Source organism: Eleginops maclovinus, chromosome 13 (genome assembly GCF_036324505.1).
Source record: "Eleginops maclovinus isolate JMC-PN-2008 ecotype Puerto Natales chromosome 13, JC_Emac_rtc_rv5, whole genome shotgun sequence".
Taxonomy (NCBI): domain Eukaryota; kingdom Metazoa; phylum Chordata; class Actinopteri; order Perciformes; family Eleginopidae; genus Eleginops; species Eleginops maclovinus.
Window position 1 is genome coordinate 17,388,838 of NC_086361.1, and position 55,066 is coordinate 17,443,903.

General features: G+C 40.8%; 4 protein-coding genes across 8 annotated transcripts; all 4 read left to right on the forward strand.

Annotated features, from left to right (window-relative positions):
- Positions 1-19,041: 19,041 nt before the first annotated feature.
- On the forward strand, positions 19,042-25,944 carry nfe2l3 (nfe2 like bZIP transcription factor 3). Its single transcript, XM_063899619.1, has 5 exons — positions 19,042-19,912; positions 21,693-21,767; positions 22,312-22,419; positions 23,084-23,546; positions 23,649-25,944. Exons 1-5 carry the CDS (start codon positions 19,397-19,399, stop codon positions 24,422-24,424), a joined length of 1,938 nt encoding a protein of 645 aa, XP_063755689.1. The 5' UTR covers positions 19,042-19,396; the 3' UTR covers positions 24,425-25,944.
- A 242-nt stretch (positions 25,945-26,186) lies between these two features.
- cbx3a (chromobox homolog 3a (HP1 gamma homolog, Drosophila)) lies at positions 26,187-28,902 on the forward strand. Of its 4 annotated transcripts, none has more exons than XM_063899896.1 (6): positions 26,198-26,321; positions 26,441-26,477; positions 27,109-27,262; positions 27,460-27,616; positions 27,792-27,886; positions 28,224-28,902. In XM_063899896.1, coding segments are annotated over exons 2-6 (534 nt in total). In that variant the 5' UTR covers positions 26,198-26,321; positions 26,441-26,476; the 3' UTR covers positions 28,351-28,902. The 4 variants fall into 4 exon arrangements, with proteins under 4 accessions (XP_063755967.1, XP_063755964.1, XP_063755966.1 ...); XM_063899895.1 differs by having other exon boundaries at positions 26,205-26,321; positions 26,411-26,477; XM_063899897.1 differs by lacking the exon at positions 26,441-26,477 and having other exon boundaries at positions 26,187-26,321.
- A 2,825-nt stretch (positions 28,903-31,727) lies between these two features.
- snx10a (sorting nexin 10a) lies at positions 31,728-34,456 on the forward strand. Its single transcript, XM_063898617.1, has 7 exons — positions 31,728-32,030; positions 32,731-32,782; positions 32,970-33,056; positions 33,135-33,235; positions 33,367-33,465; positions 33,685-33,882; positions 33,977-34,456. The coding sequence occupies exons 2-7, from the start codon at positions 32,750-32,752 to the stop codon at positions 34,050-34,052; spliced, it is 594 nt and encodes a 197-aa protein (XP_063754687.1). The 5' UTR covers positions 31,728-32,030; positions 32,731-32,749; the 3' UTR covers positions 34,053-34,456.
- Positions 34,457-36,373: 1,917 nt separating this feature from the next.
- On the forward strand, positions 36,374-39,099 carry LOC134874573 (sorting nexin-10A-like). Of its 2 annotated transcripts, none has more exons than XM_063898622.1 (7): positions 36,374-36,677; positions 37,352-37,431; positions 37,619-37,705; positions 37,782-37,882; positions 38,015-38,113; positions 38,333-38,530; positions 38,625-39,099. In XM_063898622.1, the coding sequence occupies exons 2-7, from the start codon at positions 37,399-37,401 to the stop codon at positions 38,698-38,700; spliced, it is 594 nt and encodes a 197-aa protein (XP_063754692.1). In that variant the 5' UTR covers positions 36,374-36,677; positions 37,352-37,398; the 3' UTR covers positions 38,701-39,099. The 2 variants fall into 2 exon arrangements, with proteins under 2 accessions (XP_063754692.1, XP_063754693.1); XM_063898623.1 differs by having other exon boundaries at positions 37,381-37,431.
- The last annotated feature ends 15,967 nt before the right edge of the window (positions 39,100-55,066 follow it).

The following is a 55,066-nucleotide window of genomic DNA, read 5'->3' on the forward strand; positions in this document are numbered from 1 at the left end:
ATTGAAATAATTACTACAACATACTCACGTAATACACAAGCTTTCTTCTGTTTCACCTTGTCAGATTTCAGATAGTGCCTGCAGGCTTTTCTCTTTGCATGGGAGTTGAGCATGACTGAAAAAACTCAATGCTACATAGTGACCAAACTTTGGATGAACCCCATCTGTGAAAAGTATTTTTTTTGTATTAATCAGTCTTTCTTTGCATTTCTTTCTCCCTTCGTCACACTTACACTTAGTTCCACTTCTGTGTTTCCTTTTTTCTATTGGGTTATATAAGTTCATATATATCAGTGTGTGTTTTGGGTGGGGGGGTTCAAAGGAAACATGGAGGATAAACAAACAGACTTTGCAAAACCATAGAAGGCTCTGCACTGACTGCCTGGCTTAGATTGACTCTGCCCTGGTTTATTTGTCTATGTCACTGAGATAAACATCACAGTAACCCTTCGACAAGAAAAATGAACCCACGAGAGGATAGGCACTCACACTGGTGAGCAGAAAACACTCACACATGTATCCTTGTACATGCTCAGATGTTAAAAAATTGCACCAACAAACACACACTCTCTCTATTTTACATACACTCACACATTCCTTCATGCCTTCCCTGGCCTCTGCCATGAAGAGACCTCTGTAAGAGCTGTCAGTCAATGCCGGTCACCATGGAAGTGACTCGAGCTCGTAACAAAGACCCTTAAGAGTTTCTCACAAGGCAAAGAAAAGGCACACAGAGAAACATACAAAGAAGAAGACAGAAACAGACAGTGAGAGACTCACCGGGAGACACATAAACGCTTGCGAGGCATAGAGATTGACTGACTGAGCGAGTGATACGCCACACAGATGAAGATGGATTGAAAGGACGTGATGGACAAATGAGACAGAAACATATTGAGATAAAGAGGTTGGAAGGCAGAGTTGAAGTTGGCTAAGAGTAGAGAGAAGCTGGGGAGACAGGGGAAGCAGATTTTCTTCAATTGTTTGACATCCTACCAAGCCTCATTAAACACTGCTGGAAACCCCTACCCCAATAACACCCATGAATGTATGCAGCGCACATGTACAAAAACCAATGTTTCCAAAAATGTCTCTGTACAATTTAGGGGTTGAAGGCCAGTGCGGGTGGTTGGCTGAGGTGGCTAAAACAGCCAGAGGGAGCGTGGGACAGTGGGTCAGGAGGTGAGGGGTCAACCGGTTCAAAGGGGGCCAGGGCAATGGGCCTGTGGCTACGGGGTCAGATGGGTGTGTGGGCCGCGGGCAGAATGCCAGGGTGAAAGGCACTTGGGTGGGCTTACTTTGGGTCCGATGGGTGGCAGGGGCATGGAGTGGAGTGCAGAGGCCCAGAGGGTAAGGGTGGAGATGCACACTGGGAGAATTCCTAAAGCAAACTGAGCATCAAAGTAACTCACCCGTGTAATGTTCAAAAATTCAGAAACTCCAATAAAATCTCACCTGGCAGCTTTTGCAAGAATTTGGGTGGAACAGCTTTACAATGAGCAAAACTCATATAAGGAATGTGTCAACTGACGGAGGAAGAGAAGAGGTCACGGAAGAATTGCCCAGTACAAAAAACCCTCAAACTGTCTGTTTCTCTTCCTCTCAAACACACAAACTGAAGTCCTTCTCACACAACCCTGTGCCTATTTTGACTCAGTTTAAACAACTTTTCCTTGACTCTGAGAGACAGAACTGAGAAGCAGTCAAGCTGCTGCTTCAGACTCTGTAACACCGTGATAGAAAACAGCGCAGAGCAGTGACAGACAGAGTGAAAGGGAGAAAGAGAGGGGAGGAGAGTGAAAAAAGGCAGAGGCCTTCAGTGGAAGAACAAAATACCCACATAGAAAGAAAGAAATAAAGAGACTTTTTTGAAAAGGGACTGATGACGGAGAGCCAAAGCGACGAAGAGGAAGGGGAGGCAAAGAAGAAGGAGAAAAAGAGAAAGAGCATTGCTGAAAAAGAGAAAGAGCGAGAGTTAAAGAGATTACTTTCAGGTTCAAAGACGCTCTTTCTGGCTCCTTACTGGCTGTCACTCAGTGCCTGGCTCCTAGGGGGAGGGACGGCTGGCTCTCATTGGTGTCATTCACCTGTCAATCGGCCTGACAGGCGGACCATAGGGCCCCATGTTGTGGTGCGGAAACTGTCTGTCAGCTACGCAGCAGCTGCGTATGACTTCATCCAAGATCAGGTTTTTCAACACGCATACACAAACTGTGTGTCTGACAAAGAACATACATCTTACGTTTGGAAATTCTCACTATGGGAATAATATCCTGTAAACACCTTTAGCTTCCCAACAACACACACATGTGCGTTGAGATTCACAGTTTGACACCCTGTGGATTACACCTCAAGGCCTTGCCAATCCCCTGCCTGTCCTCCCCTCCACTTTGCTCCCCAAAAGCCCTTGTTACTGGCAGGACGACAACCCTACGACATCTGCACACCAGAACACACACAAACACACAAATACATCCGCACATACGACAGCTGGACAGTTAGACAGCCAAAGAGGAAAGACAGATTTGTGCATACATCTTAGCTGTAATTAGCCACACACACAAACGCAGAGGGAGATTGGTAGATGACTAAACTGCGTATCGCTTACCTTCACACACACACACACACACACACACACACACACACACACACACACACACACACACACACACACACACACACACACACACACACACACACACACACACACACACACACACACTTGCACAGGACACACACATAGCTCTCATAGAGAAGGCTTTGGCAACGAGACAGCACCCATCTGTTTTGAGCTAATTTAACATGGTCACTAAAACAAAGCAGACAAAGGCCCGTCTTGTGGATAATGATGAAGTGACTGTCAACTGAAAAGCACGTCTGGCTTTCCTGTGTTTGATTTACTTTCTATTGGTTCATGCAACACAATGCAAGGTTTAGTGGGAACATCGGCACGTTTGAACCACTGAGATGTGCGCTTTTGTTGTATACTGTGAATGACGTGGAAGGTTTGGGAACTGCTTCCATTACATTTGTGTACATTACTGTATTGTGTTGAAATTGGTAATATACATACATTTTATGTTTCATGTAAAAAGTTGCAGTTCAGTTTGTTACACTCAAGATTTGTACCATGGGTTACTCATCTAATGCAAATAGGACACAGGTAATGAACGATACAATGTAATGTATTGTATATAATACTTCAGTACATACAACATTGGGTTTGAACAATATCATATGCAGCTGGGGGAACACGTTTGCTCATGTGCTGTGCTTTTTGCTACCTCTTTGTAACTTCATTTAATAGAAAAGTATTGTACTTTTACTCCATTGTTACACCCTTATAGTTAAAATTCTGTATTCTCACTAATAATTTAGAAAAAACTTGACCATGTCCAATCATGAAACCATCAGAGTAATGCAATTTATAATATTCAAGTAAATTCCTAATTTAAAACTAACCTGAGAGATGTATGACTTTTAATACAATAAGTACACATTTGAACTGAGCTACTTAAAGACTTGTTGAGTGTAGGACATTTACTTTTTTAATGGAATATTTTGACAGAATATTGCATTTTTGAGGTACAAGCAGATTCCTTACTTCTTTACTTCACTATATTTCAGAGTCAAATAATCAACTTTTTAATTCAAGTAAAGTTTACATACTAAATCTATCATCAGCTTATAAAATGTGATGTTTTGTTATTAATAAAACTACCAAACAGCATAAAAGTATCCCCACAATAACCAGCTGCGTCAATAGTACTCGAATAGTGTAATATATTAAAATATACAACTTCCTGGAACCATTCTTACTTTTGATGCAGGTATAGTTAGATAATTCCACTTTTACCAAGTCACATTTTAAATGCAGGACTTATAATGGAGTTCTACATTGCTATATTTCTAAATCTCCTTACGTAAAATATAACAATAATGTACATCGTCCACCACTGGAATTTAGTATTTTAATGCTGTATATACCACAAGATCAGGCTTGTGTACACACAGACACGCTCACATGTGTTCCTGCAGACACAGACTACACACACAGCAGAAGGGGAAATGGGAACTGTTGAACCATATCATTGTGACAGCTATTATGACAGATGACTGTATCATCTCAGAGAGGAAATCCCTCTTTCTCTTTACTTCCATCTTCTGAAGTCTGATTACTCTGTCTCTCTCCAGCTTTTCTCAGATTTTCTGTATTGGGGTCAAAAAGCGACCTTTTAAAGGTTACTAGAGAAAATAAAGTCATTAAGCACATAGGAACACTTACATTTAATGACATATATTTAAGACAAAAGATAAAACATGCCTGGGTATTAGGAAATCTCAGTTTATCTAACTGTTTTATCTTCTTAATTTCTCAGACGCAGATGGGGAAAAGCATTTTTTCTTCAATAGCAGTATTTTAAAAATAAGTTTGTGGTTTTATCTTGTATTCTTTACTGATTGCAGGTCATAGTTTAGCCAACTATTTATTTACACTGGTAATTACAGAGGGAAAATGTTTATTGTCTTTGTATAACCCCATTGATCTTGGGTGTACACCAATCAAACACAGGCATGCAGACATCCTTTGTGGAAAAGAGGCAGCTCTGCTGAATGTCCTTGCCTCTGTCTGTGATGTGTTGCCTGCTGACAGTTTTGTGCATATGCGAAAGCCGCCAGGAGGCTGTTCATGCAGCATGGCGGGCCACAGATTCTTTGAATGCCTCGCATGGATGCTCAGAGCGTTCAGAATGGTTGCCCGGACACTGTTGCTCACAGTAACATCTCATTTGGATCACATAAGGTTGCTACCACAAAAGAACATCCTCTTCATAATACTGATATGATCTCTGAATTGTATGTCATGATGTATCAGATGAACGAGATCAAGCTGATAACCGTAAATCTATACTCATACGGCTATGACCTTTTATAGTAATAAAAATGATATAAAGCATGGACAAATCCAACGATTTCTCATAAGAACTGCTGACTGATTGGGAATGTTTGACTGCAGATACAATCAGAGAGCAGCGAGCCTTTTGTACAGATTTGTCGTTCCTTTCTTCTTTTATTCTCCCTCATCTGTTTATCCTCCCTGGTTCTGTAGCTTAAAGTGATGTTGTTTTTCCAGATGGCTTGGTGCTATATTGAGAACAGAGAAGAGGAATACTTAATTGAAAATGTGAAAATATGTCAGCATGCGGACATCATTATGGCAGCCTAGATCATTTAAGCGCCCCTAAAATTACCTCCAGGCCTCAAGGAGAAAAATAATAAATGTGTGTGTGTGCATGCCTGAAGGCTCAAATGTATGCCTCCGCATCTGCACAGGACTCAGATGTGCAGATTTCAAACACATGTCTGCTTGTTTCTGAGAAACCTTGATAGCAAATCATATCTAGCGCTAACCAAATTAGCTTTACATCTGGCTTAGAAGCTTAAAACCTGCTACAACATAGAGATAAATAGAAAACACAAGACAAAGTGAGACACGCAGTCTCCAAGGCAGAAACCAAATAAACAACAAGATGTATGTCTTACATTCGTCCTCTGCTAACTGTTTTATATCATTCAGATTGGAGTAGGGGAGCCAGTCTCCACATGGGGCTCTGTCTCTCCCTAAATCTGCCTCTGGTGGGTCCTGAAAGTGCCCCTGTGCCAAATGAGCAGCGTAAAGCATGCCCCAAGGCATGGCCCAAAACGACACCCAAACAGCAAAGCTGTCAGCCCATGAGCCAATGCACTAAAACATGAGTGCAGCCGAACTGTTGGGTTTTATGGCCTACAACTCCCAGTCACAAGCCCTCTAATGCCCCGTTTAACAAGCTGAAAATCCTCCATTTATTCCCACTCCATCTCCCTTTAGGAGCTCCTCCATTACCATTCACAAACAAAGGCTGGCTGAAATACACTCCACGTAACGCTTATGTGCTGGCATAAATGGTGTTAATGCATTGGTAGGGCGAGGGAAGAGATGGCCCTCCATGTTTGCATGTGTTGCATTCATCCTATAGCCTTAGCAGGGAGAACTAGCTTCTCATACAGAAATGCTATCATCAATGGCAATCAAACCTGAACTGAAAACATTTGTTCCTAGGCGTGTATGCATGCAGGCCACAGAGCTGAGTAAGTGGGTTGTAGAATAATGAGAGGGAAGTGAGAGAGAAGAAGAAGAAGAAGAAGAAGAAGAAGAAGAGGGAAGGAAAGAGATAGTGCTGTGGGGTCGAGGGGTTCAGGGGAGGATAGGGGTCACTCTACCCGCTCGCCCATCATGAACACAGCAGATTGGATGAAGTCTTCATCAGCGTTACACTCCACCAGTCACAGTCCTGTGAAACCAGCACCGTGTCCCGAGTACACACACACACCTCCTCCCCCTTCAACAATGGTGTCACTCATGGAGGCCGAAGAGACACAGGGTGTGCTCCATCATGGGTATTAGCTACGGGGATCAGTTGTTTTAAACAAGAGAGGAGGGCTGTGCTTTTGCAGCATATCATGTAACAACTGCAGATAAATATACCTTTGAAGTTTTGTCTTTATCTATGAGTTGTATTTCCTGTCCAAATTGGTTTGTAAAAACAGCAATGTTGCGGCACCGGCAGGACAAACACTCTGGATTGCCTAACAACTTTCCCTATTTCTAGGCATTTAAACATTTCCAGGTGTGTATTATAATTTAGTTTCATTTTCATCATAGCTTTACCACTTTCTACTGATGTGGTGCATTCCTTCCACTTTGTTTCATTTTACTACTGTGGGGTCCTATTTTACTATCTCTGGGAGAAGAAATTAAATCAATTTTAAATGAACGACACAAAGTAGCAATGAAAGCCCGGCATTAAGCAGATCTGGCTGGCTGAGTGGTTCATTTTTTCCTATGAGGTTTTGTTTGCTTGTTTGTTTTGCTATTTTTCCACCCTGAAGTATGGGGATTGGAAACATGCAAACTATACCGTCTCAGTGGCCTAATGAAGCAGTGGTCTTGGAGCTGGCAACATTTGTTGCAAGACAAATTGTTTTTCCTTCATAAAACCTTGTGTTTTTCCCTAGTCAAGCATGACAAATCAGGGGTCATCATCATTAATATGTGTGCTTGCCAAATTCAGCTCTACAATCTTAATTTAAGTTGGCCGATTAGCACTAAAATTCTACCCTTAATTTTCAAAAATGTTTCCTTTGACTGTCTATGGTAAAAGTGTCATTAGACGTGAAGAAGTGTGGAATGAAAATCAAAAGATGGCCCAAACAGCAGTTGTAAAAATTGGAATTGCAAGTGGTGGGAATTTTAATTATAAGCAAAGACTGGTTTAGCCACACTGATTTTCAAAAACACACCAACAACCTATTTTTTTGTGTTTATAGCTTTGAGAGGATATGTTTATGTTTGACACGTGACAGGACTAGAATTCTCAAGGGTGCTATTAATTTGGACAGGAAACTCTGAATCTCTCTCCCCGACAAACATCGAACCCATTTTCCCCCCCTGTGCTCTAAAATAACAGCTTTGACACGATCTGCTCTGGGATGCCGGTAACTCGAGAGCAGACCTTTCTCGCACCCAGAGTACGGAGGAATCCTGTGGCTGTGAAAGAGGGGCAGTCAAAGAACCAGGCCACACTGAGGCGGGTAGATATCCATGGGATGGATGGTATATAGGGGGCCTATACAGGACCCACTGGACCTAGGCCCCTGGTGAGATAGACCCAGGCCATCTGGAAAGGGTAGCTGCCAAAGAGGCTGACAGGGGAGCAGTGTTTTTTCCGCAGCTAAGAGAAGCATTCACCACATGTCCTTTACAGTGACGATGGAGGGGACTGGGATTTTTGGTGGTCTTGGTGGTGGCACAAGCACACACACAATATCCTTTTCCCGTCTCATGGTCACAGAAGTGCAGTCAGGCCTCTGTAAACATCTGTCTGCCATTGCCTTCCTCGCCCCCTCCTTCTCCTCAAACCCCAGCAATTCAGTGTGCTCTTTGACCTTTCGTCTGAAGAAAGAGCAACTGTGACTTTCTGCCAAAAAACTAGCAAAGAATTCAATACTTTGACAACTACCTTACCTCAAAAGGGGAGGGAGATTTAACTGCATGTCTGTATATGGATAAATAAGTGTTATCATTACTGAGAAATAATCGTTTGGCTCTGGGTTCACAGTCCAGCAAAGAGGTCTTTAGGTTAGTGATTACCAAAGAATGTGATAAACTGGAAAACCCCTCTGGTTATTCACACAATTAGTTCACACTCATTTCCAACATTTCCTAAAATTATAATATACCAGATATGTCCATCTGAAATACCTCAACTTTGCTAAATAGCAGTACAAATATTTTAATAGCATATGGCAGCATGGAACTTCAATTTGTTTTGAAGACAACATTTAGATTTTATTCCCTTTTTGGGTAAGTGAGTTTATTACTATTAAGATTTGTCTGCAGTTGGGACAGTCTCGATCGATCGATCGTCCTGTCTCCCACTCTGCCTCCCATGGGATTCAGACCAGCACCACAGCCCTGCGGACACAGACCAGAGCTCTCCACTCTCCCACTCCTGCCTCTCTCCGGACCTCAGGTCTACCCTCCATCCCTCCCGCCTACTCTGCTTCCAAAAGCCCCCACAGGCCTCCCTCCCTCCCCACATCAATTACAGCCGATACCCTGTAGTGAAGGCCCCTCCCTCTGTGACCCTGAGGGTTGCAGAGTCAGGCGGGTCAGAGGTCGTTCTCCCCACTGCTACTCCAGGCATCTCTCAGAAGTCTCTGCGTCTGAAGCCCTGCAGCCCGGCAGGCTGCACACGGCCAGGGGAGACAGGGATCCCCCCTTTTCAGTCAACAATGGTTTGTTCCTATTGGTCTTCCCAACAAGCTAATTGTTTCCCCTGAATATATAAACCCCATATGGAATTTTGCATTTCATCATGTTACCACACGCTTTGTAACGTCACAATGCAACTTATAGAAAAGCTTATAGCATCTTTCAAATTCCCCTGTATCAAATGGGGCACTTACTGCAATTCCATTGTTGGTTCAAGGTTTGGTTAAGTTTCTAACAAAATCATTTAGTATAATTACATTTTTAAAGTTTCCACTGTGTAATTTCATGTTGGTGTGTTCAAACTAGAAAGGCACCCTTGGAACATAAAGCTCCTTCAAGACATTACCTTATCTCACAATGTTGACAAAAGTTTAAATGTATTTGTATATCCGCTCTGTCATGCAGAGTTGCTACAAAATGTAATGGGTTCTTCCTTTGCCCTTTCTGTAAACAGAATAACAACAGATTTTCCATAATCCTGTAGAAAAACAAACAAACAAACAAAGCAACTTAACCAAAGAAGGATTTAAATACGTGCTCAAACTTTGCCATGTGCAGCATGTTTTGGAGATCATCAATACAAATCAAAAACAACTAAGAGTGCTTATCATGTCACGATGTAAACAGACATTTTATTTTTAACTAAAATATTTAACTTTACACCTTAACGTTCTGAAGCCACTTGCTATGTTTCAATCAATGAATGATATGAATATGGAAAGGTTGCGCCCATAAAAATCAATGAGTAATAGGATAAAAGGGTTTACATCTGTTTCCTGGAAGATAGTGCAATAGAGTGGGTGCCTTGCTGAGAAAAAGCGTCAGTATAATCAATTGTAATGCCTTTACATTCATATTCTCGTAAGGGGATGTGAGTTACCCTCAATACTTTATACATTTCGTATCTATTCCTATGCGCTTTGAATCACTTTAAATGTATTATTAATTTTCATAAAGATATTGAAAAACAGAAAAGTGAAATTGCTTTTGAAATCAATGTACTGATGCAGAGGTAAATCTCACAGTCAATGGCCAACAGTGAAAGGATGTAACACACAATAAAGCTGCTTAAACAGCGAGTCGATGAGTCAGGTTATTTCCAGTTTTGACTGGGAGCTCGGCCTTGCAGAGCAAAACTGTATTTCTGTCATAGTACCCAGACCTTCCAGTGTCAATACCAGACACATTATCTCTAATGGGGGAGTCTGAGGGTGGAGGGAAGAGGAGACAGTAGGAGAGAAAGAGAGAGACATGGAGAGCGTAGAAGCACGGTCTCTCTATTGATTAACTGGAAGAGGACCTCCACCCTCTCCTGTCCAGACATATGGGGTAATAAGGACCACTCTTCTCCACTGCCATCCCCCTCTCTCCTCCTCTTCTCTCTCCTCCTCTTCTACCCTCACCCCAGCTAGAAAGCCTTTTAATCAGCCCCCGGGGGAATACATGGATATGATATGGGAGAAAAAAGGCGGGGAAGAACGAGTGAGGAAAAGGAGACAGGGTGAGAGCAGTCCATTAGTGAAGTAGACACAATAGCTACAGGAACAAAGTGGGCACAGGGAGGTTTCCTTCAAACACAGAGAGGGCTTGATAGGTCTGAGAACACACACATCCTGTATGCTTTGACAAACTTATGAACAGAACTCAATATATGTTTTGGTCCGTTTACTTTCTTCATCAAAATACACCTAAGGAGGATTTGCAGCACTACATGGTTGCGTGCACATGAGTCTGAACACAACTGAGCTGATATTGTTTCAAAGTTACCAGGTCACCTCATACAGGATCTGTTTTTTCTGCTCGGCCAGGGACATTTTCCTCTGTTTATGTAGGGCCTTTCTGTTTTCTTTTCCAAGGAGAAGGCTGCCAATCTCAGAGCGCCAGACCAACTTTATCAAGGCAGCCATCTCAGTCTCTGACATCAAATCCACAACTGCTTCTCAAGCTGAAAAAAACTGAAAAAGAAAATCTGTCAGCGCCTCGCCCTACTGCTGGCCTCTGAGCATCTGGACTCATGAGAGATGATAAAAGAAAGGGAAGGAGGCAGGAGAAAGTGAGGATGAGCTATAACAAATATGTCTGGTTAAAACAGCTTTCATATGTTATGAGTAAGATGTTCATAAGTATGTGTGCATTCAGCAAATAGCCTTATGGAGCTGCATAATTCAATAGTTAAGACAGTGGTTTACTCCTCTGAAGTTGTACCTTATAACCGACAAAACATGGATGACAGCGCCCCCTCGTGGTTAATGTGTCACTAACACATTTGGACAAAACAATTACTTTTCAAATATTAGCACACCTTAGAGACTAAAAATGGAATTAAAAGTTTGGAATGATCGTGTCTTACATGACTTAGTTTGGTAATAAAAACAACAGTCCTATATTAGTGTCAATTGATGTATTACTGTTGCCGGTATAAAGTGGAAAAACTGCTAACGAGCCTAACTCAAAGCAGTCTGTTTCCTGCACACCAGTGGGACACATCATGTATAAGAGCTCTGCAGAGTACATCAGCATTAAAACAAAAGCCTTATTGAAAAGGAAAAGAAATAAAACCCTGGAAATAGCAAAGCATTTTTCATTATTACAACTCAATTTGCGGAGAGCCTGGCCGATGTAAAATTGCTTCCATATGTCTCCGCTGCGGGGCGCCAAATAGTCTGTCAAGGAGGCTATCGTGTGATTTATGTTGATTTATGCTCTGTGATTGGCTAATGCCGGGACATACGATGAACCAATAGGAAGACAAGAGTGTGATTCGTTCTTTTTATTGGCTAAACCCAGGTGTCAATCAAGCAGCGACTGGGTCTGGAGGCAGAGAGCAGCCAGTCTGTTGTTTTGCTCTCTGGAGGACAGAGCTCCGCTGTCTGAGCCGTCCAGTCACACACGCTTACACACACACTTCTCATAACACAGAAAATGCACAAGACTTTCCAAATACATTTGTAATTGATGGGTCAAATAAATTAGATTTAGCAAGGGAAAATATTTTTATGCATTGTTATTTAGTACTCTTATATATCTTTATATTTAAATCCCTTTATGCCAATTATGTTAGATTATTAAGATTATGGTTGCTCCTATTAATAAAAACCCCATAATTATTGCCAACACAACTAAACACAAGGGTATTATAGTCGTTGTATTTTCGATCAGTATAAACAAATATTGTTATAATAATTGGGGTACAAAAACTGACAATATTGTCCAGGGAACAAAATGTAATGTAAATAAGTTGTATTTACTTTGCACATTAATATAGATCAGCATATTCTAAAAAAGAGTTATAACTGTAAAGCTTGTTTTAAATATTGATATAATTAGATTAATATTTTTCTACAAGATTGCTATTATTATTACATATTATAAAACCAAATATTTTGTTTTTAACTGAAAAATATAATTTTGCAATAATTATTAAATGATACGATTTCAAATATAGTGCTTATATCAGTCCTGTGAAATTACTTGTTTAAATATGATTGTATTTACAGGATTAAACTTTCTATTGCTTTGCAATTAAAACCTTCTCATATCCTACACACGATGCCATAAACCCTACAGTCCACTGTAGATTATTGAATAAGGTAAATAACATATATAATTTCTGTGTACATTTTCTTTAGCCACTTTTTATAAAAAGTGTACTGATCTGCGCATAATGTCTAATAAAAAAATATTCAATGAATAAAATCATTTATGCAATTTGGCTTATTATATTATATGAAATACTCGATTTGTATGCCTACTCAGCAACGCTTTAGAGCTGACTCTGGATCTTTGTATAAGTAGGACCTAAAATGCGAGTCCAAATTGTAAATCCTGAAGTATAATTAAATAAATAACAACGACAAAATAGTCCCTTGGAAATCACCCCGATTTCCCTCAGGTTTCCCATGAGTCTTTGCGGGAACGCATGCGCACTGGCCTCCCACACATCATGAAAATTTCCACCAATCAGCTTCGTCCTCAGAGGAGCATGTGGGGGTGATTTAAGAGATCTCCCCCAATAAATCTGTCAGAACTTCACAAAGTTGATTTAAATGTGTTTCACATCGTTATGAAAATACTTGTGGATTAATCAAGTGACTGCACGCTGGCGTCAGATCAATTGGAGCAGATTACTCTTCAAGGCTTTTTTAAAGCAACGCGATTTGGAGCGTGTATGCTCAGGATTTGCCGTGCCACCAATTCAAATGTGTAAAGCTTGTATGAGGCGGACCGCAAAATGCCACTTGTTATTTTAAATGGACTTTGATTATAGCTTTGCAGGACTTTGATGCCGCCAGCGCAATAAACAGCTTAGGACGCTAATAGACACCATTTCTGCCGGTGATGGACCATAGGCTATGATTCCATATGCACTATATCAGTCGACAGCTCATTGTGTGAATGTAACATATTGCAGCTTTGTCTGTTAACACTGTTGCAACTATCTTAAATGAGGGGTGATGTAGCAAGCGTCAGGTCAGCCTTGCTAAGCAGTTTGACTTGTCTGCACTATGACTTGTACTCACCCAGAAGGACACTGCTGGCTTTGTGTGTTAAATTGGTTGTTCCTGCAATTTAATACTACTTTCTGTGTTTGTGTACACTATTTACAAAAGGATTAAGGTGGAGTAAATCAGCCACACTCAAGACACCTAAATAGGGTAGTACAAAAAAGACTCGGAGGAAATTATATTTAAAATCCATTTGGGCTTTAACACCTTACACTCACATTGCGTTTATGGGCAAGTAATGTCAGTGCCATGGTGGATCTTTTCTTATCTAGCCTACACGCCATTCCATTTGAACTGAAGAAAAAAGAAAGTAATAACAAACTTAAATATATCCGGTAAAATGCACCCTTTGCAAAAAAGTGTCGTAATAGTATTTTATCAACAAAGAGTGGCATCAGGCTGTTAAATGCAACAAAATAGAAATTAAGGATATAAAGCATTAATACAAAATACATATTTCTTGCTCAAATCTATAAACCCGAAATCGACAAAATATGTATTGCTTTGTTGTATTATTGTCTTGATTTAATGTGGAATCCCGAAGAGCTACCTAAAAATGATAATCATTGATATTACCACTCTTCACCAGCAGGGGTCGCAAAGATCCAGATCCCTCAGTCAGTCTCTGAGTATCGTCCTTCAGCAAAATCCAGCCGGATGGCCAGACCTGTTTCCTGTTTCTGATTACTTAGATCAGTGGTGTCCAAACTACGGCCCGGGGGCCAAATGCGGGCTGCAGGCCATTTTGAATCGTCCCTCTGCAAATTCTAAAAGTATAATGCAATATGGCCCACAAATTAAACTTTTGCTCGTCTTATATTGTACTTCTCAAATATATTAATGAGCCCATTTTTCAAATACATTTAGTCATTTAAAATGTCAAACATTTTCTAACAAATCTTAGTTGATATTAAAACCCCAATAACTTATTTCTATAACCAGCTTGAAATGTAACCTTCATATTTATTCTTATTATCAGCATCTTAGGCTTCTCTATTAAGGAATGAGCTGCCACAAAATAAATGAAACCCTAAAGACAGGTGGGATGTAGGCAGTTTTTCCTGAAACCATTTCCAAGTATTGCGCATTATTCACCTACATTTGATTTGTTTTGCTAACTTATAACTTAACTTTTGAGGCGATATTCACCTCTATAAGTGACCCAGCTCTCCGTATATTTTTCTGTTTGTGGCCCTTGGTGAAAAAAGTTTGGACACCCCTGACTTAGATCCAGTGATGGAATGTAACTCAGTAAATTGACTCATATACTTTACTAAAATAATTTCGAGGTATTGTACTCGAGTTTTTCCATTTAATGCTCTGTCTTTTATGTTAGATAAGATAATACATACTTTCTTGATCCCAAATTGTGAAATGTTGTCATGTAAAACAAAGTATTGCACATCATTAGAAATAAAAGTATTGCACATCATTAGAAATAAAGTATTGCACATCATTAGAAATAAAAAAAGGTAGAAAATAAACAATTATACAGTATAAACATTTCAAAATAGAAGATAAAGCAGAACTAAAAAAGTGAAAATATAAAAGTTGACCGTGAAGATAAAAATCTGTAGCTATCTTACAAATAAAATGCTATTGAAGGGCCAAATTGCAGCTAACACAATATAAAAGTAGGATATTATTTACATTAAGTGTGCAAGAATGGCATATTAAATGTAAAATAAGTCTTGTTAACAAAAGAGAAACTATGTGGCAGTGAGTTCTCTGCAAGAAGTGATTTGTTATTCAGATATTTTGCATATTTCATTATGTTTGCATAAAAAAATTAATCAATTAAGAAAGTATAAGGAATAGGTACATATACCTGGTAGTAAATAAAGCAATCTTACCAACTGCAACTTTGAATTCATCAAAATGATCAAACATTTATCTGAAATGGGCCATTCTGCAGAATCAGTACTTTTGGTAGCCTAAATATATAGATGCAAATATCGTAAGGCCTACCTTTGCTTTTGTTTTAAATGGAGTACTACATAACAGAGTATAGATATTGTTACCTTTTCATGATACTTCTTCCTCCTCTCATTTTAATCATAGCCTGCAGCGTAATACAGTGGGGCAAAAAAGTATTTAGTCAGCCACCAATTGTGCAAGTACTCCCATTTAAAAAGATGAGAGAGGCCTGTAATTTTTATCACAGGTATACCTCAACCATGAGAGACAGAATGAGAAAAAAAATCCAGAAAATCACATTGTAGGATTTTTAAAGAATTTATTTTCAAATGATTGTGGAGAATAAGTATTTGGTCAATAACAAAAGTTCATCTCAATACTTTGTTATATACCCTTTGTTGGCAATGACAGAGGTCAAACGTTTTCTGTAAGTCTTCACAAGGTTTCCACACACTGTTGCTGGTATTTTGGCCCATTCCTCCATGCAGATCTCCTCTAAAGCAGTGATGTTTTGGGGCTGTCGCTGGGCAACACGGACTTTCAACTCCCTCCAAAGATTTTCTATGGGGTTGAGATCTGGAGACTGGCTAGGCCACTCCAGGACCTTGAAATGCTTCTTATGGAGCCACTCCTTCGTTGCCCTGGCGGTGTGTTTGGGATCATTGTCATGCTGAAAGACCCAGCCACGCTTCATCTTCAGTGCCCTTGCTGATGGAAGGAGGTTTTCACTCAAAATCTCACGATACATGGCCCCATTCATTCTTTCCTTTACACGGATCAGTCGTCCTGGTCCCTTTGCAGAAAAACAGCCCCAAAGCATGATGTTTCCACCCCCATGCTTCACAGTAGGTATGGTGTTCTTTGGATGCAACTCTGCATTCTTTCTCCTCCAAACACGACGAGTTGAGTTTTTACCAAAAAGTTCTATTTTGGTTTCATCTGACCATATGACATTCTCCCAATCCTCTTCTGGATCATCCAAATGCCCTCTAGCAAACTTCAGACGGGCCTGGACATGTACTGGCTTAAGCAGGGGGACACGTCTGGAACTGCAGGATTTAAGTCCCTGGCGGCGTAGTGTGTTACTGATGGTAGCCTCTGTTACTTTGGTCCCAGCTCTCTGCAGGTCATTCACTAGGTCCCCCTGTGTGGTTCTGGGATTTTTGCTCACCGTTCTTGTGATCATTTTGACCCCACGGGGTGAGATCTTGCGTGGAGCCCCAGATCGACGGAGATTAGCAGTGGTCTTGTATGTCTTCCATTTTCTAATAATTGCTCCCACAGTTGATTTCTTCACACCAAGCTGCTTACCTATTGCAGATTCAGTTTTCCCAGCCTGGTGCAGGTCTACAATTTTGTCTCTGGTTTCCTTTGACAGCTCTTTGGTCTTGGCCATAGTGGAGTTTGGAGTATGACTGTTTGAGGTTGTGGACAGGTGTCTTTTATACTGATAACGAGTTCAAAAAGGTATACAGGTAACGAGTGGAGGACAGAGGAGCCTCTTAAAGAAGAAGTTACAGGTCTGTGAGAGCCAGAAATCTTGCTTGTTTGTAGGTGACCAAATACTTATTTTACCGAGGAATTTACCAATTAATTCATTAAAAATCCTACAATGTGATTTCCTGGATTTCTTTTTCTCATTCTGTCTCTCATAGTTGAGGTATACCTATGATAAAAAATTACAGGCATCTCTCATCTTTTTGAATGGGAGAACTTGCACAATTGGTGGCTGACTAAATACTTTTTTGCCCCACTGTACACACCCGAGTGAAAGGTATTTGAGCATGACTTATTTACTGTATGAATTAGCCTGTGCTTCACTTGGTATCAGTTATTTTGAAGATTTCAAATCACACATGAAAAATGTAACTGTTGTAACATGTTTAACATCCCAGCATAAAAAAGATCCACCTTGGACAAGCTTCAACATCTAAATGATGCTTAAAATGAACATTACAAGATAAATCAATACTATATTTAAAGGAAATAATGTGAATGTGTTCATAACTACTTACTTGTGATACTTCCTTTTTCTAGTAAAGCATGTATTCAAAATACAAGTAGTGAAGGATATTAACATTCATTCCACCACTTGTTGAACAGTATGCATTTTGCATTTGTGTTCCACAATAAAGGTTTTCTGAATGTGCTATCAATGTTTGTTTTCAATTTGAAGTCTATCCTCTGGTTCTGTTCTTCTGATTCAACTCAAGGTTGTCAAACCGCTTATATAAGCTTGTGAAAGCCTTGGATAACTAAACAGTTTTTCTGGAGAGACGGAGACACTGGATGTAATATGTGTTTCATCAAACCAGCCCTCTTGATGAAGCCAAAAGCCTGAGATCTTGGAAGAAAGATTGCAGCTCCTCTAAAAAATGATGTTGTGTTACCTTTATCAATCGTTTTGTGCATTTGGTTTTTGTCTTGTGTGACTTTCCATTTCATCTCAGGATCAGTTTTTTCTCTGTTGCATTGAAGTTCAGGGTGCATCATACAGCAGCTCTATATTCAGTTAGGTGTACATTATGGGCAATGACATGATCAGGATAGTTGTACATTCAAATGGTTATTTTAAGGCCAGGCAAGATAAACTGAGCTGACATCATTACATCGACAACAACATTATCAGCAATCTGAAAGAGTGGTGATCTTAAACGGCTGAACAACATATTTGTGTGGTTATAGTGTTCAGTCACGTTTTTTATCTCAGACCCATGGTGAGAGTGTTTTCTTCATCTGACATGTATAAGAATGTAGTTATTTTGGGAAGTTACTTTTTCTTAAATAGTCTAAAGCAGCTTACTCATATGAAAGTATCCCTTTGTGAACTACTTCCCACCAATGACCATGAATAAGATAGATCGATATATAGAAGGTGGAATAAAGTATAAGCATAAAAAAATAAACAATAATAAAATAAAATGAACTCAAAGTACCAGAATCTGAATACCTTTATTCGTCCCACAAAGGTCACATATACACAGTTACAGCAAAAGTGAAAATAGATACAGAAAATAAAACACTATTAGAAAAGGCATGCACATCATATTAAACATTTGAAATAAAAAATGAAAAAATGATTTCAATTCGTAATAAATCTTTTCCAATTTACATACAGCAATTACAATATAAACATATATACAGTAGAAAAGACATATATCACAAATAATACGCAATATAAGATATATCTGGATAAATTAAAATCTTCTATAAAAGACCCAAAACTACAGCAACAGAAGTAGGCCTATAGATTTATATTACAGGAGCAGAGAGAATAAATATACATATGATAGAATATACATCACAGATGTAATAAGGTATGAAGTTTATTGTTTATGGCAGTTGTTAAGGTGTTTTGTAGACAATGGGATTCCGCTACTGGCTTTCCCCTTTGTTGGGGGTTAGTTATATAGGCTGCAGAACAGTTTAACAAGTTCAACGTGTAATTCAACCACTAACCAGTAGGCCTAACATGGGCATGGGACAAATCAGGTCAGTAGAACAAACGTACCGGAACTGCATGTTCCTAACAAATAACTTTGGATCATTGAACTGTTGGATACAGGAAGTACACATAACGACATTTGTATGTCTTTCTGAAGTGAAATTAGTTCGGTTCCCTTTATTATTAATGTAAACAAAATGTGTTGTTGTAAATTGGGGTGAGGGCTGGTGGAAGATAACAATAGTCTCTCGCTCTCATTGGTCAGATATCTAACGGACATTCTTATCGTCCAATCACAATCTGTTGTGGTGAGCGCTTCTGACCAATCTGCATGAGCTATGCAAATCTTGAACCGAAGTTTCCCCAGTAGCAGCACTCCACGGTGACAGCATTTAGCTTCTCAGATGTTTCATTTCTGTTTAAATTAGAAACTCCAGGGAGCTACTGAAAGCTAGTTGTCGCGGATGAATAACTGAAAAGCAACGTTTTTGCTATGTCTGTGCCACGAGGATACCAATAATCGGTTATTAATGGTGATAGCTAACTGCTAACAGCTACCAAAGCTATCTAACGTTTTCGCCGGTACAGGCGGACCTCTTTGTCTGACAGGGGAAGGCGTGCTCTTTTGTTACATTTCTCCCTTTGTCCATTCGGGAAAGAGGAACTGTTGGGTCAGTATTTCGCTATTATCTGCGGATCTAAAGTGTTTAGAAAATGCAAATCGCGAAAAAATACTTATCAGAAGGCCTGATTCAGTTAACGATCTTACTCAGTTTGATTGGAGTTCGTGTGGATATCGACAGCTACTTAAGCGGCTATTATACGCCTCTGATAGAGATTAACTTGGGTCCTAGCTCAGCCTACACTCAAACACCCTTTCATAATTTGAGAGACAATCTTGACGGATACAGTGTGCACCCAAAATGTCCCGAGTTGGACTATTTCTTTGCAAGTCGCCGGCTACTAGACGAGGTGAGGACCCTTGGCTCACCACGGTTCCCCACACAGTTGAACGCATGGCTGGTGCACCAAGTGTCTGCCACTGACAAGGCTGACTGTGGGCCTTCAACCAGCAACAACACTGACACCAACTCTGGGGTACAAAGCCCCGGGGATGAGTCCAGGGATGAGAGTGAACACCTGCCTGAGAGTGGCCAAGAGGTGTGCCAAACATCCCCAGATCTCGGACCAAGGCCTTGTAGCCCTGGAGCCTGCGGGTTTCTAAAAAAGGCAAGTGTGTGTGTGTATGTAACATAAAGGCAAGCAGACTCTTCAATAAATACCAAGACGATAGACTGTCAAGCTAAAGTGCTGAAGCCGTTAAAACTTCCCCAATGCTTAACATAACAGCTAATGCTATCACTAGCTAACTAGCAGCACCAACCCATGTTATTAAATGATGGGTGTCTGTTTTTTAAGTAACGTATCACTATGTAACCATTCCTGCTGCACAAGGAAACAAGATCTAAAAAAAAGGTGTTATGGCCCCTCTTTGTTTTTGCATTCACTTTCTCTTTGAATAGCTGTACCAGAACTGGGTAACAGGTTGAATATCAGTGATTACATTTTTGCCAGGTTAGATAAGGGGACATTTATCGTGGCAATTTGGTATCTCAGTTAAAACAATACCTAACTGGTGTAGTTAAAAAAGTAACTCATCATTATTACCAGTTCATAAGGCAGCTAGACAGTTGCACAGCATAACATGTATTCAGCTTACTGACTGCTGCACCTGTTACCCTTCACTCAGGAAATTAAGCATTTCAGATTAGTCTCAACAATAGCCCTACCTACCCAAATAAGAACCACAAGTGTATTGATGGCCCATACAGCTGTAAAACCATTTGTTTAGAGGAACCCCTCTTGTTGTGGTTGTTTACAGCTTTTGAAAATAATTTCCAATAATACCAAATTAAAACATTTGTTGTTTTGTATATTGTGTCTTTAACTACCATCTTTAATCTGTGACTGCCATCATATAACTAAGACTGTACTCACACACATACTGTTATATTGAGCTCTGCCAGTAATCCAGTGAAACAGCTGCCTGGTGAATGTTATGTCCTGGGGGTAGTTGATGTCGCCAATTGTGTAACTTTATCCCCTTTCTTCAGACTCAACCGCCAGCTGTGGGCCTTGAGAGGTGGAGAAGTGAGGCTTAGACCCACACCCTGTTTGCTTACACAAAAGCAGTGGTCCAAACTTGAGCACTGCCCCCTCACCAGGGATTTTCGTTCCCATGGATATTGTGATGTTGACAGACCTTTTAATCCTTACCTAAAATAAGTAATAGCTTAACTGCTAGGGCCAGATTTTGTGTTTTTTAGTAACACAAAGCTTCAAAGAAGAAGACTATTTCTATATACATTCACTTGTTTATTTGAAGCTGGAAACAACTCCAGTGCAAGTTAACAAGCTCAGACAAAGCTCATGCAAAACTGGGATGGTTTAAAATACAGTCTTGCATAATTTTGCCTCAAGCATTAACATCAAAGTCAACTTAGCAGTCATTCACTTTAGGAAGAACTCACCCCCTGTTATCACTTGGGCATTAAACATATTGTGTCTCTGGCAGACAGCTGGTGGCATACATTAAATACTGTACATTGTGTACCAGACTTTTCTGACACTATCTAAAAGGGTTGGGTCATTTCTGAGAGTAATTACCCTTTATGTTAAAACATATAAGCCCCACTTTATTACACAATACAGCTGCTAACACATTTTACCTTAGGCACAAAAGGCCTGGACCAGGGTGGACAGGAAGCTGATTTAAGTTAGGGTTGAATGTAATCTGTTCAACTGGTCCCTCCAGAACAACAACTGCTTATTAAAACAAACGTCTACCCTGTCAGACCAGATCTTTTGAATATTTTCCAAAATAGCTAATTATCGGCAATACCTGGATTGGGCTCACGAAACCAAATCGTCTTCAAGATATTTGATCGTCAGCTGTCCTGATCTCTAATTTATTTTCTTTGTTTACCCCTGCCTTTCCTTGCCTTACCAGGAGGAGGATGTTAAAGAGGAGAAAGAAGCTGCCCCTCTCACTCAGCTGGCACACAGTTCCACACTGGAACAAGAGGTATGACTTGTCACACATGCCTTCATTTTTCTCTGAATACTGTTGCAAATTTTGCACATTGGTATTTCAACATTTTTGAATGAACTGAAATGTAGCTATACTGGTTTCCTTCTTAAAAGTACACACTACAGGATTTGTTACGCTATGTCACGCTTGCATAAGATCTACGGTCACGTGCAAGTGTTGAAAATTACATTGTACCTATTTTTAACCAGACAATTCTTGCTCTCGCATGACTTCATCTCTCAAATTGCACAGTTTTGATGACTGCGGCTTTGGGTACACTGTGTAACATTAGGCATGTTGAAGCACAATCCATACTGTCTGTCTCAGCGGGCAATACTCTAGCTAGCTTTTCAAAAACATTTAGGAGAATAATTGTGCATTTTCAACAGTTCTTCTCTCGTATTTTATGTTTTAAGTCAAGCAGGTACTGTGGTATGATTCCAAGCACGAGCTCTGTAATAACCATTGGAGACAAAGCATAAACATACACTAATGCTGTCAGTGCTGTTTTTACATGTTTTGTTTCTTCCCATTTCAGAGTCTGCTTGAAGGCATCACTGCTCTGTCGGATCCAGCACGCCAGCATCTTCCTACCATTGATATTGAACAGCACTGGAGCAATTTACTCTCTCTTACTGACCTTGATGTAAGTTTATTTTCCTCATGGTTATTACGATAGCCGTCAGGAACAGTGTATTATGGGGATCAACCGGTAATTGTCCATCAAATTCAGCTTTTGTATGATTATAAGAAACCTGTTTCATTTTGGCCAATTCATTAACTGAAAAATGTGGCGCAGGCCAGTGTCTCTTGTCTGCAGTCAGCACTCTATAGCATCACTCATGTCCTGTCCTCTCCTCTATTGGATTGGCTAGACGAGTAATATTCAACAAACAATAAACACCACTGTGCCATAGCATGCTAAGACATTATGCTTGTTCTTAAGCTATGTAATAAATAAAGCCATACTGTACGATGAAATTGCCAAAACACACTGTGTTGGTGCTCGTAACTTATTGGCATTTAGTACTGGTAGTTACTGATGTAACCACTATTAGCTTTAAGCATGTTGGAATACAAGTGGCTAGCTGACTTTTTTTTTAATAGCTCTTCTACTTTAACTTGGTTCAAGTTCCTGCATTAGTTCCAAATATCAGTTTTCTGTCTCCTTGAATACCAATAATCTTTCTTATGTGGCCCTAAAACATAATGGTTGATCCCTATTTTTAACAATAATATTGGTTTTCAAACTGATTTAGTAGTATAATGTACTTTGGATTATTCAGCTAAAATCTATGTCCCATGTGTAGGACTTGGATTCGCTTGTTACAGAGCGTCTGTCTGACCTCGACTCGGACATCAACAGTGCTATCAGCCAAGATGTCAGTTTGCATGACGCTATGGTCACCAGTGCTGGAGTGTTTGGCGTCGCATCTGAAAGAGCTGAGTCCAGGCCAGTCACCCAGCAACAAAGAACCCTCTTCCGACTGGAATCCACGGGCTCCACACACTCAGACGCATCACCAGGAATGGCAATGGGCCTGGCTGCGCTCCCCTTTGCTTCAGTATGTAATTTAACTGGAAATGGGAATAGTGCATTGAGTGGCTGTCTGGATGAGGCAGTGTTTGACCAAATCAATCAGCTAGGGCTGGAAGGCCTGGACACCCAGCTGATGGGCTCTTTGGAGGGCATAGACCCACAGGTCCTAGAGGACTTGGACTCCGACTCAGGTCTCTCTTTGGAGAGCAGCTCCGGAGGCCCAGTCTCCCCAGGTTGGCTTTAATTTCTACAAAAACTTAGCAGATGAAATGCTTTTTTTTTGCCAAGGCATATGCAATTGTTATTTATCCATATTTACCTCCTCACTCTTACAGGCTCCTCCGAGATGTCATCGTCTTCCAGTTCATACTGTGAGGATGAGTGTGGAGCCACCGGCTACAGCAGTGAGGTGGATTCAGTCGCTTCAAAAGGCATTATTGACTACGACACAACATGGTCACCTGTTGATCTGAGTGAGAGTGTTTGGCATGACCACAGCTACTCATCCCCAGCTTTCTTTAACCAACCACCAGTAACATTTCCTCACAAAGGGATTAAAGAGGAGCCCCTCAGCGATGTTGAGGATGACGGGTCACAGTTCCAAGACAGGGAGATGAGTCGCGATGAGATGCGCGCCCGTGCTATGTGCATCCCGTTCTCCGTCCTGCAGATTGTTAACATGCCTGTGGAGGAGTTCCTGGAGGTCCTTGATGGTCACGGCTTCACCACTGAACAGGTGACCCTACTGAGGGATATCCGCAGGCGGGGAAAAAACAAATTGGCAGCACAAAACTGCAGGAAGCGCAAACTAGATGCCATCACAGGGCTGCAGGAGGAGGTGGAAATGTTGCATGCTCAGAGAAACAAGCTACTGAGGGAGAAACAGCTCACAGCCAAGACAATGGGTGCTGTGGGCCAGCAGATAAAGCAGCTGACCAGGGACCTCGTGGCCCGGCTGAGGGATGATTCAGGAAGGCCCCTGAACCCAGAAAGATTCACCCTGCAGTGCGGGGCTAATGGGAGGGTTGTAGTTCAGCCTGTAAGACGGCCGGCTGTCTCCACATCAACAGGCAACAAAACAGACAAGAGGAAGAAGGAGAAAAAGCAATGATGCAGTATTGCCACTGAGACTTGAACTTTTAGGTTTTTGGATCTTTCTGAACTTACTTTGCCTGACTATGGTTTTGGGATCTCCTCTTTTGCAAAAAGTGTGTGTGGATTCACCGCTGTTGGGAGCCTAAATTGGCAAAAGCTGCAAACAGGAAAGAACACTCAGAACATAAATAAATAAAAAAAAATCTCTGTAAATAAAATTTCTCTTGGGGAAAAATGTAGCTTACACACTGGACATTTTTGCTTATTCAACATGGACACGGCAAACGGTGCAGTTTAAGGGATAAGCTAAACTGCAGCCAATGCCACCAGTCTCTTTGTGCCTGTTAACATTAAAGTCACTGAGTCGTGTCGTTTTTACAAACCAACGTAGACAACCAGACATCTAAAGTCAACATGGCCAGCAGTGTGACACTTACTGGATAGAGATCTCGGAGGAGGATTCTATTTGTTTGTTTGTTTGTTTCCATGTAGTCTTGCCTCTCGATGTATAACCATACAGTATAAAAAAAGAGGTTAAAGACTGTATTTATTAAAGTTTCTGAGGTTTCTGAAATGCTTATATGCATCATGAGACTGTCGATGGCAGTATCTTTTTTTTTTCGTAACGGTAAGGTTATCTCAAAGTGGTAAAAATATTGCGACGTTGCCTATCTAAAGTTTACAGATTTGTTTCAGATTTTTGAGGGCATGTTTTGTTCAGTAGAAATTCATACTGAAATGTTGTTTTCCTTATGTCTTGATGACATACAATATACCAATGATTAAACTAACATGGCCTTAATTTGCATTGGATAAGTGTTTTGGTTATTGTGTGTGCACACAATCCACAAATGCACATAATCATAACAAAAATGTTCTTAAGTGGCTACCATCCTATGTTTTTATATTAATGTTGAATATTTTGTTTCAAGCACATATTTTGCATAACAATTTCATTTAAATGACTGAAGGGTTTTGGAAAGGTTATATTCTCCCTCACGCCTTAGTTACTTTTAGGTCTTATTTTGGATCAAAAAAAATATCCCTTTATGGGAACCTAAATGCACTCATTACACAATTCTATTTTTAGTGGGCCTGAATTGACCCTAACCATCCCATTCTGGAAAAAAGAAAATTACAATCACCAACTATTTAATGATTGAATGTTGTTTGGATGTTGCTTTTTTATTTGAGATTATCTGAAAGTATTTAGTGAAGTTGCCATCTTATTCATGGGCAAACATCTGTATACATTCAGCTGAGTGAGTGAGCGTTGACCTGAGGAAAAAACATAAAGTAATATTGCAACTCATGAAGAAATTTGTTTCTGGTCCCTCACAAATGTGTATTTAATTTTCTGGTTTGACCAAGAGTTTACTTTTCTGTTTGTATACATTTAAAACTGTTTTTCTTTGTTGATGAGGGCAAATGAGTTTGATTGCATGGTGATTGTTGACTGTTTATAGTATGATTTTGCTTAGGGAATTTGAAATGCTCTTGATATTGTTTTTTCTGATTAAAAAGAAAAAAAAACAATCTTGTTTCAATCTTGTGTTACTGTTTTAGTAGCACAATCCCCTCCTATACACAGCACGGATTAGCTCGTAATGCTTTTTGATATAAGCCCTCACTTTATGTTGTAGTAGTTATTCACCTTGCCTGTTAAACACTTCCTTGTTTTGCCATAGCCTGTGATGGGCGGAGGACTTAATGGCACCTACCCACCCCACGAGGAGAAGACAAAGGTACGTGAAGATAGAAGAACGAAACGCGTTTCCTTATAGGCTTCCGTAGAAAACCTACGACTTGCTTTTGGCGCCTGGTAGTACTGCTGCTACATAAAAGACATAAAGCGAAGGTTGTGACCGCGTGGTACGGAGGTATTACTGAAGCAGTTCCTCTTTGTTTTAAGGGTGCGTATGCAGAAGTAATTCATTTTTCATACGCTGCATCACTCCATCATGCAACACGTGGCGTAATTTTTTTCATTCGATTGAAACAGGCAAGCTAACGATAGCTTTTCTTTTGCAAGTCGGACCGTGAAGCAGGCAACGCAGCTTGCACAGAAAGTGAGATATAACGTTACGTTACCCCAATAATATTAGCTAGCTTTGATATACTGTTTAAACCTGCTTACGTTTTTATTTTGTGCCAACGTATATCACAGTACCTCGCAGTGTTTTTGGTTAAGCCTCATTCATGTCAGCTAGCTAAAAGTAAAAGTGTCTCTTTCTGGATTTTGTTTTTTACTCGGGCCTTGAGCATTTGTATCTTAGCGTAACCTTAACTGTAATTTACTAATGAAAAGTCAAAAACAACACAACTCTCTAAGGTTATTTCTTCATAATATGTAACGGAATAAACATTGCATTGCAGATGGCACAGTAAAGCCATCCCTACGTCCAAGGCCTGCAATATTATTAGCTACAATTAGCACGTAGGCTAACCTACATGGTGTTATGTTATGATTTTGCTAGCTTTGCATTGTGGTTGTGGTATTGTTGTAACGTTAACCTGACTTTGCATAGAAATGCTACTTCATAGTTATACTGGCCACCGTAAGTACAAAGATTTAGTTTATGGCCACTTCATCTTATTTGGAGAATGTTGGTTCATCTCTTGTGAATTACAGCAGTAGCTTGTGAATTGAGCTGACACTGCAACCATTTTAGCAGTTATTACACGCATTATTTTTTCTAGTGAACAACATGGGGAAGAAGCAGAATACCAAGGGCAAGAAGGATGCTCAGGACACGCAGGAAGAGCCTGATGAGTTTGTTGTGGAAAAAGTGCTGGACCAGCGTCTTGTCAACGGGAAAGTTGAGTTCTTTCTGAAGTGGAAAGGATTTACAGAGTGAGTTGCCTGGGACCCTGCCCCCTGCTGAGCTGCAAGTGCTTCCCTGGTATGGGGTCGTGCTATGCTTTTGCCTTTAGTTATCTGGGTTGCATGAATAACCTCTTCTGTTTTGAAAGTTAGATTACTATGTTTGCATCTGTGTGGAAATGCATGGAGGTGGTGAGCAAATGGTGACCGTCTCCCTGCTTATTTAGGGCTGACAATACCTGGGAGCCAGAGGAGAACCTTGATTGTCCAGAGCTGATCACAGCATTCCTGGAAGCACAGAAGAATGTTAAAGAGAAGCCTGCTCCAGTTAAGCGGAAGTTATCAACAGATGAGTCAGAGTCAGAAGCCAAAAAGAAAGATGTGGTGAGTTCACTGACCGTTTCATGTGCCATTCAAACCTACATGAGATACAACACCAATTGTTTGAGGTTCATTTTTTCCGAATCGGACAAATGTTATTAAGATATCACATGTAAACATTATCTTGGTGTTTACAGCATTTCCAAATGAATAATGCATCTGTTATCAATGTTTATAGGCTGAGAAACCACGTGGATTTTCCAGAAACCTCGACCCAGAACGGATCATTGGCGCAACAGACAGTAGCGGGGAGTTAATGTTTTTGATGAAATGGTGAGTACAGAAAAAGGAAAAATCCTGTTTCTTTATCCTCAGTGAGGAGGGAGCTTAGTCCGACTGGTCTTGGGAACCAGGGTGTTCACTTTGAGTTGCCAGTTTGTAGTCGTTTTATGCACTTTAAACAATTAATATTGCCGTTAGTAAACCCAATATCTTTGGTTATATTACTCCTGCTCCGTCATATCTCTCAGCGGTAACTAACATATACATTCAGCCCAGTAATGTTGCTGTTACAGTTTAATTAACATTTAACCTGAGGTGAGAAAATGTGTTGTAAACGAGAGACCACATTTACTGAAATATTTTTCTCCCCTTTTTTCCTTTTCCTTAGGAAAGACTCAGATGAAGCAGATCTGGTCCCGGCCCGTGAGGCCAACACTCGCTGCCCTCAGGTGGTCATTTCCTTTTATGAGGAGAGGCTGACATGGCACTCCTGTCCAGAGGATGAGGCTCAGTAGTGCTGTCCTCTGGTCTCTTTGCACCAACTGCACCCTTTTCCTCAGGACTGAATGTTCTCCCTCCGCTTGCCTTTGTAGTTTTTAGCTATTTTAGTGATTTTTTTTTTTTTTCAAAATGTTTCAGCCTTCGCATTCATTGTATGGCTGTTGAGGAGAGATATGTCTTGTAAATGATAATGATGAACTGTTTGAAAGAGCGCAGGGTGTGATGACATAATGACAAAAGTCTTCCGGTATGTCATATACTGATTAGTGCAAAGGCCGTATATCATTTGATTGAACCCACCACTGCCCAAATTCATACCTGACGACATTTGTATATTCTAAATTGTTACTTTGGTCTGTTAAGGGGTCAACCACCAGGTCTATAACCCATCTCAATAACATAACATTCTGGTTTTTGTTTCTGTTTTTAACAATAGTGTAAACGTTTTGTTCAACAGTGCATTTTGTATACCGTCTCTAAATCTTATTGGTTCAGCATTCAAATAAAGGTTTTACGTGACGAAAATGTCACTGCTTATTGTTTCCAAATAAACATTTATTTAAGAATTGGCTAAATAAAATACATGAGCTGATTTACCTATAAATGTTCATTTTAACCTTTGCAACTTTTTCCCAAAGGCTTTGATCAAGTATATTTTTGGGAAAACTGCAAATGCAGACAAATAAGAGGTAACATTGTACATGTATCATTTGAAACCCTAAGATTTGGTTAATGTTTTCATGAGGTATCAATTTAAATCCTTGCCTTGATGCCACTAAATGTAATGAAAGTTGTTTACACAGTTATTACTTTATTATTCAGCTGACCACAAAGAATGTATGACCCCATGTGTGCATGACAGGTCACTTGTTTATCACTGTGGAGACAACTCAAGGGTCCAAACAAAGTATGCATACTAGACATGGACATGTACCCTGTTTACTTACTGAAACAACATGATGTAATGTACAAGTAGTCATTTTTCAATGGAGATGTCCTCATTTAACTCCTCTACTGAATCTGAGTCTGCATACACATACTCCTATACAGTACTTCAGCACAGATTTGAGAAGTTGCATACTTTAATTCCACTTAATGCATCTCTCACTTCTTTCCATTTCAACCCCTGCCAATACAGGGTGCAGACTGCAGTTCTACCTTTAACAAACATCTGACTTCCATCAGTATATCTCTCGGGCCAATGTGGCCACACGGCATGCATCCAGCAGTGTGGAGAACAGTCTCATGACTAGCATTAGGGCATAGGAGTTGGACTTTGGACCTTTGGGCACTAGTGTAAAAATGTTCCTAAAAATCCACATGTTTTTTGGTTTTATGTAGAAAATCACTAATGACACTAAACAGAAAGTGACAGGGGTGTCTTCCAAACATTTTGATTGGAAGCTAATTCTGCAATTGTGAATACTATCAGGAAACGATTATGAACCCCACATGAAAGGTGGACAGCAGAATGGTGGCAGGTTTGTATAAAAATCTTTTATTTAAAATGTAGCAAAAGAGTTAAAACTAATGGGACATCTTTTACTAGAATATTTTGATTAAGTCACATCTCCAATCAGTGAAGCACAGACATCACTTGTATGCTAATGTTAAATCCTCAGATACTAGTTTACAAGACACACCTTTATATGCTCAACAATAAAACCCGTGATCATGCGCTTGTAATGGAACAATTTCTGAAAATATAGCTGTGAATTGTTAACGTCGCTGTATAAAAATCAGGTTAAAGCTGAAGAGTTAAGATACATATGGGATGTTTAAGTTCAGTAAAATATATGATTTTAAGATCTCATGAGTGAACGGAAGGACTTTGTGTTCCCCAGAATGCTATCTGACGCTTTTTTTGTACAGCCCATGACGGTTGTCTATAGTCCGGATCAAGGAGAAAGTTCACTTCTTCAGCAGTTTTGGAAACCCATCTGATTATCTCTAAGATTAAAACAAAGAACTTTTTCCTGCAGTGAGAGAGGCCTTTCATTCTGCTGACCTGACCAAAGATAAAGAGCCCTTTATATGCAAATGGGCAGACCATAATGAGGTTGAAGGGTATTTATATGAGCCTTGGCCCACTAGTTGTGTTTTCCTTCACTTCTAGGTTGGATAGGATATTATAATTTACTCCTGAGGACTTTGGTAAGACATTTTGATTATTTTCTTAAATCTAAATTGTCATTTTAGGCAATTTCAGTGCACTAATGGTAACAGTATTATTTTCAGTGTGATAGTAATGCAGAGAATTATCTATATTTAGAGGATTATTCTTATCAGTAACTTTGAAATATCCAACTCAATGAATGAGTAAAAGTGACTGGTAAAAAAAAAATCGACCAATGTAGATGTTGTATCTGATTTTCCTAGGTGTTAGATATAATTACCATAATGCTTTGGTGTTAAATAAGCTTAAGGTCTGTGCTTTATTTCAGTTTGTTTTTTTTCTATGGGGAATGTTTGCCTCCCTGTCCCAGCCACATATTCCAGGCTGATGAATGTACTAAAAACCGTATTTTCTTACTGTTATGGATGACCTGAACTACACTTTGTTAATGCATATTTAACTCTTCAAGTCATGGGCAGCAAGGAGTTGTCACCACACAACTTATTCTTATATTCTCTTATAGTTGGATGTGAGTTTAATTGTTGTGGGTGTCACTCAATGGAAAGTTGGACAGCAGTAGTGAGAGCACCAGCTATTGTGTCTGTAAGGAAAATTCAACCCATAATGAGGGCAATAGCAGGATTCATGACTCATGGACATCAAAAATGAGTTAGCAAATAGATGTTTCAAATGTTTCTATGCATGAACATTTAAGTTATTTTGTAAAATGTTACCTATGCTAAACAACTTCCTGTTTAATCATCATAGGCTGCAACTGAAGGATTTCATTTTTAAAAAGCACTTCTTAAAACAGAAACAGATAACAATATGAAGTAATTAGAAACAAATGAATTCACAGTAGGTCGTGAATAGTTTTAATAAAAAATAAAGCACATGAAGTATATTTTTTTAAGTATACATTTGGTGTCTGCACCTGCAGGTAAGATTTTTACTGCATATACAAATACATAATAAACATGATAACTTTATAATGAGAGAGACTGAATGACAGAGGAGACATCATCTTTTGTTTTGGTTGTCCCTGCACTCGTTATTAAAACTTGGTTTGAAGAAGGAATTCACTGACCGCAATTATCACTTCAAATATGTTGTTATTACCTCTGGTAATGGTACCTAAATTGTATTGATGGTGGATGTTATCAATACGTCCCAGACAATACCTTTATTGCTTTTAAATGCTCTCGTTAGTTTCCACTGCGTGCCTTAGGCTCCTCCCACCAGGTGAAACCATTTAAACTGATTTCATCACGTCATTAGAGACAGGTGAGCGCTGACCATTTGGCGAGCACATCTCATACAAGAGGGATTTCATTCTCCCTGTGTGTGGTTTAGTAACGTCATCGCCATTTATTTTTTTACCACCTTTTATTGAATGTATATTTTATAACTATAGGGCGAACAGGAAAAGAAGTGAACAACATCGAAGAAAAACTCGCACTCAGCAGTTTGTATAAGCAGCAGTTCAGTCCAGGCAGTGCTAAACCTCAAGCCACCCTACTGAGCTGCTCCTTTTGGTACTTTACCACCGGATTACAGCTTGGGAAGTGAACCGGAAAGGTAGGATACAAAACATATTGGGATTAAAGTTAAATCAAAGTGTTGCAGATTTTTATTTTAGTTTATCCTATAACGGGTTTCTCCAAAAGTTAAGAAAAAACGCAATGTCCCTAAAATAATGTCAATGCCTAAACTTAGTGGGGTAATTATAATGTTCCCGTTTGCTTGAAATAATGTGCTATTTAAAAAAACAAAACAAAAACATGATCGCTTTAAATGCATTGGTGGCACATGGCATGTGGTTCTGCAGATGTTAGAGCATCTTTTAGCCCTACTTTTCCTGGATCAGGGTTTGAAATAGAATAATACAGAGCTTTCCTGCACTGTAGCAAAAATAATCTGCTGTTATATAAGCATAGTGGCTGAAAAAGAAAAACAAGTTGCTCCAATGAGATTTTACTTTGAGTAAGCACCCTGTAGACCCCATTTTTCCTGAGGCTATTGTGTGGGCTTAATTGGTTTTCTTGAGCAGATTTGAATGAAAGTTTTGGTGTGTTTGGGGGGGACAAACACACCAAAACCTCTCCAAATGTTTGCACTTTGAGGCCCTAAAGTATAAATTGCCAAATTTAGATCAGATGTTGAGAAGATGTTTTTTATTTTAATGTTCACACTCATGGCTTACCACAGGAAATGATTTGTTTGTACTAAAACACTCCCTAATTAAAACAGACTTTTCTCTATTCTCTTTGTTTTTAAGGGTTTTTTTTGTACCTGCCATGGAAAGTATGCTGGAAAATCGGTCAAACTCTGTAAGTGCTTCAGCATACTCATTCACACTTTCTCTTGCTGAATCTGTGGCGCAAGTCGTTTGACATTTTGATAACCTCCAAAAATTGAGAATAAGTTAAATACAACTTTGCTGAAGCTCATCTTGTGTTTTATTTCAAATGTATACATCTTTACAATGTGTAACAGAATCATTTTTGAATTTTATAGGACCTAATCAGCATCTGTGTTCAAGATCCCAGGCTCCTAAAAGAAGACCTTTGGCACACACATGTTGACTATGAGATCTGCTTGCATGTAAGTACATTTCGGAGAATTTCTTAATGGTATTTCAACTATGTGATAAAAGTATTGATTTGTTTTGTTATTTTTCAGACCAATAGCATGTGCTTTCGAAAAAAGTCTTCATGTGTAAGGCGCCGATACAGTGAGTTTGTTTGGCTGCGACATTGTCTGGAACAGAACGCTCTGATCATGTATGTTAAACCAATTTTGTAACTATGATTTACACAGTATGATCCTTTTTTTAAAAATTATATAAATTGTTTTTATTTGACATTCAATGGGTTTCGCTAAGCATCTTTGGGGGTTTTGTTATTCTGTACAGAGAGTTGCCCAAGTTGCCATCGTGGAACCCCTTCTTCAGTTCAAAGAACCCGGAACAGGTTGCACAGAGGATGAAGGGCTTTGAGGAGTTTTTACAAAGGTGAGTTGCTTGCTAAAGCAATGGCAGCGATCAAATTATAAGACTGCCATGTAGAGATATGCTTTTACGCCGACCCTTTTCAAAGGCTGTTAAGAATTAATCTGCTGAAATCAATGGCCCTGTTGAAGGTGACCTTACCTCATTATATTTAAACTTTTTTTTTTTAAATGTCTGCATTCACTGCTTAACATTGTGCCATGAATATCCTTCCTCCTTTAGCATTTTTCAAAACCCTTTGTTGCTGTCGGACAGCCGGCTCCATCTGTTCCTCCAGTCAGACCTCAGCATCACAAGGATAGAAAGGTGTGCGAGTGGTAAGACAAGGTACACGGTGGCAGAAGCAATACAGCAATGCAACAGCAGCTTCATCGGCAGCTTGGAGGACAAGGTGGCCTCCTGTGACTCTGACTGTGAAAGGTAAAGGCTTGGACAGAAAAGTTTACATATTTTTAAAGAATAGTTTTCACTGTCTGACGCTAAATTGACCCCTTCATCACTTTTCCTCCCACAGCAGCTCTTCTTCAACAGGTTACCACAGTGTGGACACTCCAGAGCGAGGGACCCCTGTCCCCTTCTCAGAGTCATGACAAAATCTCTCAGCTGTGTTTCAGTGTCTCCACCCCACTTGTCAACAGCAGCAGTGCTTGATCTGTTTGTGATCCTCCATGGAGCTCTTTCTTTTCAAACTACTTCAGTATTCACCTTGGTTAGTTGCTGTTTTATTATTGTGCTTTTTTTTTTAAGCATTCCCATGGTCATTTAATTTAGTGTGTATTTAAAAGAAGAAATTATGTTTTTAAAAATGTATAGTAAACCTGCACATTAATTGTGGTTTCTTAACTATTTCCTATGTATATTTTTATCTGCACTGAAGCTCTACCTATGTTGGCAAGGGATGAGTTTTGAACTGTAGACTAGGATTTTTAGAAAAATATTTGAATACTTTTATGATGTATTAATGGATGAATAAATTGTCTTTTTGAGGTAAAAAGGTCTTGCTTCATATTCATTGACAATCTTATTGAATTTGTCCCATCACTCGTTTGTGCTGTATTGTTAGAGCCCAGTAGAGGGAGTGTAGACATCATAGGACCTCAATGCCTCTGAGTTAAATACAGCAGGGGGTTACAAGTCTGCAACTTGATTTACACTAGTTGGTTTTGTGCTGAAAATTGGTGTTATGATATTGTTCTCTTAATGGCATAGTTGATGCACTTGAGTTCAACATTAAGTTTTTCAGGATTTAACACATTCCAAACGCACTCTGCAAAACTATCTGTCCTTTTTTTGAGACGGTGAAAATGTGACTACTAAACCCTAAAAAAGGTTTTAGTAAGATGTGTGTTTTTATATACAGCTCCGGAAAAAATTAAGAGACCACTCTAAAAAAGGCCTGTCCTTTTTAAAACCAAAACTAAACATGCAACCTTTATTAAGGCAAGAGTTCTCTAGTGTATCCATTAAACTGACTGTATAACAAACTAATCTATTTTCCAACCTGCAATCGTGATCTTTATTCAAGGTGTTAATGCACCATATCTACCAGTTGGATTTTAAACTTCTTCAGTGTTGTGATATTGAAAGAGGCGCTGGTCACATTTCATCCCTGTGTCATTCCTGTCCCAGGTGAGGTGGTCTAATTAAAGTAAGACAGCAAATTAATTCAACTATTACATACTACTCTTGGGAATCACCTGCAAGAAACAAGACAGCCTCATACTGTGTGTGTGTGTGTGTTACAGGGTTGAGATGGGGGGGCAGTGCAAGAGTGCAGGACAGCCCTGTAAATTGAAAGCTGATGAAAGAAGCGAAGGCTCATTAAAGGAGACAGCAGCTGTCCTCACCCCCACCCCCTACCAACTGCTGGACTGATATGGGCTGGTCCAACAGTAAACCTGGCCTGTCCCCTGTCTCTGTCCTCTTCTCTCCTTCCCCTGGATGGTGCTGTCTCCCTTTGCGCACTAGCCATAATGAAGCTGTCAGTGACTTCACACCGCAGCCACTGAGCTGTATTCATACGGCAAACACAGACCCAGACACGTGAAAACACACTGACAGCTGTGAGCACAAACACGTATACACTGTTGGGAAAGCTGTGGATGAATGAACATTTTCTCTTTTCCTCATCCCCTGTCATTTCCTCAGTCCCAGTGGTTTGTGGTTGGAGCTCTCGTCTCTGTTTGCTGTTAAGGTTGACCTTATCAACGTACCCCATGACAGCCATACAGCACGACACACACACACACAAACGCATTCACTGCTTGGTTCAGAGCCAGTCAATTTTCAGACAAAATTAAATGCAACCTCAAGTTGGTGGCATCTTGTGTTTTTGTGTGTGTACATGCACCCATCTGCCTATGTGTAGCGGAGAAAATCTTGCATTTGGATATTGAGTATTCACCGTACATGTCTCTTTCATCTTTGTAATTTATAACTCAATTTCCAATGTGCATTGATGCGCTTCATACCTCCAAAACACCAAACAAAGCCCAAACCCAATTGTGTTTCAAAGCAATTAGGGTGTCCACTGAGTTGTGAACGGTCCACGTTGCGGTGGCTCTGAGCCTATGACATATGAGATTTTTACTGCATATACAAATACATAATAAACATGATAACTTTATAATGAGAGAGACTGAATGACAGAGGAGACATCATCTTTTGTTTTGGTTGTCCCTGCACTCGTTATTAAAACTTGGTTTGAAGAAGGAATTCACTGACCGCAATTATCACTTCAAATATGTTGTTATTACCTCTGGTAATGGTACCTAAATTGTATTGATGGTGGATGTTATCAATACGTCCCAGACAATACCTTTATTGCTTTTAAATGCTCTCGTTAGTTTCCACTGCGTGCCTTAGGCTCCTCCCACCAGGTGAAACCATTTAAACTGATTTCATCACGTCATTAGAGACAGGTGAGCGCTGACCATTTGGCGAGCACATCTCATACAAGAGGGATTTCATTCTCCCTGTGTGTGGTTTAGTAACGTCATCGCCATTTATTTTTTTACCACCTTTTATTGAATGTATATTTTATAACTATAGGGCGAACAGGAAAAGAAGTGAACAACATCGAAGAAAAACTCGCACTCAGCAGTTTGTATAAGCAGCAGTTCAGTCCAGGCAGTGCTAAACCTCAAGCCACCCTACTGAGCTGCTCCTTTTGGTACTTTACCACCGGATTACAGCTTGGGAAGTGAACCGGAAAGGTAGGATACAAAACATATTGGGATTAAAGTTAAATCAAAGTGTTGCAGATTTTTATTTTAGTTTATCCTATAACGGGTTTCTCCAAAAGTTAAGAAAAAACGCAATGTCCCTAAAATAATGTCAATGCCTAAATTTAGTGGGGTAATTATAATGTTCCCGTTTGCTTGAAATAATGTGCTATTTAAAAAAACAAAAACAAAAACATGATCGCTTTAAATGCATTGGTGGCACATGGCATGTGGTTCTGCAGATGTTAGAGCATCTTTTTAGCCCTACTTTTCCTGGATCAGGGTTTGAAATAGAATAATACAGAGCTTTCCTGCACTGTAGCAAAAATAATCTGCTGTTATATAAGCATAGTGGCTGAAAAAGAAAAACAAGTTGCTCCAATGAGATTTTACTTTGAGTAAGCACCCTGTAGACCCCATTTTTCCTGAGGCTATTGTGTGGGCTTAATTGGTTTTCTTGAGCAGATTTGAATGAAAGTTTTGGTGTGTTTGGGGGGGACAAACACACCAAAACCTCTCCAAATGTTTGCACTTTGAGGCCCTAAAGTATAAATTGCCAAATTTAGATCAGATGTTGAGAAGATGTTTTTTATTTTAATGTTCACACTCATGGCTTACCACAGGAAATGATTTGTTTGTACTAAAACACTCCCTAATTAAAACAGACTTTTCTCTATTTCTCTTTGTTTTTAAGGGTTTTTTTGTACCTGCCATGGAAAGTATGCTGGAAAATCGGTCAAACTCTGTAAGTGCTTCAGCATACTCATTCACACTTTCTCTTGCTGAATCTGTGGCGCAAGTCGTTTGACATTTTGATAACCTCCAAAAATTGAGAATAAGTTAAATACAACTTTGCTGAAGCTCATCTTGTGTTTTATTTCAAATGTATACATCTTTACAATGTGTAACAGAATCATTTTTGAATTTTATAGGACCTAATCAGCATCTGTGTTCAAGATCCCAGGCTCCTAAAAGAAGACCTTTGGCACACACATGTTGACTATGAGATCTGCTTGCATGTAAGTACATTTCGGAGAATTTCTTAATGGTATTTCAACTATGTGATAAAAGTATTGATTTGTTTTGTTTTTTCAGACCAATAGCATGTGCTTTCGAAAAAAGTCTTCATGTGTAAGGCGCCGATACAGTGAGTTTGTTTGGCTGCGACATTGTCTGGAACAGAACGCTCTGATCATGTATGTTAAACCAATTTTGTAACTATGATTTACACAGTATGATCCTTTTTTTTAAAAATTATATAAATTGTTTTTATTTGACATTCAATGGGTTTCGCTAAGCATCTTTGGGGGTTTTGTTATTCTGTACAGAGAGTTGCCCAAGTTGCCATCGTGGAACCCCTTCTTCAGTTCAAAGAACCCGGAACAGGTTGCACAGAGGATGAAGGGCTTTGAGGAGTTTTTACAAAGGTGAGTTGCTTGCTAAAGCAATGGCAGCGATCAAATTATAAGACTGCCATGTAGAGATATGCTTTTACGCCGACCCTTTTCAAAGGCTGTTAAGAATTAATCTGCTGAAATCAATGGCCCTGTTGAAGGTGACCTTACCTCATTATATTTAAACTTTTTTTTTTTAAATGTCTGCATTCACTGCTTAACATTGTGCCATGAATATCCTTCCTCCTTTAGCATTTTTCAAAACCCTTTGTTGCTGTCGGACAGCCGGCTCCATCTGTTCCTCCAGTCAGACCTCAGCATCACAAGGATAGAAAGGTGTGCGAGTGGTAAGACAAGGTACACGGTGGCAGAAGCAATACAGCAATGCAACAGCAGCTTCATCGGCAGCTTGGAGGACAAGGTGGCCTCCTGTGACTCTGACTGTGAAAGGTAAAGGCTTGGACAGAAAAGTTTACATATTTTTAAAGAATAGTTTTCACTGTCTGACGCTAAATTGACCCCTTCATCACTTTTCCTCCCACAGCAGCTCTTCTTCAACAGGTTACCACAGTGTGGACACTCCAGAGCGAGGGACCCCTGTCCCCTTCTCAGAGTCATGACAAAATCTCTCAGCTGTGTTTCAGTGTCTCCACCCCACTTGTCAACAGCAGCAGTGCTTGATCTGTTTGTGATCCTCCATGGAGCTCTTTCTTTTCAAACTACTTCAGTATTCACCTTGGTTAGTTGCTGTTTTATTATTGTGCTTTTTTTTTTTAAGCATTCCCATGGTCATTTAATTTAGTGTGTATTTAAAAGAAGAAATTATGTTTTTAAAAATGTATAGTAAACCTGCACATTAATTGTGGTTTCTTAACTATTTCCTATGTATATTTTTATCTGCACTGAAGCTCTACCTATGTTGGCAAGGGATGAGTTTTGAACTGTAGACTAGGATTTTTAGAAAAATATTTGAATACTTTTATGATGTATTAATGGATGAATAAATTGTCTTTTTGAGGTAAAAAGGTCTTGCTTCATATTCATTGACAATCTTATTGAATTTGTCCCATCACTCGTTTGTGCTGTATTGTTAGAGCCCAGTAGAGGGAGTGTAGACATCATAGGACCTCAATGCCTCTGAGTTAAATACAGCAGGGGGTTACAAGTCTGCAACTTGATTTACACTAGTTGGTTTTGTGCTGAAAATTGGTGTTATGATATTGTTCTCTTAATGGCATAGTTGATGCACTTGAGTTCAACATTAAGTTTTTCAGGATTTAACACATTCCAAACGCACTCTGCAAAACTATCTGTCCTTTTTTTGAGACGGTGAAAATGTGACTACTAAACCCTAAAAAAGGTTTTAGTAAGATGTGTGTTTTTATATACAGCTCCGGAAAAAATTAAGAGACCACTCTAAAAAAGGCCTGTCCTTTTTAAAACCAAAACTAAACATGCAACCTTTATTAAGGCAAGAGTTCTCTAGTGTATCCATTAAACTGACTGTATAACAAACTAATCTATTTTCCAACCTGCAATCGTGATCTTTATTCAAGGTGTTAATGCACCATATCTACCAGTTGGATTTTAAACTTCTTCAGTGTTGTGATATTGAAAGAGGCGCTGGTCACATTTCATCCCTGTGTCATTCCTGTCCCAGGTGAGGTGGTCTAATTAAAGTAAGACAGCAAATTAATTCAACTATTACATACTACTCTTGGGAATCACCTGCAAGAAACAAGACAGCCTCATACTGTGTGTGTGTGTGTTACAGGGTTGAGATGGGGGGGCAGTGCAAGAGTGCAGGACAGCCCTGTAAATTGAAAGCTGATGAAAGAAGCGAAGGCTCATTAAAGGAGACAGCAGCTGTCCTCACCCCCACCCCCTACCAACTGCTGGACTGATATGGGCTGGTCCAACAGTAAACCTGGCCTGTCCCCTGTCTCTGTCCTCTTCTCTCCTTCCCCTGGATGGTGCTGTCTCCCTTTGCGCACTAGCCATAATGAAGCTGTCAGTGACTTCACACCGCAGCCACTGAGCTGTATTCATACGGCAAACACAGACCCAGACACGTGAAAACACACTGACAGCTGTGAGCACAAACACGTATACACTGTTGGGAAAGCTGTGGATGAATGAACATTTTCTCTTTTCCTCATCCCCTGTCATTTCCTCAGTCCCAGTGGTTTGTGGTTGGAGCTCTCGTCTCTGTTTGCTGTTAAGGTTGACCTTATCAACGTACCCCATGACAGCCATACAGCACGACACACACACACACAAACGCATTCACTGCTTGGTTCAGAGCCAGTCAATTTTCAGACAAAATTAAATGCAACCTCAAGTTGGTGGCATCTTGTGTTTTTGTGTGTGTACATGCACCCATCTGCCTATGTGTAGCGGAGAAAATCTTGCATTTGGATATTGAGTATTCACCGTACATGTCTCTTTCATCTTTGTAATTTATAACTCAATTTCCAATGTGCATTGATGCGCTTCATACCTCCAAAACACCAAACAAAGCCCAAACCCAATTGTGTTTCAAAGCAATTAGGGTGTCCACTGAGTTGTGAACGGTCCACGTTGCGGTGGCTCTGAGCCTATGATATTTTTAATTGTTAATTTTCTGTCACATTAGTCAACTTCAATGCTTCTGGACAGGTGAACGAGCTGCTGTAGACAACACATAAAATGACACGGAACATATTCTCCGTTTTTTGATGCAGCGGGGTGGAGGGTACTTTTATGAGCGGGGGTAAGGTTCAGCTGTATGTGACGAGTTAAATGACAAGATGGTATATCATATTTACAGCTGGTTTTACGGTAGGAATCTTTTCTAATGCTTTTCAATATGTGTCTTGGGCCTCAATATTAGCATTAGTTTATGAGTCTAAATTATTAGCTCATTTGGACTTTCACCTGAAGCGACCGCGGGGAATGGCTTCACCTCCTTGACCCCACAAAAGCCAACAATGGTAAAATCCATATGAGCAATTATCTTGTGTAACTCTCACCCTGGCCCTGTGCTTATTTTGCACCCATAGAGTCTCTCCCCCACCTTTCCTCTTAACTCTCTCTTTATTTCCCTCCATATACCTCTCTCCCTCAACCCTCATCATCTCTCTAAAGACCGCTAAGTTAATTAGCTGTTCCCTTTTGTAGTTTTTTTGCTGACGCTGCGTGCCCCGGCTCACTGTACCTCAGCTATCCAACTGTTGAGGAGGAAGATGTCTCAACCTCACAGCCGGCTCCTCTTCCTCCCTACTTTCTCTTTTTCCGCCGGGCGAGAGGAGGGGTCAAAGGTGATGACTTGCATTGTATTTGTGATTATTACCTCTAAAGTGCTATTGCATAGAGCATCATTAAAAGTCAATGCATTTCCCTCTCCTTCCCCAACCCCACCATTGCACGCCTAAAACACACACACTCATTTTGCACGCACTCTGCACATCGGCAGCCATTTAACAGCTAAAATACGACCCGTGCGCAGATAAATGTCACAGGGCCATCTATCTGCGAGTGTTAAAAGTCGGCTAATGGAGATGACATATTAGCGGCCCAAATGACTGCCATAAAAACACCCACCATTCCTTGCCCGGCCACTGTGACTGCAATAGGATATGGCACTGGCACTAGAACTATCCGTCTGCAGGAAGATGGAGAGGAATGGAGGGTGATGTCATATCTAGATGGACTCCTTTTGATTCAATAAATTCTGCGAGGTTCAGCGCCCTGAAACAGTGATTGGGGAAATAACGACTGAGAATAATGAGTGAGCGCCACAGAGTAATATTACACTTTCCCCATAACACATGTGATGTAATGACCTCTCACCTTTGACCTTTCATAGAGTAGTTGGTCAGAAATCATGAGCCAGGTCAGCTTTGGCATCGATGACTTTGTGTGTCGATAACAAAACTACCACTTCAATCAATACAGCGCTCAAATCCTACTTGAAGATCCTCCACAGGTACGCGTTCACCTCCTCCTTCATCCCTCCTATCTCTTTATTAATTACCCTTCTCTATCCATGCGTGTCTTTCCTTCTCTGAGTGAATGGAGCAGTTGTAATTGCTTCTCTCTGGAGCAGTTAGAAGCGGCACAAAGGAACCGTATAGAAACCACATTTGCATTCGAGATGAGCCGAGATGGAGAGGAGGGAGGGAGCACTGCCCTCCTGCCCTATACTGAGCTGCACCACTTACACACTCTTTCTCCTTCCCTCCCTCCTTCTCTCATTTATTGTCTCCCTCTCTCCATCCCTCCCTCCACCTTATCTACTCCCACCACCCCACCTCCTCCCTTTCGCAGCATGGCTCCCCTTGCATTGTCTTTCCAGAGAGTTCCAAGGTCGACGGGAGCTTGCTCATCAGAGCAGGGTATTGTACACTTAGTGCTGCCATGGACGAGCTAATTTGTGTGTGTGTGCGAGTGTGTGCATGATCCTGGATGTGTGTGTCTGGTTTGTGCACATCCCGAGGCCTGCATAAGTGAGCATATATGTGTCGAAATATATGGTTGTGTATGTGTGTGGCAGTAATTCTTATGGCTGGTAAAAAGGGGTGAAGGAGCGTAGGCTGTAATTAATAGCTCATAAGCTCAGAATTGCATTTTTTTTATAACCACCAATATCTCACCACCTCTTACACCTATGCCATCACTCTCACTCACTCCTTTGGAGAACACACACATTCACACACACACGCACAACTCCTGAGGGCTCTTCTTTTCCAGCTTGATAAGCATTTCTCGTTTGTTTCAGCGTTTTGATCAATACAGTTAAAACACCAAACCAAGCATAATTAGGTCTGAGATGGTTCCCACTGTGACTGAATAGACTTCACCTGGGGAGGTGCTCACCATTATCATCATCACTCCGTGTGTGTGTGCGTGCCTGTGTTCATACCACACACAGCGTGATCTAATAGAATTGACAAAGTGCGCATCGGGACGTAGATTAAACGGGAACTCTGAGCTATAGGTTGATTTTAGCAGGTGATGGAATTGCCCATTCACCGTGCGCTCACTCACCTCCATCTTCATTCCCGTAATCATTTAGACAACCTTTACAATGCATCTCTGCCAGCAGGTTCATTTCAATATGTTATAGGCCACCTAAATCATTTTTTATTGGTTTATTTACTCAAAACGATACATAGATGGAGCCTACAGAGATCATAAATTGTCCACAATAACCATTATACACAGTGAAGTGACTCTCCTTTGTGCCATAATCCACAGTGACAACCTTGGTAAAATCCATCTTAGACATTAAAGAAGGACGACTTTGGGTACTTGGTGCACAACTACTCTCACAACCACTGCATTTACCCCTCATTAATACTGGGCTAAGCCCTAGAGGAAACCTCAATATATAATTTGATGCCCACAAAATGTGAAATATCTGCATACGTTAGAGAAATAAAAACGTTATCCTTTTATCACCTGTGACTTCACCTTTCTATCATTTTATAAGGGCTGGTTTTTATTATTTTTCAAATGATAAACGTTTTTACATTTTGTACAAAACTAAGATCTTCATTTTTTAGCAATAAAATCATTTGTACCAAGAAATGAAATTCTTCAAAGGCTGCAAGTGACATGACTGCTCTTTCAAACTACCTTGGACATTAATCGAACATGCTTATTTGTATAAGACATCCATATTATCCTTTATGTCTACCGGCTCTTTCAAGAGAGAGCAGTTTGGGTCACTACAAGCACTATGAGAAATGTGAGATGTAAGAAGACAGCGACAGAAATATGTCTCTATAACACTGACTGGGGTTTTAGTTGAACTGTCCCTTTAAAGACAGGGCCCAGGGAGAGCACATCTCAATTCTGATCACAGCCAACAAAGAGCTTAATATGATGTGTGGCAGAAAGTGTGTGTGTGTGTGTGTGTGTGTGTGTGTGTGTGTGTGTGTGTGTGTGTGTGTGTGTGTGTGTGTGTGTGTGTGTGTGTGTGTGTGTGTGTGTGTGTGTGTGTGTGTGTGCGTGTGTGTGTGTGTGTGTGTGGAGGGTGGAACAGGTGTATAAAAGAGAGAGAGGCAGCGAGAGAGAGAGGGAGACATACTGCTCTGTTTTGGGGGGATAATTTCCGAGTAGAGGCGTATGTTGTGCATGTGTATGCATCTACAAGCATCTGTGTGTGTGTGTGTGTGTGTGTGTGTGTGTGTGTGTGTGTGTGTGTGTGTGTGTGTGTGTGTGTGTGTGTGTGTGTGTGTGTGTGTGTGTGTGTGTGTGTGTGTATGCCGGGAGGATGCGTGGCGGGAGGAGGATTTAGACCCATCATAAAGGAATTCTCCCCCCCAGCCCGTAGCTCATCCCGACACTTTTATGCCTTTTTATTTTCAGGCCCATTGCAGCCAAGCCCAGAGATGTGATTTATACTGCCTGGCAGCATGGGCACTGCAGCAAGAAAGACAGATGGAAGGAGGGGAGGAGAGGGGGATGGGGGGGAGGGGTTCGCGGGGAGTTGCCGAGGGAAAGAGGGGAAAGGGGGGTGGGATGGGGGGGGTGGGTAATAAAAAAAGGAGAGATGAGGATAGGGGTTGGAAGAAAAAGAGGGGAGACTGAAGTGAAGGAAAGACAGAAGGGGAGAAAGGAGCTCTCCCCTCGTCTCCCTCTCCTCCTCGTTCCCTCAATGCCACATCTTCACCTCTACATCTTTCTCTCTCTAATGAGTTATTGGCCCTGTCTGACTCAGGAAGAGAAGCCCCATCTCTCCACCAAACTGGCGCCCTGACAGCCTAAATCACACCCCTCTTTCCCCAACCCTCACTCTCCCCCATTTCTCTATTCCCCCCCAACCCCAGCCAATCCCCCTCCCCCCCACTCCCGGCGACCGGGACACTCTTCTTCCTCCTCCTCCTGCCTGAGGTGTGTGGAAGCTCCATGGCGCTCCCATTGATTGGGATGGGAGGTATTCGGAGGGGGGGTGAGAGCTTGACGGGATCAGGTCTGAGGCTATGAGGAAGAGGTGAACGCCGACGCCCACAAAGAGACAGCTCACTTACAAGGAACATGGGGTGGGGGGTGGGGGGGGGGTGAGTAGACAGAGGTGGAGGACAGAGGTGGCAGGGGCCAGAAATGGGAGGCTGGTGTAGCCAGGAGAAAAGAAGGGGATGTTGCATTCAGATGCATGCTTTAGATATAGCTGTGTATGTTTGTGTGTGTGTGTGTGTGTGTGTGTGTGTGTGTGTGTGTGTGTGTGTGTGTGTGTGTGTGTGTGTGTGTGTGACACCTGCCCACCAGTGTGGCGGTTGCGCTGTCTCTGTGCTGTAACATCTCTCTCTGTCAACCAGCCGCCTGAGAGGAGATGAGCTGCCATGCCGACTGTCATTCATCCATCACAAAAGACAACACACACACACACACACACACACACACACACACACACACACACACGCATTCCCTCGATGGGATGCCAAGCTAGACACGTTTTCTTCTGCAAAATTTCCACTTAGATAAAACACTTTTTTTTTTATGTCTGTCAATAGATTTCTTCTGTCTCATTCTCTCTCTGTCTCCCAACCATAACTGTCAAAAAAGTATTTTACAGAAGGTATTGCCTTCCAAATTCAGCTCTAAATGAAAGTAGGGATTGCAATAACGCATTTGGTTTATTATCCCATTAATCTGTGGTTATTTCGCCCAGAGACCTGAAATTTGATAGTTAGCACTCATATCTGTCCAATTCAAATCATCCTGTGTAATCTCAAAAGAGAAATGCACCGCTATCAAAAGCAGAGGCTGATCTATTCCAATGCTAAGGTCAGATGTAACATCAGTTGGGGTTAATTGTCACAATCATAAAAAGTGCTCATTTTCTAATTAAAATGTAATTACTTTTGTCATTAATATTTAATGGGGTCATTTATAATGTCTCAACAACAGAGAATTGCATGCTGCATGCCTCTGCGGGTTTCGAGAAAGCAAATATGGATATATGTACGCATATGACTCTAACGCTGAAATGGAAACAGCATGACACCAAATTAGAATCTCAGTCTTTAGCAAACTTGTTTTTAGCCCAAAATGCAGCGGCAGGGCACATGTCACTTTGCTTAATGTTGAAGGAAATTAGAAAACAAGCGTGGCAGCAGGAATCTGTTTGTCGAAAAACAATGTTTGTTTGGTTTAACACATTAAATTATGGTTTTGTTTGTCTGCATGTCACAAACTGATTGCACATAAACTGCCATAACACTGTCCTGCATGTAATAAAATCCTGTGAGGGTATGTTAGTGTTCATCCTAATGGAAAAATTACTCAGCCTTTTTGTGACAGCACTATTTCTGATATTAAAACAAATATTTCAGAAAACATTTTAAGGGTAAGACTGGAGGTATTCTGTATTTTTTTTTTATTGACAAGAGCCAACGATGTATATGTTTTTCCTTCAACAAGTCCAGTAAAGTGGACTGGGACACAAACATTTTAAAAATATTTTTCGGGGAGAAACCTGGGAACTGTGTTTCTCCAACAAATTTTACATTTTTTGGGGACTATTTTCAGCTGATCGATGCATGTTTGTAACTGCAGAGGGATATTGTATACAACAATGCCTTCAAATAAACTATAGTGTCAATAGTGGAGAAAAAAAAAAGATCACCATTACCATTACCTTTACCACGTAGAGCAGCAGTGTCTTGATGATGTGTTTTAACTAATTTTGTGACATAAATGGAGGTTAATGGCACAGAAAAATAATAAGAGCTTTGATTGAAAATGCAAAAATGTTGTAATATCACTAGCCTTCCCATACATTTTTGTTCCTTAAACATTGGCAGTAAACATCAACAATAAAGTTATTCAGTGCATTTGTAAATATAAGTAAACTATGATATAATAACCCTGAAACACCACTCCATAATTCAGGATCACTCTTTATCTTTTTAGTGTGTATATTTAACCATGTATTTAATATTTATCCCCAGTGCTTCCCTTTTGCCCAGAACCCCATTTGGCCATCCTCACAGCAGAGGCAAATAAAATAATCTCTCTCAATAGCTCCTCAAACAGCCTGGTCTCTGTGGGAGGAGAACTGGGATTGCTAGAAATAATCAATATATTGGAGCGGAACTTTAAAAGATAATTCACTGTTTCTGGACGGATCATATTTGTCCACTTCCGGTAGTATTACCGGATGTTGTTTTTAGCCTCAGATAGCATAAAGCTAATATTGTATTGTATATATGAGTAGAGGGAGAAGGACCATTGGAGTTACATACTAAACACACCGCCTCTACCTCTCACTCATTGATGCTGCAATGATACAGTTGCCTGTTTAATAACTGATAAACCTCAGAAGAATTGCATAATAAATATTGTAGTTGAGAGCTCCAGGACTTCGCTAACAAGATGGCGCCGGTGACGTCAAGAGGGACCCGCCCCCGACGACGTCAGCCTATAGAAGAGTCCGGAGAATCCCATGTGACAAGCGGCCAACAGGATCCATCCCCCCGCTACCAACCAATGAGAGCACGAGAGCGGAGCGCGTCTTATTTTGAAGTTGTTTATTGTATGGTCGGAAAGGGGTGGTTCTATAAAACATGTTTGTATTGTGAGATCGAGCTCTCTGTTGTTCCGGACCGCCAGACAGTAACTACTGATGAGCTCCACTCAGTCAGTGGCCTGTGGACGCGTGTCCCGGGCTATTGAGCCACAGCTGTGAAACTTTTGTAAAACCTACTGCTGCATCCTTTATTAACACTCCTTTTATAATTTTCAGGGAGGTTTGCTTTCTTTCTTTTAAACCGACTCCTGGGCTTCGAATAAACGAACATTTCTTACAGGATCTAAAGAAAGGCCAAATAGGTCCCCTAACATTAGAGCATTTTTAGGTAAGACTACGTGGCTGATAACAAGCCAATGTTTTCTCCTGCTGAAAATAATACAGCTGTTTATTGTTATGAAGGTAGTGATTCTTTTCCTAACCACACCAGCCGTCGAGTGCCATATACCTGCTGAGTAAATGGGTTTCAATCACTGCTTGTTGTTTCCGTTTTAGCATCTCTTTAGCGTTTTTACTTACAAGAGACCAGCCGATGCATTGGGTTTTATTAAACCGTAACAGTCAGTTGGCTCTGGATTATGTTTAGCTTGGCAGAATTTATGACCGCTCTAATTGCTTGGCCATCCTGTGTCATGGCGCGTATCTTTGAACGTACAAACATGTGCTGCGCTGTATCTCCAACCGCTCGTCTTCTTAGGCCTAACAGCCCTTACTGGCACGATGAATTTGATAAATCTCCTTATCGCCCCGGGAGACAATTAAAGCGCATGTGACAGGGGTCCCTATCTCCGCTCTCCTCCTGTAGCGCTTCATTTAGAAGCCATTTGTCTCCGCTATGGATTTCCTATTTTTAATGGCGCTCGTATGCAGGGGTCGGGGCCGTGCTGAATAATAGATGCCTTTTTTTGCTCCCTCTCTTTCCTTTTCATTCCCTCTCTCGCTCATTTCCTCATTGCCGGGCCCCATGGGAGGGTGTCGGTGTCACTCTGGAAACCAAGGTGCAGCACTCCTGGTGCTCTCCAGATCCTGGCAGGAGGCTATTCAATCTAGCGGACAAGGTTTTGGTGAAAGCCAGCAGCAGACAGTGAGCTGATATCAACGGGCACACGTTAACCCTCAGCCTCCCCCCTCCTCCCCCACATCCCCAGTAAAGGACGTTTATCACAGAAAGCGGGGCCGCTGCGCAGTGAGGTGATATATCGCCCTGGCCGAGCGCGAATGAATAGACTAGTAATTATCCCGTTAAAAGGGTGGCCAGACAAAGAGAGAGCCTCGCTATAATTTAAATTGTTTTGTTTCCCCCTCAGTCGAAGCCGGGCCCACTGACTGACATCGCAGAATGGGAAAAGTGAGCCTATTTATAGCCTGAGACGTTCAGCTAATTGTAGAATTTAATAAGGTTTCTGGAAGAGTGGTTTCTGTAAAAGCCATAGGCCTGCACCTCTTCTCAAGTCGGCTCTTATATCTCCTTCACATCTTTCTTTGCCTCTACTGGCTCCCATATTTCTATCCGTATCTTTTACAGCAACCTATCCTCCCATCTTGCCATTTTCTATCTGACCATCTTCTCTTTTTGTGTATCCTGACCTATCCCCGTACACCTCACCTCCCAGCAACCCCTCAATTTTTCTCCCCTCCTTCATCCCGTTATCTCCTATCACATAAAATCTACCTTAGAGTAATACTCCTCTCAGTTTGCCTGCGTGACTCTGATTGTGTGATTCTCGGCATGTCACACTGGCTTAAGGTGTGCATGGATGTGGGTGTGCGTCTATGATTACAAGTAAAGATGTGTCCAAGTGTGTGTGCATGTCGGTGTGTGTGCATGGGGTCTCGTCTGGTGTGTGTGAGACAGGGGTAATTGAGCTCAGAGGGTTTTCTGTCTTTGGTGGCAGAGGGGAAATTGGAATCTTCAGAATCCATTAGAGAGACCCTCTCACAGTGTGTATGTGTGTGTTTGTGTGTGGGTATGTTTTGTGTGTTTATTATCTATCCGTGTGTGTGTGTGTGTGTGTGTGTGTGTGTGTGTGTGTGTGTGTGTGTGTGTGTGTGTGTGTGTGTGTGTGTGTGTGTGACCTGTATGCATGGATGTATAGTAACAGAGGGAGAAAGAAGCACAAGGGGTATAGGGGAACTTCAAATGCATGCAGCACATGGAGAGTCAGAAATGAACTAAATACTTGCTCTGTACTGTATGTGCGTCTGACTCTGTGTATCTGATTCTATGTGTGTGAGTGCGGTGTCCCTGGTGTGTATATGCCGGCTCTCTGACACTAACTGACTGACTACCTTCATAGACTGCAGGGGAAATGGGGAGAAAGAAGAAGAGGGAAGGTGAGCGGGGAAATGGGGAACAGCAGGTAGCCAACAGCAGATGGTCTCATGCTTCCTCCCTGCAGAGCTATCACTCTCCTCTTTCCCTGCCTCATGTTCTTTCCTGCATCGCACACCGGATAATGTATAACCTTACCTCAGCGTCCTTGGTCACGTATAGAATTTTCCTTATTGCTGTCTTACACTGAACTCATACCTTTTGGCAGGGTTTTGTAGGGATAACTTTCTTTTTGTGACTGATGTGGTATTGGTCTCCATAAAGGATAATACTGGTGACATTCCATATTTTCTTTATGTCAACATATCCCATAAAAACGCCAACATCAACAATTGAATCACCATCAAGAATTGCCTGTGGAGACAAACCCTGATATAAGGTTTCCCTCTGTGCCATACACCTGTATATCTTCACTCGACATGTTTTAGTTATTTGTTGCAAAGTAACACACCCCCAATTTCAGATGCGTTACTTTTGCTCAATGTTTGAATGCAGTTTGGACAAAAAACATCCCAAAAATAAGCATAAACATAATAACTAGAAGGGCAGTAAAAGAGTGTAGATTTTCTCTAATGCAATGCCCTTACTAACGATAAAGAAAAAGAAAACTCATGTATATATCTGCCTGTGATATGGATCAAATCCAAATTGAATGGGTCTGTTCAATGCTATACCTTGAAAATTGGGCAGTATTGTTTTGAAACCCTGCTAAGAAGAGAGACAAATAAATGGATGTAGTAATCTAATGCTTTACTAAATGGGTATTAATACATGGCTGAACAAAAGTGTCTAACAAATTGCACATTGTACACTTGTATGAGTAGAGTTTGATCATAGCTATCCAGCCCAATTTCAAAGATCAACATTTTTAAACCCTAACCCTAGCCCTAACCCTAAAAGGGTTGGTTGTAGGACATTAAATAAATCGCACTGCAGCTTTCCCCGTTATCATATATAAACCCAATTTATAACAAAGGGAGATGTTGACATGGAGTTTGTGTGGTAGTGCTCTCCAACACCAAATGAAGAATATGTTTTGTAAAATCTGCATCCTACCAATTGAGCACCGGACTTGCAGCAACCATGCCAGTAAGCTGTTCTAAGGCTGATGATGTACTATTAAATAAGATATCATTTGTTGGTTTTCATTCAACCTTTGCTTCCTTCTCAAGCCAACGGGTTGGCAGTTCAAGAGAGAGAGTTCTCAAAACATAGGTAACTGAAATCTCAACTCAAAAAAAACTATCTGTGGAAAGATGTTTGTGCAGTTAAGGTGTGCAATCCTTTAAATGCAAATCAAATTTATAACATCAATGTGGATTTCCTATTTTTCATTTTCTCCTCAGCAATATATTACATAAATCCAGCATTGCATGGGCAATAATCCAGGGAAATTCCTGTCGCCTTTGTTTCTTTTAGGATTTACATTGGTAATAAAAACTGAAAAACCAATTAAATGTTGCAATCTTGTCAATTAAAGTGATGAGTGGGGGTTTTGCTCACGGCCAAAGTGTGTGTTGTTGAGTGGAACAAGCTCAGATCAATGCAGTCACACTGTTAGCACTTTAGTCACAGCTTCTTTAACATCCACTGTGTGTGATTTTGTGTTTGTGTGTGTGTTTAGACTGCCACCATGTATATGAGGTCCTGTTTACATTACTAACTGCGCTTAAATTGATATGAAACTGCATCCATGCAGTGCAGTGGGCATTTATGCATATGTATGTGATTCAGTGTGTGTGTGTGTGTGTGTGTGTGTGTGTGTGTGTGTGTGTGTGTGTGTGTGTGTGTGTGTGTGTGTGTGTGTGTGTGTGTGTGTGTAATGATTAGCCTTCTCTTAATGGGAAAATAACGTCAGAGCCACTGGGACGTTTAATCCATCTGAGCTGATTCTGTTTCCATCAGAGCTATTGATCAACTCCACTGACAAATCAACAGAGGGGCTACTGGTGTGTGTGTGTGTGTGTGTGTGTGTGTGTGTGTGTGTGTGTGTGTTGAAGGGGTTAGGGGAGCACCTTACGCAGCATTTTAGTATGTCACAAACTCCTAATGCAACAGACTTCAATAAGGTGTCTTCCTTTCTCTTTTTTCTGTTTCAGTCTTTCTCTCCTTCAGCGATTATTTTATTTCTTCTTCTCTTGTTTTGTCTCTATTTACCTGCTCACACTCTCTTCCCTCCCTCCATCCCTCCCCCCCCCCCTCTCTCTAGTCGTTAAGTGGTATTGGCTTTAAAGGGGCAGCAAATCAGTTGCTGATTAATACTGAATTTTTGGGGCCATTTGTCTGCACCGTTGCCCCTGTCTTTGACACCCGCCCCCCTTTTTTCTCCCTCCTCTCTCTCTCTCTCTCTCTCTCTCTCTCTCTGTCTACGGCTCCCCTCGTTCTCCTTCCCTCAGCGGTGATGAATGACCGGCCGATTGCCGAGGGATTAGAGTCGTCACGGTTACCTGTGCCTTGACAAAGTGGTCCTGATTGGTGACCAAGGCACTTCAGGGGGGGTCACGTCTAAGAATGGACTAAAGTGTGTGTTTATGTGTGTGTGGTCAGTTTCAGTGTGTGGTCTGTATGTGTACAGGTAGGGTTAGTGTAGGCCTATGCAGTTTATCATGTTTGTTGCTGTGATTAGGGGCAGTGCACTGCTGTGTAAGTACGTGTGTTTGAACGGGGCAGGGGTGAGCTCCAACCCTCCCAGACGCTGATTCTGCGTGACAGAGATTGGCGAGGTCCCGGCAGCGATGTGACCACAATGACACCCGAGAACTTGGTAAACGGCTGCCAGTGGACACTGATGAATCGGCACCCGGAGGAATCGAACACAAGCCTAATCAGTGCATGGATCTCCCTGCAGCAACATTTTTCAGTTTTGTCCTGCCTTATCAGGTGCAGGCCGTCAACTGTGTCAAATCCCATTGGTCAGATCCCTCTGTCACTAACGTCTGTTGGTGATTAGGTGAATTACAGATTATCAAGCAGGGGCTGGGATTCCTGCAGTAGATCTGTGTGTACAAAGCTTAACAGGAATTTCACAGGTGAGCAATGGCATCCTTGACCCTTCATTTAGAAGCCTTTTGCCCCTAAAAAAATGACAGGCCCTGTGACCACAGTGGCCTTGATGCCAAACTAACATTGACACAGCAGATTTAGTTGTTTTCTTTTTTGCCTCTTTCCTTTTAGTATGGCTATTAGAAACTAGCTTCTTCTGTTGATATTGTTGTTATGAAAAATCAATTGAAACACTGTGCTATCAACCAGTGGTGGTTTAATTTTCAGCCTGGTAAAGACCAATGTTTCTGCAGAGTGCTTCCTGTTTTGACTTTGCTTGGCAAATCCAGGGAGCATCATATGAGCAGAGCAAACAGCAGAAGGTATAAATGTGTTCCTATTTGATGGAATTATTGAAGATAACACATGAAGAATGTTCCTGATTGAAATGAATGCTTGTGGGATTTTTGCTTTCCGATGTACATTGTTTGATGATCAGACAAGCTTTGTTTGAGGATAAATGACCCCAAATGATGCAATTGCAGAAATGCTTAAGAATGTTCAAAACTACTTTTCAAGGATTGTACACAGACAACCCCTTAAAAAAACTTGGTCTGATAAGTTGAAACTCTGCAAACTCAAAGCTCAAACTTGCTTGTAAATCACATTTTCTTCTAGGGGAACAGAATTTCCTAATGAGACGTGCAGAAGAAAGGAAACAACATTTCTATTTGCCAAGGAAGAGGGTCTATCTCTGGAGGGTTTTTCTGAGAAGCTGTCAGAGAGGGGGATCCAAGGAGGTGGAGGAGGAGAAGATCCCTCCTCTCCCTCCAGGCTACAGAGAGATGAAGGATGGAGAGACGAAGGGATGCGCAGTTTCGTTTGGAGAAGATTATGTCAGGGCAGTAGAGGCTGAGGAAGAGCCTTGACTAATTATAGTCATCTATTACAGACACAATTAAAATCGGGCTAATTTACTGCAGCCCGACGCTCGCGCACCAAGCTGATTTATACCAGAGCTCAATGACACCCGGAGGACACACACGCACTCAAAAACTCACACACGCACGCACACACACGGATATGCATGAACTTGCATGACTGACAAAGGGATGATATAATAGATATGTTATTTTTTTGCGTTTTGCATTTCATTAAAAAAATCCATAGGTCTTGTTGTTAAACGTGTAGCTATTACCAACTTTTTCGTGCAGGATATTTTGAGTTTTTCCAAACAGCAGTTAAACAGTGACATTTCATGAGGGAACTACTTCATTTGAAATGCAATTGTCACAAATAGTGGATTTGCTTGTGAGCCAAAGCAACTCTCTCTATTCACCAGAAGCAGTGCAGACCTTTGAGGGAACAGAGAGCCCAAATGGAGGAAGCTATCATAAATTATCAGCTATGTTGCACCAACTACTTTTATTTAACCCTACTTTGTCACAGTGTAACCTGTTCCAAAAAAAGGGGGCTTTCCAGACGAGGTTCTTCATATGAATACATTTTTATAATACACTTTGATTGATTTGGCTTCTGTTAGTATACGAGTAAACCGAGCATTTAGCAGACATCGTAGCTCTGAGAGCACTGTCCATCTCCGGTTAAACTCTTAATCAAACAAAACAATACAATCTTGAGGATTAAATGCAAGGGGCAATAAACAACACAGTGCAGGCAACAGTCTTAACTTTTCCTAAGAGCAATAGCATCTTCCACCTGATTCGTGTATATCACTTACTAGCAACAGTAGTTTGCCAACTAGCACTGCGTCATTAGGCTCTGCAGGAAAAGCACAGATGTAACTCTCGTTAATTAACGATAGCAGCATGCAGGCATTGTTATTAAAGTTACACCTTTGATTTTTTCGTGATGACATGTCAAAATGTGCTCCTAAAAAAGGTCTGTGAACTGTATGGCTGTCCTTTTGTGTCAACTACCCCTAACACACACCTACTGTAGGTCAGATCAAAATATAGTGTGTGTGTTTGAGTGTTTGAGAGGGAGAAAGAGAGATAGGTATAGAGAGAGGGGCAAAAAGGGAAATGAGGATGTAAGGGGAGAAAAGAAGAACAAGAGCAATATGTCAGCAATTTTCTCTCCTCCAATAGGTAATCAAGGTGTTGGGTTGCTGCGGCAACCAGGCTCCACCTCC

Coding starts and splice junctions, on each gene's coding strand:
- nfe2l3 (XM_063899619.1), top strand. CDS start 19,397: ATGCAAATCGCGAAAAAATACTTATCAGAAGGCCTGATTCAGTTAACG. Junction 19,913..21,692: donor CCTGCGGGTTTCTAAAAAAG/GCAAGTGTGTGT, acceptor TTGCCTTACCAG/GAGGAGGATGTTAAAGAGGA. Junction 22,420..23,083: donor TCTCTCTTACTGACCTTGAT/GTAAGTTTATTT, acceptor TCCCATGTGTAG/GACTTGGATTCGCTTGTTAC.
- cbx3a (XM_063899894.1), top strand. Junction 27,263..27,459: donor AAGTGGAAAGGATTTACAGA/GTGAGTTGCCTG, acceptor CTGCTTATTTAG/GGCTGACAATACCTGGGAGC. Junction 27,617..27,791: donor AAGCCAAAAAGAAAGATGTG/GTGAGTTCACTG, acceptor CAATGTTTATAG/GCTGAGAAACCACGTGGATT.
- snx10a (XM_063898617.1), top strand. CDS start 32,750: ATGGAAAGTATGCTGGAAAATCGGTCAAACTCT. Junction 33,466..33,684: donor TTTGAGGAGTTTTTACAAAG/GTGAGTTGCTTG, acceptor TTCCTCCTTTAG/CATTTTTCAAAACCCTTTGT. Junction 33,883..33,976: donor TGTGACTCTGACTGTGAAAG/GTAAAGGCTTGG, acceptor TTCCTCCCACAG/CAGCTCTTCTTCAACAGGTT.
- LOC134874573 (XM_063898622.1), top strand. CDS start 37,399: ATGGAAAGTATGCTGGAAAATCGGTCAAACTCT. Junction 37,432..37,618: donor TGGAAAATCGGTCAAACTCT/GTAAGTGCTTCA, acceptor TGAATTTTATAG/GACCTAATCAGCATCTGTGT. Junction 38,114..38,332: donor TTTGAGGAGTTTTTACAAAG/GTGAGTTGCTTG, acceptor TTCCTCCTTTAG/CATTTTTCAAAACCCTTTGT.